The 72089-nt window shown below is 42.4% G+C and overlaps 1 protein-coding gene across 1 annotated transcript; it reads right to left on the reverse strand.

Moving 5' to 3' along the window:
• Positions 1–15481: 15481 nt before the first annotated feature.
• Positions 15482–42320, reverse strand: LOC134513753 (hormonally up-regulated neu tumor-associated kinase homolog A-like). The gene is made up of 12 exons (XM_063330916.1): positions 42069–42320; positions 40808–41100; positions 36233–36288; positions 34943–35081; positions 30408–30535; positions 26967–27102; positions 25204–25411; positions 20956–20990; positions 19981–20002; positions 18492–18711; positions 17077–17645; positions 15482–15586 (listed from the first exon to the last, which is right to left on the reverse strand). Exons 1-12 carry the CDS (start codon positions 42318–42320, stop codon positions 15482–15484), a joined length of 2163 nt encoding a protein of 720 aa, XP_063186986.1.
• Positions 42321–72089: the final 29769 nt, after the last annotated feature.

Genomic DNA, 72089 nt, shown 5'->3' on the forward strand with positions numbered 1-72089 from the left:
GATTTCCACCTGATCTGACTAATGATTCTGCTGGAGCTTTCGTAGATGGCCGTGAGAAGCTTCACCAGGGATGGGATATGTCCATTCATAGTAAACTGAAAGACCCGCACTGGATCCCAGTGAGAGCTCTCAGAATTTATTTGCTTTTTCTGAGATTTTAAAACATATTTTCAGTGAACAACTTTTTTTGTTTGTTTCTCGTGGATTTTTTTCTCTCTTAGATCTTCCTTCCTTCCTTCCTTCCTTCCTTCCTTCCTTCCTTCCTTCCTTCCTTCCTTCCTTCCTTCCTTCCTTCCTTCCTTCCTTCCTTCCTTCCTTCCTTCCTTCCTTCCTTCCTTCCTTCCTTTCCTTCCTTTCCTTTCTTTCGTTTCTCTCCTTCTCTCTCTCTTTCTCTCTCTCTTTCTCTCTCTCTTTCTCTCTCTCTTTCTCTCTCTCTTTCTCTCTTTCTTCTTTTCTTCCTTCCCATTTTTCCTTCTTTCATTTTTTAGATTCCTTCCTTCAAGGATGGCATGGAAAAGAAAGAAAACAGGCCAGTAATGAAAAAAAAGTTAAAAACCAGGAAAAATATAAAAAGATGAAATCTTTCAATTTGGAAAAAAGCAACCTCTACTTTTTAGAAATGCTTTGAATGGAGAATATTGGGAGCTGTAATCTTGATTACTGGATTGAGGCAATATGTTTAACTTGTGTTAAAACTTTTTTTTAGGAAAAAAAGGGTTTCCTTTTCTATGTTAGGTACTCTTATAAGCATTTTGCATTTTGTTGTCTGTACTCCTTAGATGAAGCTGTGAACATCTACTCTAGGCCATACTGGCGTGTCAGCAAAGTTCATTTGGCTTGTACCCTCTTTTGACTGTGGACCTTGGCTTCCAGCAGCAGAGGCACTGCTTTACTCCTGGGCTTTTGTCTCAATGAGCCAACTCTTGATATAAGCTCCTTTCCTACATTGTTGAGTAGCTAATTGAGTAGCATTAAAGTCAACATCCATATGTCCTTTATATGGCTCAGCTTGAGTCTAATTATTTCCAAAACAGATATATGCATGGAATATGTTTTTTGAGGGAAACTTTCCCTGGAGTCCACCTTGAGTCATTTTTATCTTTTGCACCTTCTAATCCATCTCTAAAACACAAAAGCAAGACTAAGAAGGAATTAGTAAATAACAATATGGCTTTGTGCAAGAGTAGTGGGAATATCAAGTTCCTCTTTTGCAAATAAATGGTAATTCCAGCTTTTTGACAAGGAACAAACTTTTCTTGTTATAACTTTGCTGCTGAGCAGCAAAGGAGAAGTGCAAAATAACATTTTCTGAAGCTGCAGAGGGAAATGGGAATCCCTGAATTCTGGATTACAACCACAGTGATTTATACTTTCATTAGGGAGAGACGTGAGAATGACACAGCAGAAGACGGTGATTTTCTGTTAGCAATTCCAACTTTGCTTATTGATTAGGAACATCTTTTTGTGGTTTTTTTTTTGTTTTTTTTTTTTTTTTTTTGTTCTTTAAATGTGCAGTGTTGTGGAGGTTTATTTATTTTAAAAAGTCTGTCAGAAAATACCTTCAGGAAGTGTTCATGAGGGTTGCATAAGGGTGGTATATTCTTTGTTGTAACATTTTAGACAAGTCAGGTTAAGTGATGTAAATGGCTAATTCAGTTGAATGAGTCATAACTTGTCTTTTGTGTTTTGATTTATAAATATCATAAAGGAAGGAATTATCAAAGAGTAATAGCTGGCAAGCTGTCTTGCCAGCCATCCCCAGACAAATACCTAATGGTTTTTTTCAATTATTTGTCCAGTTTGCTCTCTAAGTTACTAGGAACAATAAGACTCCTGCTGCTTTTCTTCAATTACTTATCTCTAGTTAACAAAGCTCATTGTTAAAAATTTCCCATAGAATATTCATTTTCTGTATTTTTAGTTACACCTTCTTGTTCCAGCCTGTTTATTCACTCCCTTCCTTGGTGTTTACACTCTTCGGGTACTTGAAGTGGTTCCCATATGGCTGTTGGACATTGTGCAGACAATCAAACATCATTCCTTTAATCTCTTCTCATAAATCAGCTCTTCCAGCTGTTCAGTCATTTTTATGGCTTTTTTTCACATACCCATCATTCTGTTGCTCTCTTTCTGGTATTGAAGTACCCAGAATTGTGCAGAGAGTCCTACATATAATCCCCCCAGAGGGAAGCTGAGTCATTCACTCTCTGGTACAGTATTTGTGACCACATATACAGCTAGCTATGAATTCCGATTTGGGTTGCTGTCTCGCATCTGATAATTTGGTGCTTTCTTTCTGGTTAAACCAGAACAACATTTTGGACTGTTTGAAAGCTTGAATTAATAAATTTATGGTACTTAGAAATTTTAGGAGAGATGCTGTAAATTAGTGATCACAGATTTGCTTAACAACCAGCGGCAAATAAGGACTAAATGTGATATTGCAATGTCAGAAGGAGGTGTAAAAGGAACAAATGTTTTGACATGGCAGGTAGGAAGGAGATGTAGTATTTGCATGCACTGAAGGATAATTGGTTGTATCAGTGAGTGAGAAAAATAATCCAGGAAGGATCTAAGACATCACCTAGTCCATTATCCTGCCCAGAGGTAGGATGCAGTACAGCTCTGTTGGTCCCGATGAGTTTATCGTTCCTGTTATTAAAGACATCCACCAAAGAAGCGGTAATTTCTAAAGGAAGTCTATTCCAGTATTTACAAAGCAAACTTGCTAGAAGGTTTTTCCTATTTTCCAACCTGCATAACAGGCTTCCCAGTTGCCTTTTTTGCTACTTTAAATGACAACATTGATGAAATACGGGACTGGGACCTGGGTGCACCTGTTCCTTGTGATGAAAAGAAGACGTAAATGATTAAAGAAATATGGTTATTGTGTGCCCTGTCATTATTAATCTAGTCCTCTAGTCACAAAATGTTTGAGCAGCCATAATCAGTGCTCTTGAGAACGACTGCCTGGGAGGGAGATGCTGACAAGAAGAAGTACTATTAATTCAACAAGAAAGGCTTTATCCATGCCAGAGTCCCAACTGCTGGTAAAGATGATTGCAGTAGTGCTGTGCTGATTTGCACCAGCTGAAGGTCTGTGACCTATATAGACTCAGTTTGTTTGACAGATATTGAACTGTGGTACAAATTTAGCCCCGGCTCCTTGCCTGTGTACCCAAAGTTTCCTCTGAGCTAACTACACTTCACTTGGAAAATACTATCAATTCAAAACTGTCCTAGCAGGTAAAAACAGCAGGTCAAGATGCAAAGCCCGCAAAACTGCCCTGGAAATACTGTAAGAAGTTATTACTTTTTAACTTGTGTTTAGAATCCTTATTTTTTGGGGTGTGTGTGTCTGTAAGTATGTTGCAAATGATTTGTGGTTTTATTGATACTTCAATCCCGTATTCTATCTAGTGTCAGGAAATACAGGGAGAGATCATGCAGAAAATGCTACCCAAGTCTAGAAAGTGTTTAGTGGTCTGGGAAATGGTCCAGGTTGGATTTTCAAAGCAAAATATAGCACATCTTTTGAAAGTTTCAGAAGTATTCCAGTTCCCATGTAAGTATTAGCATTTACTGAAAATGTAGTAGAGACATGCACATGGGTCATTCTTATCCCAAACCAGACTCATTTGATGAATAAGTAAACACACTTTTAAAAGTAAGTACTCAATTTCTCACTTTTGAGGTGTGGTTATTGTAGAAATCAGGTGTTCAGATAAGTACACGCCATACTTTCTGCCATTAGCTGCTCATAAATGAGCTAATTGCTATATCCTCTGTGTGGAAGAGCCTGGAAAATTTTCCCCCAGATTACATACCCAGAAAACATATAAGAAAGGCTTCATACCTCAGACAAGGGTGCCACGGGTAAGAGAAGTTCTTTGGAATATGCACCTATCAAGCAGGAATAAGGCCACCAAATGCCAAGAGTGTGTGCCAACATCCTCCCCGATGTCCCTTTAAAAAATAACGTCAAAGAAAATTCAATAAAACAGCACCCTGTCTCACAGATCCATGATTCACAAAATCATGATACACTGCCACATAAGTTTGCAGGGCTTGGTTTACCCTACATCACTTTAAGCACCTAGTTGGAAGGCCTAAATAATGAACAAGGTAATTTGAGAAATTCCCTACAGTCAATGGAAAGTGATGGACACCACTAGAAGGCAATAAAGATCTTAAAGTCTAAACCATAGAAAACAGTATTTCTTCCTTCCCCAAATCAAACCTCAATATATATTTTTAATTAGAAAAAAAAATGCAATTTTCCAACTAAACTGAAATACAAACCTTAATAGTCTACTCAAACCACACAGATTGAATCTCCCCCGCAACCCTCTCCCAGTCAGTCAGCCTCACCGCAGGATTCTTTGGGGAAACAGATACTGATGTACAATAGACCTCAAAATCAGTAAAATCAGACTCCGGGGAGCAAAGGGAGGAAAAAACCCTTCAGAATCAAGACTTTATCACATAAAATGTCCTGTAACTATTATGATCCTTTCTTATTTAACTTGGTGTCCAGTCACGTTAGTGCTGAAATTCCTGTTTTTTATAAATAACACTTAGAAGAGCTCTATAGAGGTTTCTTTTGTACTACTGAAATTGTTTTAGACCCACAAGTAAGGATGTATGTTTCTGTATATTGTGGATTGTATATGTACTTATAAGATATATAATTATCTATTATATTTTTCAAATATATTTCTGGTTTTGGTTCTGTTTCTCCTATCTTGAGTGAAATGTAGGAGACAGGAAAAAAACTAAGAGTTAAAGCATCTACTTCTAATAAACTAGGAACTTTTTTCAAGGATAACAGTATCTAGTAGTATGTATCTTTGCTAAACGCTGATGCTCTACTAGTCTTTAATGTACAATGCCGTGCTTACTCTGTCTCTATTTTACTGAGGTTTTCTGTTCTATTGGGTTGTCTAAACTAGCCAGCTTTGTCTCCATATGTATTCAATGGAAAGAAATGGGCACTGCCATGGGGCAAATGCATCTAGTGCTATCTTTTCGTAAAATGAATCACAGAATCACAGAATCGTGCATGTTAGAAGTGAACTCTGGAGCTCATCTAGTGCAGTTCCCAGCTCAAAGACAGGCCAGCTGCTCAGGGACCTGTCCAGCCTGGTTTTGGTAATCTTCTGGGAAATCTGTTCCAGTGCTTGATCACCCTCGACGTAAAAAGTTTTTTCCTTTCACTCTATCAGAATTTCTGATCCACCTGAATTCCAGCTTGCATCTCTTGCATCTTATTTTACGCCTGTGCACCTCTGAGAAGAGGCTCCCGCTGCCTTTCCTATTCCCTTTCATAAGGTAGTTACAGACAGCAATAAGGTCCCTCCTGAGCCTTCTCTTCTGAAGGCGGAACAAATCCAGTTCATGCAGCCTCTTGTCATGCATCCTGTGCATTGTCCTTCTGCCCATCTCGGTGGCCCTCCACTGGGCTCACTACAGCGTGTCTGTGTCTTTGTGGTACTGGCTGTAGTACTCCAAAAGCAGTCTTACAAGGGCCAAACAGAGGCAAAGAAACGCTTCCCTTGACCTGCAAGATATGCTCTTTCTAATACAGTTTAAGATGTGGCTGGCCCTCATTGCTGCAAGGGCACACTGCTGAATAATGTTCAGCATGTTGCCCATCAGGATGCGCTGGTCCTTTTCTGCCAAGCTGTTTTCCAGAGGGTTGAGCCCTGGCCTTTAATACGGCATGGAGATATTCCCTCTCAGATGCAGGACTTTGTATTTTCCTTAGCTGAATCTCATGAGGTTCCTGTCAGCCCATTTTCCAGCCTGTCCAGATCCCTCTGAACAGCAGCCTGTGCCCTGCATATTGACTGCTCCCCCCAGTTTGGTATCACCCGTGAAGAGGCTGAGTGTGTCCAGTCGCTAGTAAAGACTAAACAGTATCAGCCTTGCTGAGGTCAAGGTGTACAACGCTTTTTGCTCTTCTATTGTCCATGGAGCTGGTCATATCATCATAGAAACCTGTCAGGTTGGTCAGGCAGGATTTGCCCTTGCTAAATCCCAGTCACCTTCTTGCCTTTCATGTGATCAGAAATGACTTCCTGGAGGGGGCTGAGGTGAGGCTGACTGACCTGAGTCATCCTGCTTGCCCTTTCTGAAGATGGGTGTGATGTTTACCTTGTTTCAATCATCAGGAACCTCCCCTGACTCCAGTGACCTTTCAGGGATGATGGCTCTTTTGCAATGATGCCAGCCAGCTCCCTCAGCACCCTAAGATGTATCTGATCTGCTCCCGTGGGTTGCATGTACTTGGTTTGCTTAAGTGGGCCCTGACCCTGCCTTCCTCTCCTGGAGGTACAGTGTCATTTCCACAGACTCTGCCAGTAGCCTTCAGGGGCTGGAATGCTTGAGGACACACTTGCCCAGTGAAAACTGAGGGGAAAACAAAAGAAATGGAGTACCTCAGCCTTTTCCATGCTTTTTGTCACTCAGTCTCTTGCTCCATTGAGCAGAGAGACCACATTCACATTAATCTTCTCCCCATTGGACATGTTTGTCTTCAGTAAATATAAAGGCAGAGCAGGCTGATTAGCTTAGTCTCCACTAATTTTCAAAAGCCTAGAAAACAATGACTTGAATCATATTTTAGATTCAGATAAACCTTTATTTTGGGATTGACTGTTGCCATTACCAACCCGCACCGGGCTGGGTGCAGCCTGGGCTGGTGACATGTTAGCACTGGTTGGCAGCTGACTTCAGCAGCCCGGCAGGGTAGTGTCACTGCATTGCACAAGGAGCAAGGGCTTTGATCAAGCATCAGAACTGGGGGGTTTATTCTTTGTTGTGTTCTGACTTGTTTACTGGTTTTAACTACTTGAAGAGTGATTCGTGGCAGAGAAACACAGCTCCATGCTCAGTGCGCTCTCAAGCAGTTACTTTGCCTGTGATGCTGTGGATCTCCAGAAGTCTTCCAGCTCTTTGGAGGTTCCTACTGGTGTGCAGAGGGACATGCACTTGGCTTACATGCCACGTACAGCAGTTTTGTAGGATCTAACTTTTGACATGAAATGGTATTAAGTCAAATATTTAAAGCACTTAAGAGAAGAGTCGTCTACATGGAGAAGTCATTCTTCTGCTGTCGTTCTGCGACACTTTTCTTTAGGGGCAGTTTTACTCACAGCAGACACACCGTCAAGGCAGATGTTCCCTTTATAGGTTCTTCAAGTGCTTAGTGCCTCTTGAACGTTGGTCTGTGCTATGGGATGGCTGATTTCGCTCAGGTTTTATACATCAAGGTTACAGTAAAAATCAAAACAGGTGACTTAACCTGAACAGAGCAAAACAAGGCAGGAAAGAAGCATTTTCTATCCTAAAACTCCTAAAGAGAATGCTCTATATAGTATCTGGGGGGTGCAGTGGAGGGTGTCATGATAATAGTGAGTGGAATGAGAAGTGGTATTTATGAGAGTGTAAAAATGAATCAGTGAAAAAGAAGAAATAGTTTATCTCATTAACCTCTCTGCCAGTGTAGTCCTTCCTATAATATCCATTATAATAACCATTCCAGGAGATTTTTGTCTGCCAGGAGTTTCCATGGAGCATGCAGCACGCCAAGGGGCTGCATGGCTCCCAGCGAGGGTGAGGGACGCATTCCAGGTGACTTTAATGCCTTTTCAATCCAGGTCTAAAGCCTACAGTTAGCCTAAGACTACAGTTAAATAAGACCTTCCTGTGCTTAAAGGCCCAGATCCGCTATAGCAGGCAGTGCCAGATTAGCAAGGCAAAAATGACTTTATAGATCTTTAGGCTGCTGTAAAACTATTATAAAATAATCTTGGCTACCTGTGAGCTCAAAGAGTACATCTGGTAGCAAGGGAGAAACGTAGTATCGATACTACACCCTCTAGCTGGAGAAGGGAAGGTGGCACGCAGCCACTATTGCTGCTTTGAATTACCTGGTATTTCCCCTTTATGGAGAACCATCAGGAGAGCAAGACTGCTGCGTCTCTGGCTCTTTTGCACCACTGAAGTGGCAAAAAACAGCTGGAGAAGACCTGAGAATGATGCTGCACAGCTCATTTAATTTAGCGTTCTAATTTTTTTCCTGTTTCTGAGCTGTACAGCAAATGGCAAAACTTTCGATTGGCTTTAATTATGCAATATGTTAAAATATAACTAAGCACTCATCACACATTAATTGCCAACAGATTTCTGAAGACACTTATTGACATTGAATAATTACATAGGAGATGTGTGCCTCTTATAAAATGGATAATCCCCAATAAATCTATTTCTTGCAACCATTCTGTAATTATTTTACACTAACTATATTTAGATTTGGTAGCATAGATCATAAAATACCAAATTTTTATTTAAAACAATATTTTAAAAGTCTAAGATATGTAAGTTAATCCTACAGAAATATGTCTTCAATAATCAACTGGTATTTTTTTAAAAATGCAATTAGAATCTTATTAAATCTAAATTAAAAGCTTACATGAAAAACAATTTAAAAATAGATATTGAAACCTAAGAATTCACACTCTTCAGTGTTTGCTTCTATTACAATGCACACTTAAGAATTTGATAATTTTTTCCAGGTGGACAAAAACAAAAAGGGTTTAAATTTGTAGCTAGTTTCAGATTTTAAAGTAAACAGGCTATTTAAATGGAAGGACGTGGTTTGCCCTGACGTCCCCATATGGGAACATTTAATTTTAAACACATCATAAAAATAAGGCAGATTAACATTTTTAAGCAACTTTGTGCCATTTGAAGGGAGTTTTTATTTTCATTTCAGACACTGAACTTGGTTTTTCCAACATGCAAATTCTGGGTCAATGATAGGCCCAAGGAAGCAAAAGCAAGGATGCGGCGAGCAGGCATTCATTTTCACACGACGAATTAAAGCGAAAAAATCTGTAGAGACCGCAGCATACGAGGGCATAAAGTATAGTGAGTGCACCCAGTCACCGAAGTGATGCTGAGCTTGATGCAACTGCTTAAACCTAAAGCCATGGTTTGCTCTCCTTTGCTTTAATGGAAGGACAAAAATCCCAGCTCTTAGTTATTGCTAAGCCAATTTTTCAGTACTTCCAAATTGGGCTATTATGCGGTTCTCTTAGCATGCCACATCATGTTTGTACATTGAAATCTGTGCTTGGCATTTCTTCTATCCTATCCACAGGGCAAAAGCAGAGTTAGACATAGAAGCAGAGAGACTCCTGCAGAGAAAGCAGCAAGAAAGCGCAGCTTATAAATCATTTTTGAGATTGCATAGAGATATGTAATGTGTGATCTGTAGTCACAGGCTGTGCCTTTTGAACTCAGATGTTTATTAGTTCATACTGCCCCATACTGATATCTATCAGGATAACATAATAGTTATATGACAAGTTGTGATTTTACTGACTTTCAGTCACTGCCGAGTATTTTTCAGGCTTTCTGGGAAATTTTGCCATCTTTACTATATATTCCATGAGCACAGAAGTCTCTCAAATATCCATTGTTCTCGAAGGATTGCCTTTGGGAACTCAAGGGGTGCTTACTTGCTTTTTTGTGGAAGGGAGATAATGAGCTTAATGGAAGAGAATCAAACTCATTGGAGCAGGGTATCCTTAGAGCATTTCCGACAATTTGGGGCGGGTTTTCTGAAGCATAAATTTCCTTCTCATCTGCAGGATTGGGTCATTTTCCTACTTACTCCTGTTGAAAGCAGTGAAGTGGCTGGAACAGGGTTTTCTTTCTCTAGAAGGCTGTCATAACAAAACAGCTTGAGCTGGTACTGTATCATCGTCTCTATGACCCGTTTATCTCTGTTGGAGGAGTTGGGGGTGGTCCTGCAGCAATAAAAGGGGGGCATTATAGAAAAACACAGAATATGTCACTTAACCTTTCATATCCATTGTGTAACAGTGTATCGTCCACACCTCTCTGTGTTAGCCTACAGGTAAAAGCCTGTAAATATATGTGGCTTATAGGTCAGTTGTCTCGGGGAGTTGTTTTTTGGATTAGTTGCAGGAGAGGTGCTGAGCTATTAAAGCATATGGGAAGCAGCAAGTAGAAATGCCTAGAAAGAGCAGAGTCTCCGTAATGTGGGAATTCATGGGAATTCGTGGGAATTCGTGGGAATTCGTGGTCATGTTAGGAAAGGGTGTAGGCTGGCAAAGAGTGGCTGGCTGGCAGATGTGTAGGCTGTGTTCTGTGAAAGAGACCTCTTAGTAGTTTGAAATAGTGCCATACCCACAACGGCTTGTATGCAGAGCTTCACTGGAAAGACACCCTGAAGGCCTGAACCAAAGGGCTCCTCCTTTGCTGGGGAAACACTTGCTTTCCTTTCTGGTCCCATTGAAGTGTACTGTAGAAACTGCTGATGTGAGTTAAGTATCAATTAGCATAGAAAAGACTTGTGTAACATAGTCCCTACTGGTTTTCATTGCCTTCTTGAGCTACTGCAATGGATAGGCTTGATATTTAAATCCTTCTTTTGTCTAAATAGGGGAATACTCTCTTTCTGCTTAACAGACGACTTTCTTTCTAAGAAAGGATTTGTAAAAAGTGGCCTTCAGTCTTCTTGCTGGCCTCAAAAGGCTACAGTTACTAAATACAGATGTCCCAAGTAAAATATCTGCCTGCCTAGAAGCAGCCATTTAGGTTTAAGGACCCATTTGATCCTCCCTTCTACCTTTCTGAGCCTCTGGTATACGCTCCAGATATGGACTTAAAAATCTTACTGTCATGCTCCTGTGGTCAGGAAAGAGCCCTGCTGGCTATAACGTGGCTATAGCAGTCATGAGATGAGATGGATGCTCTCTTCCTATTTCCCAGTCTGTAGAAACTCAAAGCCCAAAATATTGGATCAAGTCGTCCTTATGGCAGTGCAGTTGGGTAGACTTTGAAGAGTCTGTTTAAGGGCTTCCAAAGCTAATTTACTCTCCCCCTTTTCCAGATGTCCATGGTCTTCATTGACTACAAAGGTGTCTAAACAACCAGCTTAGTCAGAGAAGCTTCTGCTGTTTAAGGTAGGGTAAGCAACATCCCACTGCAAGATCCTGTTGCTCCTCAAAATCTTGACCCAAGTATGCCTCATGGCGTTTGGCTCTATTTGTTCCCTTTGGCCCCCTGCCTGCTCTCCTGAGTGGTGCTAGAAGTCTTAACCTCTATGATAGCTTCTTCCTAGCTGGAAATAGGAAATAGGAAATAGGTCCAGAAAAGGACCTGGGTGTTCTAATTAACAAGCGGCTGAACATGAGCCAGCAGTGTGCCCAGGTGGCCAAGAAAGCCAGTGGCATCCTGGCTTGTATTAGAAATAGTGTGACCAGCAGAAGGAGGGAGGTGATTGTACCCCTGTACTCAGCACTGGTGAGGACACACCTTGAGGATTGTGTCCAGTTCTGGCACCTCAATATGAGAGAGATATCGAGGTGCTGGAGTGAGTGTAGAGGAGGGCAACGAAGCTGGTGAAGGGCCTGGAGAATAAATCTTATGAGGAGTGACTGAAGGAGCTGGGACTGTTTAGTTTGAGGAAGAGGAGGCTGAGGGGAGACCTCATCACTCTCTACAACTACTTGAAAGGACATTGTGGAGAGGTTGGTGCTGGTCTCTTCTCACAGGTAATTAGCGATAGAACAAGAGGGAATGGCTTCAAGCTGCAGCAGGGTAGGTTTAGGCTGGACATAAAGAAAAAATTCTTCACAGAAAGAGTGTTCAGACACTGGAATAGGCTGCCCAGGGACGTGGTGGAGTCACCATCCCTGAATGTGTTTAAGACTCGTTTAGATGTGGTGTTAGGGGATATGGTGTAGGGAAGAACTTTGTAGAGTGGACCTGGTGGTTGGACTCGATGATCCCAAGGGTCTTTTCCAACCTAAATGATTCTATGAATCTATGATTCTGTGAAATAGCTCTTTCCCGAAAGTCTCTTCTCACTTTCTCTCTAATAGACTAGCTGTAAAATATGTGTGTATAAGGGACTGGAGCCCAAACACTGCAGCCAGTAAAATGGTGGACTTGGTAGGAAGGTCCCTGCTGATTCGCATGCCAGAATGTTTTATACCAGGAATCGTAACAGAAATCTCAAATATTTTATTCTTAATAAGACTATGTTTCCTAAGTTCACTACCTTACATTTTTCTGTAGTATCTATCTATATAGTCTGTAACTCAAAACAATGACCAGAACTGAAAAGAGTGGTGAAAAAGAGGAAGGGAATAGTTCGTTATCGTTATGATACTGAAAAATTTTAATTTCAGATGTATGGGTGAGGCAAATATATGTTGCACATTAAGGAACATAAAAATTGTATGTGCTGCTTTATAAAGAAAAAGTGTGCTTATCTATTTCTCAGGCTCACTTTCAGTTTAACAAACACTGATTTCAAGATGGCTTTTGTATGATGAATATTTTCTGAATTTCTTAAACCTTTCGCGTACTTTATCATTAAAGCCTGGGGAAATCGAAGGAGTGGATTTCCTTGGACTGCAAATCAGGTGTTGCAGTTTTAACACCGTATTTATAAGGGATGAGCAAAATGGTCCTGTCTGCTCTTTCTTGTCATCTTGCTGGCACAGATAACAGGTGAACCTGAGCTGCTTTCTCCGTTTTTGTGAGCTTCTGATCTGCAGAGTTTTGTTGTTCATAAGCTGTAACATGAGAGGGCTGTGAGAGAATGTGTCAGTCACTTAGATCTCCATTCAGCATTTTACCCAGCGTGGATGGGTCAGCATCACAAAGGCTATCTAATGTCAGAACTTCTGAATTATTCAGGGGTTTTTCAGAGGCTAAAAAGAAATTCCTTTACTGGCTAAATTATTAATCTTGTTCATTTATGTGTTTAATAAATGATGAAATTAAAAGTGCGGTATGAAAGCAGTGACTTTTTGTTTCGTATTTTTCCAACTGTAGGTTTGATTGATTCTGCTTCCTGATAGGTCTTTCTAAGTGTATATTTGTATTTCATCCTCAGAATTTCCTGTGGTTTGAAATTCTTTTGCTGACATGAAAACAGTTGTGATTTGAAAAGCAGAACAGTGCTCAAACTGGTAATACATAAAGCAGTTGAACTTATTAATATGGCGCAGAAACAGGATAGTAGTAAAAGGTGCCATTTCCTCTGTGTAAATGGAAAACCTATGACATGGAGGGCTGAGAATCTCTTGTGATTGCATTGACAGACCATGGAAATAGCAGGATCCACTTATAGAGACTGACTTGAAGGACCTAAAGATCCAGTGCCAGTCCCAGCGGAGACTTTATGTGAAGTTTGTTTGTACAAGGGACTGCTGTAGATGTAAAGAAGTAGCTAAATGCTCCTTTGGAAGCTGTCTCTTTAGGAGCCTGTTGTTACGTTTCTGCTACCAGATGCGAGAGAGGAGGTGTGAAAGCCCTGCCGTCCCACTTCACCTTGCCTTGCATCTTATTAGCATTGGCTTTCTATCAGGGTTGTAATAAGACTCTACTTGGTGTTAGGTATTTTCAATAACTCTTCCTGAAAGAGGATGCTGTGGAACTCCCATGCAAGGCTCCAGCTCCCTCCTCTCCCCACACATGAATTACACTGGTCGAACACTACTCTGCATGACTCAGTGCATTTCTGGCCAAGTGTGTCTTAATGTACATTTTCTTGCCAAGCAGTGATGTCCCCTTCCTTAGTTAGAAGCATATTTTTTTCTTTACACTGTTAAATAAAAGGGCGGATTCCAGAGCCCCTCACTTCTTTCTGCAGACATCACATCCCTGAAGTGTAAATTTATCACCTGCTGAAGGGAAACGTTTTTGTGGGAGCCACTTGTTAAAATATTGGCACCATCTCCCTGCCTGGGCCACCCATGCAGTCTGGCTGCCTGGAGGTGTTTCCATCGTCATGGGCTGCGTTATCGGCTATACTGCACTGTGCTCCCTGCCCCTTCCCGCCTCTGCACGTGATCCGGGACCCGCGTTTATGGCATTGAACCATTAACTGCACTCCTCCCTTTTGCCCTTCAGGAACGAGATGGCTTTTATTTCAAAGTGTTAATATACACGGTAGATGAGAGGTCCTGCTCAGACACAGCCGCTCGGTGCTATGTTTCAGCGGTGTTGGAACAGCTCGGGAGAAGGCCAGGCTGAAGCTAACCCTTAAATGAGCATATGGAAAGCGTAGGTAGAAAATCTCTTTTCTCTCTACATGACGTCTATAAAGCAATACTCAGCTGTGGCATGTTGAAGAAACATTTATTTCAGCACTGTGACCTTTAAAGTGCCAGACAGGACAGAAGAAGGGATATTCCCTTGCTTTTTACTAAGCCACTCCTAGAAATAAGAAACCATATTACCTTGAAGACAGAAAGAACAGGCAGATGGCAGGGACACTGCAAAGACTTGATGTTTTCTCCAACCACTTGTAAGTGTCTCACCCCTTGGAAACCCCCGTTCTCTGCCGCAGCTGGAGCAGAGGCTGGGCTGAAGGCAGCTAAGGCCACGAGAGGATGAAGGCATCACAATTTGGAGCTCCTCCAGGAAGAGCTGCCTCTTATTGCACTTGGGTCATGGTGCAGTCACTTATCTTTCCAGACTTTGTTTTAGCGGGGAATGATTATTCTCCTCTGGCTGTTGTCTGCTTGGCACCTACACAGACACTCCTGCACTGAGTTGGTAAAGGAAAAGCATAAGCTCCTCTTGCTCTCCTCTCTCTGAGGGCTCATGGGGGAGCTGGAAGATGGTGGTAGAGCTGTTTGGAAAATGGATTTTCGACTTGGTGAAACAAGTGAGAGCATTTTGATGTTATTGTCATCTGGAATTGGAGTGTAAAGACAAAATATTAAAAAGTGTCAAGGAAAGACATTTTTCTCAGAAAAAAATGACGTGGAGGAAAAAGCTTTTAGACACTTACGGTCAGAAGGAAGCATTTCAGTATTGTGAAAGGAAACAGTAAATTGAAATGTCAACTTACAGCTGAAACCATTTGTTTCAAACCATATATTCAAACAAAAAGTGTTTTGTAAGGGCGATTCAAAGCTAAAAATGTTTTCAAGACATAAACATTTTCTAAATTCTAAGGAAATCAGATTTCCCGAGAAAAACATTATATGGAAATCACTCAGCCACCTCTAGGTTCTGAATTGCGTGGTGCTGGAGCTATAAGCACAGCAAATGGCCCCTGCCGTCCTCATTATCTTGGGTGCGCATAAGGGAAACTGCTGGGTTTGAGCTTCCTTGCCACTGCCCCTGCCCAGAGACCAGTGGTCCTTTCATCCCCTCTGAGCAGAAGGGAACAGATGCCACACGTGTATCTGCTTCCTGGCCACGTTCTGCCAAATCCTGCTGGGGTCACCAAGCATTTTTTAATAATAAGTTTCTTTCCAATCTGGATGGTTCTGACCAACTAGATTTTGGAGCGACTACCTGTGCTGTTATGCTCTGAGGAGACTTTAAGCTTTGGAGAAAAGCAAAGGGCAGGGGCACTAGCTTTTCCACCTAGCTCAGCTGCAAGCCCAGGTGGCACATCTGACTTGCAGCCACACGGTCACGGGACAAAGTCACACAGCATGATTTCTTCAGTGGTGATAAATTCCTGCCTTCGCGCCCCATCCTTCCTCTCCAGCTCTTCAGCTACAGCTGTGGACTTGCCCTGTAAGGCTGGTCAGCAAAGATGTCCTGAGTTAAAAATGGGTCTCTTATTCAGAGGATTTTTCAGGGCTGGCTGGGATCAGGGCTCCGCAATAGCTGTTCCAGCCCAGCCGAGGAAAAGGCAGAGTGGCCAGCACCCATGCGGTCTGCGTAAGCTTCCCTCAGTGAGGCAACGTGGCACGCTTGTCAGGAGCTGTGTGGACCATGAAGATCTCACCCCATGGACATGGTTCTGGTGAAGTGGGGGAAGGTGAGACAGACAAAAACGGGACCACAGGTTTGGGCCCCTTCAGTGTGACCAAATGCTTACCACAGTGCTTGTCAGATAAAAGCCTTGGTTTTAGCTCATAGGATTATACCTTCTTCTGCTGCTGCTTTTTCTTGCTGCTATTCTTTGTATATCCATCTAGTATTACTCAGAAACCCTTTGTGCATCTTTTACTTCTACATGTGAGCTTACCGAGCAGCAAATATGAAGACTCCCATTGTATTCTCACCTCTATCAACTTCAAATCTGTTGAAGTTAAGGGATTTAACTGAAATAAAAACTGATTTGAAGACAGAATCAGGCTCAAAGCTTAGTACTATGAAAATCTAGTGAAGCAGCATAAATCATTGAAACTGAAAGCAAATGCATGTTTTCAATAGTAAGAGACAAATGTGAAGGCGCACAGTTACAAATAAGCAGTCCTAATTAAGCTGTTAAATTTACAAGGAAAATGTGTTGATTTGCTCCTTTCAGGGGAGTTACGTTGCATGTTCTCCATTAATCAGAATACACACAGTTAAAACTAATAAATAAATAAAGATCAGTGCAATGACTTTTTTGTTTATTACAACAATCCCCCCAAAATCAATTATTCCACCGTTGTTACTGTTTGTTTACCTTCTGCCTTATGTTCACAGCTTAATGAAAATTGCCTGACTGGGTTTATTTTCCAAATGAAATACATAAGTACAAGTGACACAAGTTTGGGATAGTACGTGTATTGATAGGAAATATTTAAAATTGTATCTTCTGCCCGCAATGCCTGCTTTTTTGCCTAAATATGCTTGATGATGTTCTGTTACAGTGACATCTGTTTTTCTATGTCTTTGATGCACTCTGCAAAAATTTGTAGCCCAATGTTTGCTAGGTGTCGCAGGACACGCAGTTTAAATCATGTCATCCTTCTTTCAGTTTGTAAGTGTCTCATTTTAAGATTGGATTCATCTCTCCTGCCTTCCTTTTCTCGCTGTTTTTGTCTGTCTTTGTTTCTTTCCTGTCCCTTCATCCTATTTTCTTTTGATGCTTTGTGGGTGTTTTATTTATGCAAAATTTAACCTTTGAGTCTCTGTTTTTTGCCCCAGCCTGGTTTGGTGTGGTGGAGATAAAACTGGAAGATTTAGGTCTGTAGTTTTAGGTGCATGTCTGAGTTGGATAAAGTTTTTCTTAGTTTTCTTGTTGAAAAAATGAGTTGGGTTTTCTTTATACTGCCTCATACTTCTTACGGTAAATGTTTGCTGTTGGGACATGGGGAATGCCGGTGGTTTTGAACCATGGACTAAAAACACAGGGCAGATATTTGTATGTTGCTGTGATGCCCCCAGACAGGAAATCTTTCTAGCTAGGGTTTCTCTCAGGGCACCTTGTTGCAGCCTGGGGAAAGGTGACAGCTGGGGAAAGTCAGTCATGAGGAGATCAGTGTCCTCTTTATCAAGGTGCCACCGTGTTGGGATGCAAATATTGTCATCTCCTGCCTTCAGAAGGTCTTTAAACCTCATGTCCTGATGAGGCAAAGGACTCCTGGTAATAATTTTGTTTTCCATTAGGGACCGGGGAGGTGCTTTGCTTGTACACGTCATTGCTTCTACGTTTGAAGAAGGAAGTTGGTTATTTGCTGCTGTGGATGGCAATTTCTCATGAATACGTGGTTTTCTGGCTTCAGTCAAATCTTCAAAATCATTCTCGTTCTCCTGAAGGTCCAAAAGCAGCTGATACATGGTCTGACATGGCGTACTTTTGCTTGATGACTTAGGAGGTCCAAGGTGGACCAACTCTCTGCCTGCAAACTTGGAAACTAAAGAGAATATAGAATAAATCAGATCAGCTTCTGCTGGAATGTTGTTTTCAAGAAAAATAACATGTTAATATCAAAACAGCTTCATCTCATGAGAAAAAAAGTCAGTACTTGTAAAGGCATAAATAAAAGTAAATCTTGACCTAGAATGAAATTTTGCACCAAGGATTTAAAGCAAATGGTGATCTGCTGGTAGGCAATCAGCAAGTTTTTTGGTTGGGTGAATAGTCTTAAATGACCATCTCAGCATAAAGTTGCCTGGCTTAATTTTAGTGACTATTATTCATTTATGCTTCTGGGGCTACTTATGGCATTAATTTAACCATGTCACATATGTGAATAGCTTTGGGCGTGCAGTAACTGGAGCAGAAGTAAGCTTAAATTCAGATGTGGAATTTGATTGTCCAGTACTGTGCATCTTCTATATTTTTGAGACTATGGAAATAATGCCATGGATATGAGTGCAGCCCCTTCTTATAGAATCATAGAATGGTTCGGGTTGGAAGGGATCTTAAAGATCATGTAGTTCCAACCCCCCTGCCATGGGCAGGGACACCTCCCACTAGACCAGGCTGCTCAAAGCCCCATCCAGCCTGGCCTTGAACACTTCCAGGGATGGGGCATCCACAGCTTCTCTGGGCAACCTGTGCCAGTGTCTTACCACCGATGAAGTTGTGACACTTGTAACCAGGCTGGGAAACAATTGCTCAAATACTTGTTATTTCAAAACAAAGTGGAAGGATATTTCTATAGAATTTTCATGAATCGTGTTCCCTTTTTTTCCCAGACAGATACCTTAGTACCCTTTTCAGACTAAGATGCCAAGACTATATTTTGGAACAGTACCTTCTGTCAAGTTTTCTTGGTTTTCTAATGTAATTGCGATCTCATCTTCCTTAATAGCATCTGGCACTGCCAGGGTTAGTACAGAAGGAAATGCCCTGTTGCCATAATTTCTGAAGTTTTCTGGAGTGTCCATTTCAGCCTTCTGGGAAATCTGAATTTCCGACTGCTTATTCAAATATTCATCAGGATTAATATTGTGTTTTTCTACTTCATTTTCCCTCTGCAAAATGATCAGACACCATTCTATTAGTATGGGACAAAAAAAGCACCTTGAACCTTAAAGGAAATCACAGTAGAACACGAGCAATGGGAAATCTTGTTTTCACACAAGCCTTGGTTACACACATCAACTTTTCATCTGAGCAGACCCCATACCAGAGGTTCTTCCTGAAACCCAGCTGCACGTGGGCTGGCAGACCTTGCCTTTTACCCCACAGGACATAGGGAGCAAGTTTTCATGAAAATCCACTGGAGACTAGAATGCCATCTTTGGAGAGCCTGTAGCACTTCCTTCCAGGCTTACAGCTCACGGAGTCTGCTAACCAGGGTACCACAGACCTCATGCTGCAAAGCAAAAACATTATAGGATGCTGCGAGCCACCCCCCCGATCCAGGAGGAAGATTGTCGTGGGCCTGTTGCTGTCTGCTGTGAGGGCAGGAAGGCAGCACAGGGCTAAAGCAGTCCTGGGAAGGTTTTGCAGTGGGGTTGCAGAAGGAAAGACCTCCATGGAGCTGTCGTAACAGGACTGAGCATCCTAACAAAAAGCATGGCCTCCAGGACTCGCTCCTGCTGCACCGCTGTCACCCTTACTCCTACATGCATCCTACATACACGTGGGGGTGTGCTTTCTTATGTAGGACACTTGTCTATCCCATGATCCAAATTTTCAGAGTCCTCACTGCGGTAGCCTCATGCACACTGAGTTTCAGGTATCAAAACGTTGTGAAGATGCAAGGGCTGCCCCGTGAAATAAATCCCCTCCTACACTACAAAGTCCTAAGATGAGCTATCTGCGCCATGTGCTGCTTCTGCCAAAGACCACCTTCTCTCAGGTCTGGCACTCCTGAAAATGAAATTTCTGGAACGTATTGACTATCCACATGGATCTTCCAGTTCAATACCAAGCTTTTTTGCATGTTCTCCATGTCATCTTAGGCAGACCCACTTTGTCATTATGCAGACACCACTTCGGGGATTATCTGTAGTGAGTTTTGGTCTTTTCACTGCCATCCCCACATAATACAAACTTCTTGCTTCCAGAATCAGAGAAGTCATTTGTTTTACTGTGTGGAATATTTATCTTTCATGGTTTTCTTCTATTCTTTGCATTGCAAAGTACTCCGCTTGTGAAAAATATGTTTTTAATCTAACATGCCATTATAAAAAGTGGGTGTAATTTGTGGAGAAAAGGGGCTTTTGAAAGCTTGCATGTATTTTGTGAGTTAGCAAAAATGTTTGGAAAAATTTGAAGGGCCTCAAACCTCAAACTTGTGGGGTTACTCCATCCTTCCTACATATTTGCAGAACCCAATCACAATTAAGAAAATTATTTTCAAAGTATTTATAAAAAGAAACGCAGTATGTTTAAGTTGACAACATATTGCTAAAACCACGCTAGATCAATTGGGAATTTGAGATGTCATAAGCATTTTAGGCTACGCAATCAAATAGTCTCCCAGGATTTTACACACTGCTAGTTAAGAAAACAAATTTTCATCTTACATTTTGCAAGCTGTCACCTTATATACAGTATATCAGAAAACTTGCCATGACTGGTTTTACTGCCAGACCTCTTAAGAGCTAATTGGTTAAGCACCTGGGCAGGAAGCTTTTTGGCAGAAATGCTATTTTCTGCAAGGGCTAGCTATAAAGTTCTGGATGGCAAATTGTAATCATTAAGGCTCCCTCTTCTACAACAGAACACATAAAATGTAAATACATTGCTTGGAGAAATTACGATGCATAAAAGGACAGGCTGTGTTTTAAGTTTGTCCAATGACTTATGGCTCAAATTTGAACATGGAAAGGATCTTATGCTTTTTTCAGGGTCAGGCTTTCAGCAGACTTCTCTAATTGCACCCAGAAAAATGAGAATCACATCTGTTTGCATCCACCAAAACTATTATTTGCATGTACAAATGTTAGCTTGTGTATACAAGGAGGAGTTGCAAATACAATGACTCGCGCTGGTTTTTCAAACAGAGAGGTTTTGTACATGAAAAATAATTTCCACAGACTTTTTTGCAGTTGTAGATTAGAAGTTCAGCTGAAAATTTGTCCCCAGGAAATTGCATGTTTCTTCAGTATTGTGTGAAAAATCATAGCGTAGTCTGCTGCCTGGAATGAGTTGAATGCAGTGGTTTGTGAATATGTGTTTGAATTCCAAACAGTGTTTTGGGCTGATTGTGTTGGTGGAATTTTTTATTGCATGTTATTCATGAGCATTGTCATGAATGCAAATACTTTTTCGTTTGTGTTGATATTTGATACATTTGGTTCTTTTTGGACAGAACTTTCAGAAGAGCCAGATGCCAACTTTCTCTATAATTCACTGAGGGGAGGGGAGGTTTTTAATTTGTTCAAAAATACTGGGGTATTTTTTTTACCATTAATTTACTCCCTTATAAATATTTTCTGTCTGTGCGTATCTCTTTTCATAGGCAGACAAGAATACACAATAGCCTTTACGGTCCTTTATAGACAGAAATAGTGTAAATGAATGGCAATTTGTTTTCAGGGTTCTTCATTTTACCTGTGACTGTTAGTTGCTACTTATTTGTTTCGGTCATTTAGATTTAAATTTGCACTCATTTAGATGCAAATGCTTATTTTTGTGCTTTAATTTTATGCACACAAGTGGTCTTGTTGAGCTCAGTGAAACTATTCACATACTTAAAGTTAAAGCAGATGCATACATTTGCAAGATCTGGAGAGCTGAAAGGAAATTATGTGATTTAATGACGGATCACACGCTGCTAGTAATAAATAGCAAATAGTTGGCATTGTACAGAATAGAAAGAACATCCATCTATGCATTTTGAAATATCCTTGGCATAATTTGTAATACAACTATCAAATACCCATGCAGTTGTAATTAAGATCCAGTAACATTATCAGGATCCCAACAAGAAGATGAAGAAAAAGTGGGAAATTTCCCCCTCACACTCAGTTAACAATTTTTACGCGTCTTCCTCGGTTTCAACTCTCTGTGGCCGGGTGGTCAGAGGAGTGCATTGCAGCCTGCCAAAGAGGTGGTTGAATTTGGCCTCTTTTAGACCAAAGCAGAGATTCCTCCCCCCGCGATAATGCCCTGCCAGCTGCCTCCTCCGAGTGCCGTGCTAGCGCAGTGTGGGCTGGGCTCCAGGGGAGCTGGGGGCTGCTCTTGGCTCTGCCTTTGCCCAAAAACGTCATGCCACCCGTGTGGGGCTCTGCCTCGGGATCCGAGAGCTGCATTCTTTTCTTTTCCCTATATACTTTGCATACGCTTAGGGCTAAGTTTTGCCATTGTGTAAGCATGTGCATAAAGTAGCTTTTGCTGAAGAACAGGCCAGAGGATACTGGAAAAATGAGCGCATTGAGTAAGAATGCCCAACTTGATTTCTTAGCCAGCCTTTCCCTCTCCCATCTTTTTGCCCAAACCCCGGCCTTTCTGGGCAATATGAGTGTTATTGAACGTTGGAGAAACTCGCATAAGGTGGCAGCACTACTAGTCATGATTTAAAAGAGCTCCTGGGGAGGAGTGATTGCACAAGTTAATTGTGTATAAAGCTTGAATAAGAAGCAATAGAGAGGTGATCAATATTAGCTGCAAATAATTGCAGAGCCTGGCTACTAGCAAGGGAGAAATACTAATTTTCATAATACAGAAGAATGTAAGAGGAAGTAGAGGAATAAAGCTAAGAAATGAATGATTTAGAGTGACTATCTGGGAAAAAGCCTATGAGTTTTACAAACACTCTGATAACAGAAAAATCTCTAAATGGTACTAGTAGCAGGCTTTGTGTTTGTGAATTTAAAGGTAGCATTTACAAACCTTGTGTTAACAAACGAGGAAACAACCTTTTAACGACTTAGATGCCAAATTTAGGCATCTAGCTTGTGCATATATTTCAGGTTCTTATCAAAGATGTCCTAAAAGCGAGTCAGTTCCCTCCAAAGCTGTTAAAGGGACGTTCTGTCTGTCTAAATGCAAATTTAAGATGTCCCCACATTGAACACGCGAAGATTTGCAGTTCAGCATCATTTTTGTGCTGTGGAAGAAAGAACTGCACACCTGGGAGCTACATAGAAAGGGACATAGGGAAGGTGTAGAAATGGGGAGTTGTGATATGTACAACCGAGCAGACCCCAGAGTGCGTACCCAGTTCACGTGCTAGACATGTCCCCACTAGGTTTAGTTCAGAAAGGGGAAGTGCAAAGTTCTTCCCCTGAGGAGGAACAACCCCAGGCACCAGCATATGCTGGGGCCACCCATCTGGAAAACAGCTTGTCAGGAAAGGAGCTGGGGGTCCTGGTGGACACCAAGTTGAACATGAGCTATCAGTGTACCTTGCTGCAAAGAAGGCGAATGGTATCCTGGGCTGCACTAGGAGGAGTGTTGCCAGCAGGTCAAGGGAGGTGATGCTGCCCCTCTACTCAGTAAGGCCACGCCCAGAGTACTGTGTCCAGGTCTTGGCTCTTCAGTACAAGAAAGACATGGACATACTGGTGACAGTCCAGTGAAAGGCCACAAAGATGATTAAAGGACTGGAGTATCTCTCCTGTGAGGAAAGGCTGAGAGGGTCGGGACTCTTCCACCTGGAGAAGAGAAGGCTCAGGAGGATTCTCATCGGTATATACAAATATCTGAAGAGGGTGCAAAGAGCCAGGCTCTTTTCAGTGGCGCCCAGTGATAGGACTAGATGCAATGGGCACAAACTGAAACACAGGAGGTTCCCTCTGAACATCAGGAACCACTTTTTCCCTGTGAAGATGACCCAGCATTGTCACAGGTTGCCCAGGGAGGCTGTGGAGTCTCCAACCTTGGAGATATTTAAAAACCATCTGGACGCGGTCCTGGGCAAGAAGCTCTAGGTGGCTCTGCTTGAGCAAGGGGGTTGGACCAGATGACCTCCAGAGGTCCCTCACCCAGTCTGAGATTCTGTGAAAGTCACCACTGTTTTGAGCTGGTAGCTAGCTAGGTTATTTTGGGTCAGTACCAATTTGGGTTTAAACCCTTGACTGGAAAAATGTCAACACAGAGAAAGAAAATGTCAGTCATTCCTTTGTTAAACTTCCCATCTTTTCTTCCTTGGTCTACCAAAATGTCCAGCCTGCCTGCGAAATAAATAAATAAATACTAGGATTTCAAAGCAATAATTTTTAGTGTTACTGCCTTACAATCAGAGCCATTTTTTGGGTCTGTGCTTGAATTCATCTTGACTCTCTGCCTTAAGAGGGCATTTTGCATGCCAGGAGTGGCGGGAAGCAATGCAGCCCCTTAATCAGCTTGTAACTTACTTTGCACACACGATTGCTTCCCTCTTCCACCCGGGTAGGAAGCTGAAAGAGGTCATAGAGGACTTGAAATGCTACCACTTGCCTGGAAGGCTAGATCTCTAGGGGCTGTAAATCAGCTTGATACCCAGAGATTCAAGAAAGCTGGTCAATAGCCTTCACAATACAGCTCTTTCCGAGTGACTTATGATTTAGCAGATCCAATTCAAAATTTTAATATGAAAAAAATCACATATGTGAAGGAAAGCCTCCTCCCCCTAAGCGCGCACGCGCACACACACACACACTCCCCAACTCATATTTTTGAGTTATGGCTCTGCCTGCAAACACTGCACAGGCTGTTGCAACCTTGGGGCTGTGTGCTGGGATGGAGATCTGGATCTGCTCAAGCTCGTCTGAATAATTTCTAGAGGAGTCAACTGGACCTTCTCAAAATACAGCTTCTCCGGGGCAAAGGCTTTGAATGGGAGGCTAATCGCTGATGTGTGTTGTTTTGTAGCTGAAACTTTTCCCATTGCACTTGTGTGTTAGAAGCTGGAATTTGGCTTCCTGTCTGCCTAGTTTCTGCCTGAAGCAAAATTTTTATGACTGAGCTGTGAACCCCTTAGTGGAGACGGTTGTAAAAGAAAAGCTAACAGCCTTTTTAACTAATTGTGGCCTTACCAGCAATTACCATAATTTTCTGAATTTAATTTTTAATTTTTTCTCCCCTCTGATCTCACTCCATGTCCTTGAGTGAGTCGGAGCTGGAGTGTGAGCATAAGATACAGTGTTAAAAATAAAAAAAAAAAGATGCTGGGAAAACATTTTACAACTTTCACAGCTTCCCACTCACCTCCCCAGACTTTGGATCAGGCCCTCACGGGCCAGTGAGAAAGGGAAGGGATAGCAGAGTCACTGCAATGCTAATGCTCCTTTACCCAATGGAAAAGTAATATTTTATGTAAAGCAAAAAAATTCTCAATCCCATTACAACCAGCAGCCCATTTTAAAAATTCATTAGTCATAAAAAAGGGTATATTTATCTCTGGGAAAAAAAAGATCTTAAAATAATCACCTCTGAGAATGCCAGAACATAGGTTTCCTGAGACTGCACCCAGATCTGCAATTTCATTACTATTTTCAGTGAGTTTTGTCTCCATTCCATGGACAAGCACCCTTTTCACATGTGCTGTGTGGCTGTCGCGATATTCCTCATAAGAATCCAGGGAGCACTTTATGCCTGTCATGATCATGATATCTTACCTGGGCTCTTTTGCGGTCTTTCTGGTACCTGAGCAGTTTCTTCAGCAATAAGCAATAAGAAGCCATGGCAGGAGAGGGTCTGTTACTTATTAAAATGTTGATAACTTCTGAAAGACTGAACTCCATCATTTCTGTCATGTAGTTTAAAACAACAGGATTCAATTCACTGGGGCAAAGTCTGAAATATTAGGAAAAAGTACTTAAATACAAATGATGTGTCCAGGTACAATGTCAGTATTTACGGGAAGTGGACAACACACTTCTTGTGATGTAGCTGCAGTAGGCTAAGTCAATTGTACAGTCAAGTTATGATACGCAGTTGTGCAAAAATTCTCTGTCTGGTTACGCTAACTTCACAGAGCTGGGCTGAGGCTCTGTTACTGCATTATTAAATATCCTATTGTTGATATAATTGATTACTCCGAAAGGACACCCACCAGGATTAAGCTTGAAAAATTAAAAGATAGAAACCAGCATTTTCTCATTTTAATCGAGTGTGTATATTTTGGTTCTCAGCACAGTAGTCTCAAATGGATTAACAGAGAGATAGTGTGTGTGTGTGTGCGCACGCGTAAGAGGACAGGAAGAGCCCTGTAGGCAGGAAAATCTCAAAGGAAAAAAAAGAACCAAGGAAAGTACAAGAGGATTTGTATTTTTATATAAATCAGATTGTAAAATAAAACTGCTGATGTTATAATGATAATTATTTTACTCACAGGCTTCTGTGAGTAGTAAAGTGTAGTAAAGGCATTTTAGAATATGACAGCCCCGGTTTCTGAGACTTCTAAGACATTTTTTCAAAATTCAGTGTGGATGGGCACAGATACATCTGAGGGGAGGGAAGGAAGGCAAGGTAGGAACAGTGGACAATTCTCAGAGAAATGAACAAATTGTGCATAGGTTTCTAATAGCCCTACTTGTGACTGACAGTGGAACACCTGGATTGTGGCAGGAAAGCCTGCCACATGTCCTGTAGACACCATTGCAGATGGTGCAGATTACATAGGCCAAATTACACTCTTTTTTGATTAGTGTAAACTATTGACTTTTACAGAATGATCTGGTCGTGAAATATTTGACCCATGGCTAGCTACTTTCATCTGTGAGGACGATGTAGAATGTCCATCACTGAAATTAGGTATTTAAAGACATGCAAAGTATACTTTGCAGCCTCCCAATATGACAGATGAATAACATCTCAAAAGTTGGCAATGTTTATGTGAAATGTCATATTGCACATATCTATTTCAAACTTTTATAATAATCCTAAGCTGTAAAGCGGCTTGTGAAGATAAAAGGGAGACTACTTAAGGCCAGTTATAAAGATGCATGAGAATAGAAATTATTAGACTAACAAGAAATACAGTGTAATATAAAAACGTCATTCCCTCAGGGCATGCAAGACCTACGTTTGCAGTAAGGGATTAGAAGCACAGCATCTAGAAATTAATGGCACCACTGAGGCACGTTGAGAACAAAATTATTGATACAATGGATATAGGCAGTTCTATAAAGATCTGTAAGTTTCCTCTTATATAAAATTTATCCATGGTCAGAAAAGTAGATGTGCTGTTTTCTGAAATAAAATGTTGTCATTTCGGAACAGCCCTGAGCAGATAATAAAAAGCTTCCAAAACTGACAAAACAAAAAAAATCCTAAAACCCCCAACACTTCCCCCCCAAATCTCGAATCCTGAAATCGCAAGCTGAGAGAGAGAAGTGAAATTTGTTACCTGTTCTTATAGGTAGCAGCATTCAGTATTTTTCTGGTGAAGCCTTCATTCAACCATTTGTCTTTTATTGCTTCTTTGACTCCAGGCCTCTTAGCAGGGTCAGGCTCAAGTAAGGACTGCATGAAGTGTACAGCTCCTGTGCAGTATTCAGACGAAATGGCTTGTTTACTAGTGATATCTGATTATTTGGGCAGTGCAAAATTTTCCTTTTTCAGAAAGCTGGCACTTGCCCTGCTCTGCGCGTTGTAAGAACCTCAGATAAAATCCAGTCTCTAGGGCTACCTCTGGACTGCTGAATAAATGGCTCCAGCTTTCCTCTGAGACTGCTGTGGTCTCATGTGGTTCCCCCAGGGATGCCTGAGCAGGGTGGGCAGCCGTGGCCACACCATGCCGGAATGCATGCTATGGACCTATGGATGCTGCTATAGATAGAGCACTGGATCTTGCTTCCTAATTTGCCCCAGTGAATGCAGCCGATGGCATCAATAGCAATCTCAGCATTGTGCTTACTCAGCATTTGATCACGGCTCTGAGAAGGGGGGCTTCTGTGCCAGGTGACTACCCAGGATTTACCTTCCTCCCACAAAGAAGCTAACCCCATTGATAAAACTTTCTGTATGACCCATGTGCTCAGATGATGTATTGTGCTTTGGCTTCCTGGAATTGGGACAGAGAAAGCTCAAACATAATGGTATGAGGTTCAACAAGGCCAAGTGCCGGGTCCTGTACTTGGGTCATGTCCTGGTTCCGGTGGGGATAGGGTTAACTTTTCCTGGTATTCCATGCCATGTGAGCCACGCCCACCCTGAGCTGCCGGGGGAGGGGGCAGGAAGTTGCTGCTTAAAAGCGGGCTGGGGCGTCCCGGGTCGGCCGGTCTGCGAGCGGTGGGGAGCGGCGGTTCCGTAATCGCGTTTGTATATTCCCCTATCCGTGTTGTTGTTGTTGTTGTTTGCCTGTTCCCTTTGCTGTTCTGTTAAACTGCCTTTGTCCCAACCCAAGAGTCTTGCCTTTTCTTACTATCCTTCCTGTATTAGGAAGGCACGTGCGAGCGGCACGTGGTTCTTTGTTGCCATCTGAGGCTAAACCACGACAGGTCACAACAACCCCATGCAGCGCTACAGGATTGGGGCAGAATGGCTTGAAAGCAGCTCGACAGAAAAGGACTTGGGAGTGTTGGTTGACAGCCGGCTGAATATGAGCCAGCAGTGTGCCCAGGTGGCCAAGAAGGCCAACAGCATCCTAGCCTGTATCAGGAATAGTGTGGTGAGCGGACTAGGGAAGTGATCATCCCCCTGTACTCGGCACTGGTGAGGCCCCACCTCGAGTACTGCGTTCAGTTTTGGGCCCCTCGCTACAAGAGGGACATTGAGGTGTTGGAGCGTGTCCAGAGAAGGGCTACAAAGCTGGTGAGGGGCCTGGAGGACAAACCTTATGAAGAATGACTGAGGGAGCTGGGGTTGTTTAGCCTGGAAAAGAGGAGGCTGAGGGGAGACCTTATCACCCTCTACAACTACCTGAAAGGAGGTTGTGGAGAGGTGGGGGCTGACCTCTTCTCCCTGGTGACAAGTGATAGGACGAGGGGAAACGGGTTCAAGTTACGTCAGGGGAGGTTTAGATTAGATATTAGGAGACATTTTTTCACTGAAAGGGTTATTAAACATTGGAATAGGCTGCCCAGGGAGGTGGTGGATTCACCATCTCTGGAGGTGTTTAAAAAAAGGGTAGATGGGGCACTGAGGGACATGGTTTAGAAGTGGCTCTTGTCAGGGTAGGCTAAAGGTTGGACTCGATGATCTTAAAGGTCCCTTCCAACCTCAACAATTCTATGATTCTATGATTCTATGATTCTATTCCCATATGTCTATCACTCAGCTCCAAAACTGCATAAAGTCCCTCTCTTTTTTTTTTTTCTTCTTGGGAAAACTCTACTGAATTCTTCCGTATTCCTTGGGGAAGTTTTGAAATGAGCAAAATGGCAAGTGAGCATTAAACTGGGAACATACTGCTCCTTTCACTTGTAATCTCCTTCAGAGGAACTTAGATCTAAAGTATGCAAAGCTTGTTTACTATTGCTCTCTCACTAAATTCCCAATGGGCAAGGGAACAATAGAGTTATCCGCAATCTTCCAGTCACTGTGTGGGCTTTGTAGAAAAGCAGAGATAATGCATTTATTAGTAGAAGCTATAACAATAGCATAAATAAGAAAAATTACTAATATAATAATTGCAACTATGGAGGGCTTGTAGAAAAATGGAGCTGCTATCTGGAAACAAATCTCCAAAGAAAGATAAATGAGAGACTAATGTACAAACATTCTGGACAGCTACGGTACCTCATACCATTTACTCGGGGAGAAAAAGAAATTGAATCATCACATTATCTTAATACTCTAACTAAGGACTAGCTCCAGCTAGCTTATTCTGGAACTGTCTGCTGCTTCCCAGTGCTTGGCTGCAAGGCAGCCGCTGAAGCTAATCTTGGTTCCTGGGCTCATTCTTGCCTAACCTCAGAGCAATGCTGCTCAAAACGATGGGGAGATCTGGACTCATGCTTGTAGGTAGCTGGGCAAAACATGTCTCGTTCTGCTCTGCTTTCTCACTTGGTCAGTGAAGCTGCACGATAATGGCTGTGAGAAGATGCCCAAGCCTGTGATGGTCAACAAAGGAGATGCTAGTCCAGGTGGAGAGAAAATAGGGACTAAAGCCAGAGGTGTATAGGAATCATTGTAAAGCAGCAGAATTTTGAGCTTTGAGGAAGTAAATTTTGGACTGCTAACCCAGAGCATATATACACCAACATGACTTCTGGGTTTTAGAGCCATGGGCTGTAATTCAGGCTAGAGATTTTGAGAACTTTCTTTCCCAGTTGTCCTAAAAGACTCCACAGACCGGACCTCATTAAAGAATGTCAGTAAAATTCATTGGAAAATGTCGTTTTTCAGTTCTTTCTCATGAAAAGTATGAACAGGCTCTTCACAAAAATAGCCATCCGATTTCTTTAATTATCTCAATGTTGTGGGTTCTGTCTGTAGCCAAAAGATAAGCTCTTCAGGAAAAATTATCTAAGGTTTTGATAACTGATTTTTGGGAAAAACAGGAAAGAATGTCTGGCTATGACACACAACATGGGACATAGAAAACATGACTGTGTCCTAATTTCTGCACAACTGCTCCACTTATGTAAAAGCAATGTACATTTTATTTCCCCTGTAAGAACCAAGAAGAGTGGTCTTTTGAAGAGGCAACAATGTTATTTCCCTACTACCCTGAAATAAAGAGATCTTGCCTAAGGCAAACAAAAGTTATTTCTAAATGCAAACAAAGGAACTGGTAAAGGTACCTCTTGTTTTCCAGAAGGTTGCGTTATTGCTAAGTTTGCTTTATTACATGGGTTAGACCTTTTATAGATCATTATTCTTTATAAAAATTGGAGTGCTTTACCAGGGGAGATATCTGACGGAATAGGGCTGATTTCTCCAATTAACATCTTTTGATGTAGTTGCTTGATATTGAAAGGTTCCACGGTGAAGGGTAATGTGCCGGTTAGCATAGCAAACGTGCTTACACCTCTGTCAGAGAAAAAGACAAACATCAGAGCTCCATATAATGCAAATAAATATTTGTTAAAAAATCCCACAGAGCTATGAGTCAGGTTTCAGAGGTTTGCCTTCAGTATCAAGAATGGGGTTACAAATTACCTCTAAGCAGCAATTTGTACTGAATACACATCTTACGCCTTTTTTCTTTGTGTAAATGCCATTTTATCTAGAAAAGAATGTTGTGGGAAGTGTATATAAAATAGACTGTACAGTGAGTGACTGGAAAGCCTGCAGTGTTGAAAGTGGAAACCTGCTGTTTATTTTAAAATAAGCTCATTGGAGTGTCAGCGTAGTGTTCCCAGCCCATCAGAATAAAGCATTTCAGTTTGGAGGCTGAGTGACAACACAGAGCTGGGACTGATGCGATAGATCCTGTTCCAAATAGTAATTCAGTTCTTCTTGCTTTGCTCAGATTGCTAAATTAGGTGCGACTTATGCCTAGAAGGCATTCATTTGGTAACAGCTTGCTCTTGGCTAAAAACTTAAAACTTTAGCTCTTGCGAAAGACTAACAACCTGCTAGCAGCGATCAGCAAACTTTGTGAAGGTTTGCCATTCTGTTTGGAGAAGTACCAACGTTTGGAAAACTTGCTTAGCTGTCCCGAGTTTGGGAACGGGGAGGTTTCCTTGAACACTCTCCATGGTACTTTCTTGCTCCAGCTGAGCGGGGCCACCACAGCAGCGCTTCTCTTCGCCACCCTTTGCCGTGTCTCCATTGAACTCAGTCAAGACGGTCATTTTAGGAATTCAGGCAATTCTGATTTAATCGATCTGGCTCGTACAGTAGTGCAGATGATGACAATGTTATCTCTTCGTGGCGTGCGCAGCTACAATCTTTTTTTAATGTTTTCAAACCGTTGAAAAACCATGAGAAAACAATAGCATCACTGAAAAGCCGTGAGAAGATGGTGGCACCTTTTTCTAAATGTTGCATTGGATTGCATTTGAACCAGTAACCGATGGATAAATGCTTTTTATTACTTTTGACTAGGACTTATCTTGTCTCACTTTAACCATCTAAAACCTAGATATCAGTAGTTATCAATGGAAAGAGACAGGCCTCTCCAAGAGAGATTCATCACAGCTATGTTATACAGCTATTTTAGGCTGCAGTTAAGTATCTCAGGAGATGAACTATCTCCCTGCACTGACACTAACTGCCTGGTATAACCCAGATGCCTGGTTGTTAAATGGCTAAATTTAGGTGAGACCAAGTCTCTTCTCACTTTACCAAACCTTCTGACGAATCTCGTCCTTGAATGTAATGCTTTCCAAAATGTTCCTGATTAATCCTTTGAGTAAAAAAAAAACCACCCAGAGATACAAAGGAAAATGAAATGACATTGCGTTGACTGAAGTAGCAAGGATTGTCATTCTATAATACATAATAACATGTGGAGTAAAAGTAACTGGAGTTGAAGTGTGAGAAGGGTCCCTGGATATTCCCTGATGAGTGGAAGTAACATGCAGTGCAAATGGACCTCTAATGTCATTACAACATTGAATACATTTTTCTTTTCAACACTGCAAACACTACCATGCACTTCAAATTGCTGGTGATGATATACATGATTGGTGCTTTAAACTGGCAATAGTTCTTTTCATCAGCCTACTGGATGGGGAAATCCCCAAGGTACAGGAATTTGGGGAGTGGATGTACCTGCCATCCTAAAAATCTCTTTCAAAATCTTATGCACCAAATGTACCTAGTTAACAGTAATGCACTTAGCAGTTAATTGTAGCTGGGATCTGACGGCATGTTAAACTTTCGTTTATTAACTACAACAGACTGCTTCTTCTCTATCCCACTGAACTATCTGGATTTGTTTGAATACAACAGCTGTTTCCTCAATTCAGCTGATGCACAAAAGCGAATAACTTTGCAGTCCTCCCTCCGAAGAATCTTTAAAATCTTATGCACAAAAGTCATGATTAGGCAAAACAGTGATTGCTGTTCGCTGTTGCCTCATAGGAGCCTTAGCTGTAGTGTCCTTGGTCTGGTTGGTTTTCTGAATGTGCTTCTGACTGAATATGGCTTTCTGGTTCCCGTTGTAAAGATTCCTTGTCAGTCCTGCTGCACAGAGTCAGAATTTCTCCACCACATTAGAGTTTTTTGCCAGAGTCCAGTCCATCTGTAATCCTTTACTTATTTTGTGACAATAGAAGTAACTTATCTTTCTAATTAATATTTTAGTTCATCAGAATTCCCTTTTCCATGATGATAATATAAATAATTCAGGTTAAATTGTAAATATGTTTTCTGCCTAAAATGTAGAATATGTCTATGTTAAATACCAAGGGCCTTATATAATTTTTATGTAGCCCTTGACCTGTTATGTGCTGTTTATTAACAGAGTGAGCTCAGTAAATGGTTCTTAGGTTACTGCTTTGCCTTCATTCAGACATCTAAAATGTGAAATAAGTATAATCCTATTTAAGTGGTGACAGCATCCTCTAGACCTGATTTTTCTGTGTTATGTCTACATAAATCCAGAGTAGTACTCTTGAAATCCAGACTTATACTGAAGTAATTTGGTAGAACTTCTCCCTCCATCCTTAATTTTCTGTACTGTTCATATCCTGTAAATTTAGAGGAAGCTGAGGTATAAGAATCATAGTTAAGTCAAAACCCGAATTAATAGTGTGTCTGCCAGAAGCAGGTCTTGAGAGGAATAATGTGCATTATGTATTTATGTGTATATAAATCCTCTTTCTCTTTCGACCATATAGGAGTGCTTAGCTTCTACTTTAGACATCTAAATCAGATCCTATATGTAGGTACCAGCAACCTTGCAGATCGAACTAAACCCCATTATCCTCTGTAGATACATGGTTTAGTAAAGACTGCTGAGAACTCCTCAAGGAGACTCCATATTCTTGCAGCTGGATGAGCAGGTGGAACATCCCAGTTCCGAGCAGTTCTGTACATCCAGACCTCCATTCCCTTCTGGCAGGTGAGCAGGGTGAGGTGGTTTGGATTTGGATCAAATGCAGCGTTGTGTGTTGAACAGAAGCAGAACATTAAGATCCGTTAGACCGACACGGTGGTGGGGTGGGGTGGGGTGGGGTGGGAGGCGGCACTTCTAAGCCAAAAAGCCCAAATACGCTGACAAGCCTTCTGAGCTGTTTGAAATCCACAGGCTTTTTTCATTGTCTTCAACAGCACCCTGACTTTTACCCTACCGCTTGTTAGTTGAGATACTGCAGGGAAATATGGTTGCGGTTGTAAATAGGTGGGAGGAGTCAGGACAAAGGTGCATTTGACCAGCTGCTGCGTTTTTGAATCTTACTGCTCTAGATGAAGGTTTGGCTTAGTCTATGTTACTCATACTCATCTTCTCTGCCCTGAATCATACCTGCTAGAAATGGGCTTAAAAATGTGTTCTGGGTGGAACACAGCTGAGGAGAAGCTGATATGTGGGCGCATATACTTACAGATAAACATGAACTGCCTTTGTACAAATGATGGACATGGAGAACAGTTCTCCTATCCTGATCCATGAAGATCAAAGGATACAAAATTGGACTTAATATACTATCATTTTCTCAGATCCATCCAGAAAAACTGAAAAAAAAATAAAAAAAAACCCAAACTTGACTGCTAAAATTGCAAACTGCAAACACAGTTGAAAACTCTGAGATGATTTATATGAAAAATTACTCTTCTGATGGCACCTTCTGCATTATTCTTTGTTGTAAGGGACATACCCTATAGATGTAATGAACAAATAAAATGGAGTCCGCTCAGGTTTGTGCCACCTATGAAGTAAATAACTCCATTTTTTAATCATAATCTGATATAAGGGCCTAGCCAAGGTACAGATGAAGGTCTTCTGGCTCTGCTGTAGCCACATCTTTGTTTTGTGTGTCTCTGAGACTCAATTTTTCTGTTTGTATTTCTTCTTTAGTCAAAGTAGACAGAAATGCCCATTTGTCAGCCCAGGGTTTCCAGGGCTTCTGATTTTAACCGAAGTGACTCAGATATCAGCTGTACCTGTGTGCCATAATGCCAAGAGGGTGGGGTGGGTTCGTCTGGGGGGGCTGATACATACAAGCCTTTTCTCTGTGTGGTCAGAGCAGGCTCTTAAAGCTGGATACCCTACCTTCTGCTGACTTCCCTTGCTGCAGGCTTACTCCAGAATAACATGTGCATTGCTCATTCATTTTTCTCTCCAGTGTTCCGCAATGAATACACACTTCAAGATATATTTTTCACACCCGTAAATATTTTTTTTTCCGGCAACCCTTCTCCAATATATCTCTGCTTTCCACACTGATGCCCCAAAGCAGAGTGCCACTAACCTATTTATAGCAGAGTCTTGTCTAAACCATTCAGTGCTGAGAGTGGTTCAATAAGCATCTTTTTAGATCTACTTACATGGACCAGATGTCCACCTTTGGACCATATTTCCTTTGAGCAAGGAGTTCTGGGGCAGCATAAGCTGGGCTTCCACACTGGGTATGTAACAGCTCCTGAGAGAGACCCTCAAACTTTGCAGCATTGCTCAGTCCGAAATCTGATGGTCACAAAAACAAGGAAGAAGTTTTAGTCTCTTCTCAAAATTGTTTAACTTTACGAATTGGTTGAAGATAGGAGAAAGATGAAAACATCAGCTGTCTGTAGCATCTGGTGACATCTCAGCTGTGGATACCAATTTGGGTTCGAATAAATGTGCCGAGAATTAGCAGGTGTAACAGTGAAGTTACCCAGCCACGGGGCCATCGGCCTGGTTTGGTTGATTTTGGTTTAGCTATTTTAGTTTGCCTCGGTTGACTGTATGCTGGTACAAGAGCTTAGCTGTGCAGCTGCACTAGCACGGCTTAATGAGCTACGGCATTCAGCTCAGCTGGGTCTGCTTTAGCCCGTTGAAAACGTGGGGTAAAATGTGCTAACTTAAGCCTTTTTCTCTGTGTATGTGCATGTGTGCAAGGGGGGGAGGAAGAGAAAGGTGTGATTGTAAAGGACTGGCTGGCTATAAAACAGGGGTGAAGAGTTGGTGCCTTTTTTCTCAGAGGTGTTAAGCTTTTAAAAGTTTGGGAAACACTGGGTTAAACATGTGGCGTCTCTAAGAGTGAGCTTCCCTTGTGGGGATTTTTCTGTGTGGTTTCCATAGAATAAAATTAATGTTTCTCTGAGCTGTGTTAACTGCTTGGTGCAAATTCCCTCATTTTTATAAATGTTTGCTTCACAACCCTAGCAAGGTTTCTGTCAGTGACCAAAAAAAGTCTTTTTTTTTTTTTTTTTTTTTTTTAACACATACCAAATGATGAGGTTTCTAGTTGGGAGTAATGACTCGACAGAAGCTAATGTGTCCATACCTGCATTTCACCCCAGAAGATTTATTTCTTTGTCTACAAATCACTCGTGCTAGGAACAGCTTTCTACACATAAAAGCTGTAATTGTTTCTTGCTTCTCCAGCAATACACAAGGGAAAACAATAGGCAAAATTGTTTTCCTTGTTCTCTTAAAAATATGTTTTAGTTAAAGCTCAAATAAACAAGCTGTTAAGTTATACTTCATAACTTTTATTTATTCTAAAAGCTCGAATATGTTTGTTGAATAATCACAAGCTCACTAATAAAATGTGCTATTTCAATAGTAGCTGAACTGCCACTGAAAACCACACAAAAAGCTGAAAACAAGCTTCAAAGATAACGTGCACCTACCGACAATTTTGATGTTGTTGTTCTCATCAAGAAGAAAATTTTCGATTTTTAGGTCCCTGAAACGAAGCCAGAAAGCAAACTTTTAAGATGCCTGATGTCCCAGCCAATCATTTGCAGATAGTTTTTAGCAAAGTTTAATTGAAATAATAACAATAGTTCTGCACAGCTCTGCCTACAATTGTAACAAGATCCTTATTCCTTCCTGAAGTTTTCAGTCGGGAAAATGGAAACTTTCTATATTTCAGGCAGTATTTTACAAATATATATTTTAAATAGACAATTAATTTTAGGAATCATCCATTCTACTGATGTATTTTTTTAAAAAAATGAAGAGTATTTATCTCTACATTTGAGTAAAAAACGAAAGTTGCACATAGTTGGACCTGGAGTTTTTTTGTCTTTGAACTACTGAGCTGTGTTGAGTATTTCTGCTTTTTTTGTGTGCGTGTGAGTAAATCGTGCCTGAGAGGTATGAAGGATAAGAAGGGAACTGGAAAGTAAGACCCTGTGGAGGAGAGGATGTGTACCAAAGCTGGGTCGGGGACAGATACCCTGAACGTGGAGACATCTCCGCAGTGATGTTTATGTAAACAGGGTCAACCAGTATCAGCCGCCCCTGCAGGAGGACGTAATTCAGAGCTGCAGGAAAAAATGCTGTTAGCTGACTCAGGCGTGTACTTGCTTATTGTGGGAACATTTATATCCTTACAAATTAAAACCAAAAGCCGGAATATTGCTGCACTGTGGGGAGTGCCTGAAGTGGCAGCTGAAATCTTTCGCAGCACGGGGGAATCCTCAGCCAGTGTAATTTGGGTGTTGGGAAGCGGTCCAGGAGCCTGCGATGCTTTGCTGACTCCCATCCCGGCCTCCCGCGTGCCACTGGGGGCTTCCCTCGGCTCTGCGGGGGACGCGGGGGGACAGAGCAAATTTGAGAAGCGGCTCTGGGTACGTGGATATCCCTCCCACCCTCTCTGAAGTCGTGAAGCGCTTTTGTCAGCCCAAAGACCTTGGAGAGTACAGGAGGAGAAACCAGAAGGAGGGATGGAAACAAGGGCAGGAGCGAGGAGCGAGGAGCAAGGTCTGTGAGAACCTTGAACATGACTGCATGAACAGCACTGCACTGCTGCAGGGGATTTAAATCTGGAGGTGTACCCGGTGGTCCCCATGGGTGGTTTTATCGGAGTTTCCTTTTATCTGCGTGGTTCTGGAAAGAACAGCATTGCAGTCAATACCCTCTGCTGCCCCAGGCTGAGAATGGGATGGAGAGGGTTTTAATGATAATTTTTAAATCAGTTTTAATTTGAATAGCATGTTTTCTAGAGTGGCAAATAAGCCAGTGCCCAAAAGCTGGGAGGTACATTTAAAATAACTTTGTTCATAGCCTATCCCTGTGACATATCCCCATGCACTAAAACTGTGTGGTTTAAAACTAGTTGTTTCTCAGGCCACTGCAAATCTGACATTTCTGTTGGATTTAGCACCCCACGGTGCACTCTGATGACTTTTACTACACTACAATTAAATAATGTTACATTGGATTGCCGCAACTGCTGTTCTATAGGCTGAGCTGAGTGCTCACACAGTTAATAAAAATGTACGCTTTCTTGCCTGAAAAACCTGATAATGGTCACTATTAAAGTTTACATAGTGTCAGAAGTTAAGATGCATCAAAGATACATCTTGTTCTTTTTTTTCCAAAGGAAACCTTACCAGAAATGCTGTAAGTTTAAGCCACATCACGAATTTTTTCTCATTCCCATGGGGACTTCGGAGAGAGTGCCTAGGAGGCAGCTTGTGATGCTTCTCCAGGTCTTTGGTCCAGTAGTGATTCAAAAGGATATATGACATTTTTATATGGGAGAAGGGAAAATATCCAGGAAAAATTAGGAACTGTACATACAAGCAAGTTACCGTCACTTAGCGAGTGCCAGCTGTAGGAGTTGGTAGCTGACTGTGTGCATGCGCTAGCCCAATCCAATTGCGAGGTAATGCGATTTAGCTTGTATGTCTTTATTGGAGGTTTTTAAGCTCAGATGCATTACCTCACCACTTGGCCATGTCTAGAGCAGGCATAGGGATAGTTAGCAGAGCTCAGTCGATGAGTGTTAGCTTGTGAAGCTGTTGAACCTGATCTTGTGCCTGAGCCCTCTTATATCTGGCACAGTAAAACGCTGTGTGCTGGATGAATAGGCAAGCGAGTCAATCCTCCATTTTCTTGATCATTTTGGCAACTGTGGCATCAAAATCAACTGTGGTCTTGCGTGGGCAAGAAAGGCACTACCTTTACTGTGAAAAGTAGACTCAACCTTAATTTAAGCCGTAAGGATTTGTTGGATCAGTGCTGATTTTAGTGCTGAATAGGAAAAGAAAAGCTCAGGAAACAAAATAGCTGTCAAAACATAGCACAGGATTTCTGATGAGCAACATTAACTCAGACTAAAAATAGTTATAAAACCGGCCAGTTTTTCATCAAGTATATATTATTAAGACAATAGAAAATACTGTTTTTCCGAGGTATATCCCAGAGTTAAAAATCAGGAATGTCCATAAGACGCTTCTGAGCAAAAGTAAATTAGATTAGCAAATTCTGAAGCTCATCACTTAGGAATGAGATCTTGCAATCACCAGGCTCCTCCATTCTAGTAAAATAAAGAGGCCCCAGGCATAGACCCAATGACTGGCACACAATTGTCCATCTCATGAAATTATGACTATGATACCTGGTGTGATTTTACCAGCACCCTCCCCAGCAGTGCCCTGACACGTGTGGGGTTCCAGGGTAAGCGTGGAGCAGCAGTCATTCCCACCAGGCAGTTTGGGAACCCTCCTTTCCTTGTGTTGAAGCAACACAAAGAGTTGAGCTTTGCTCAGTGCTTAGATGAGAAAGTCAGATTGACTTTGTGAGGTAACTTTCCTATTTCTCTGCTCATCTTTCTGGAAGCGTTGTTGCCGCCTTTTCAGAAGAGGATACGCCCACAATTATCCTCATGGGTTTAACCTCCGCAGTGAGTTGCTATAAATCACTGCAGCTGGAGCTGAGCGGGGAAGCCCTTCCACATCCTTCCCAGTCTGCTTCTGGTATGAAGTCAAGGCCGCAGCTCTGAAACTCAAAGCTAGCAGCAGATCATGAGTTGAGGTACCGAAGACCGAACCTGTGCCCGCGACCTAGCGAGACGGCTGGGCTCCTGCCGGACCATGCAATTTCATAAACCCTATGACAAGGCGCTTGAGAGCCAGGGATGAATTTTCCTTTGGTCAGGGGGGTTTGATAGTAAAGCAAGTCTCTGGAGGAGCTCACACCACTTCATACCTGGCTGCTCTCAGGTTGTGCAGCAAAAATCTTCTCTCTCACAAAGCTTTCCCAGCAAAATGATACCAACAGAAGAAAAGCGGGAGAAGAAAGGCTACTCCCCTGCTCAGTGGGAAGGGTTGTTTCCAAACAAAAAGAAGGGAAGAGGGCTTGAGAAATTCATGAGGCATGTTGTCATGGGAAGAATGTAAATGTTATGATCATGGGCACTGAAGAAATGCTGCAAAATAGATTAGTTAGGGAACCAGCAAGGCAGGGATGTCAGCCTGGACTAAATGGGTGAAGCACCTTTGGTTTGTTTTCTGGCATGGGTTTTTTTGTTTGTTTGTTTGTTTAAATTCTCTAGGTCAGATACTGACTATTTCTTTCTTGACCATTCCTTATTAATTAACAAATCCAATATAATTAAGTGCTGTACTGTAAGCATTTCAAGTCACAAAGTACTTGTAAATTCTTAGCCATCATAGTCAGAGCTTATTTGTTACTGTAACAATACAGTCAACTGGATTACTTGCTAGGTCCTGGAGGCTTGCTTGATGAGTGCATTTACCATTTAAAATTAAGGATCTGATTGACCGTGAAGTATTAAGTAAAACAGAAAACTGGTGGGAAAAACTCCTTCTTGCCTATTCTCCCACCTAAAATGGCAGTCCTTATTCTGCTGCTCTTGGCATATGTGCATCTTGGCATCCCTGGTGAGGGGAAGAAGATCAGCTCTCCTTGCATGGGCTGCTCAGGTCCCTCTAGCAGTGGCTGAAGTCTTGTTCTGTCCCTGTAATGCAAAAGCCAGCGGGGAAGGTCAGCGACCTGCCACAGACCTGGACCCGCAGGACCATGTCCTCTGCGCAGCCACTGAGCTGTGATTCCTCGTTCTTCTCTTCTGAGTGATGTGTGTTTATTTCAATATGTTGTGGCTAAGCAAATGAAATCAATATTTATATGCACAGCCACACTGAAATATTTGAATTAGATACAGTCTTGTCACCAGCTAATTCTGAGATAATCGTGGCAAAGTACTAATTTGTTGCGCTCATCAGCTCTTATCCCTGGATTTTGTTACTTTACTCCCCAAGGAGCGTGTGACAGCTTATCTTCTACCACCACTGAGAATAAAATGCTTTATTTAGATGGGCTGAGGGAACATAGTCTTCTTGGCAATCCCTTTTTTTACAAGGGAAAGTGAAAGAAATGCTCTCAGAGAAGAGTACTCTGTGTTTTTGCACTTTCTTTTCCTACTGTTCTTTGGAGGGAGGAAAACATCTTACCTGTGAACAATCCCCTGGCAATGCAGGTGCTCCACTGCAGACAGAATTTGCCTGGTGTATCTCCTTACTTCCCTTTCCGCGAGTCTCTTTTTGTCACAAATTCTGTCCAGGAGGTCCCCGCCGAGGCACAGCTCCATCACCATGTAATAGGAGTTGTCAGTCTCCAAGGTCTCATATAGCCGAACAACGTTGGGGTGCTTAATCATCTGGTGTATCCGTGTCTCACGCTTCATATTTTTCAAAACATAGGAATCCTGCTTGGCTTTTCTCTTGTCAATGACCTTTATGGCTACCTAAATTGTAGGACATATTCAAATTGTCAACAAGCTTTGCAACCTGCATTAATTTTCAAAAAGGATGGTGAGTAAGCTGACATGTGGGAGAAGCTGGTTTTGACGTGACGTTGATAATCTGTTATCACAGGAGGAAACATTCTTGATGGAAGAATACGCTTTTTATTTCTCTTGAAGCCAAAACAAGAAGGCTGAACTGTTGTATCTGCCTATCTGATTGCATTAATAAATACACATATATGAAATGTTCTCAAATGCAAAAAGTCCCTACGTGCTTGACTGTTAACTGCATCTGTACTCTACCACATTTTTTTTTCTAACATGCTTCCTTCTGACTTGGTCTAAAAGCCATTCAAGATACTGGCTATAATGGGCTGGGATTAGACCCTTTGCAATTTGGGCAGCTAGTCAGCCAGTGAAGCTGCTAAAGCCATAAGAAAAGTAAAAATCAAAAAGCCACTCGATAGTAATCCACCTTTCCACAGTTACATCAAGTGGTTTGTTATTTTAGCCCGACTGAGCTAGAGATAACAGATGTTATCTGTATCCTACCATATAAATGATTGCTGTTGGAGTGGCTGGCTTTTCCATAAGTGTTGTCCATAACTTTATAGGTCAAATACATGTCACTAATTACTCAATGAGGATTATCAGGGAAAACAGATATGAAATTGTCCTCATGCCATTATCCTATTCTCTTTTAGCAGGAGGGCATCTTTATTCTCTATATTGTTTTATAATTGTGAAAACAGTTGCACTCAGTACATATTCACACATGTGACTGATTATACATGAGCAATAAACTCAATTTATGAGGTTAATTTATGAGGATAAGGTTCAGAGGATAATTCACTGAGTAGATTGTGGTTTGCGGATTAAATGGTCTGAAATTCTCTGACATAAGTTAGTGTGAAGTTACTTGCGATTCCTAGTGCGTGGTACCCTCTTAGGGTTAATTAGGAGCTTACCTTCTCCCCCGTGGGGATGTGCAGCCCCTCCATCACCTTGGCAAAGGAGCCCTTGTTGATCATTTTGCCTACTAGGTAGTTCCCAACTTGTTTGGAGTGAGGGAAGGTCTTCCCAGTCTCTTGGGGCATCTTGTTAAAACAGGCAGGTATTTTCATATCCTTTAAGTTTTTCTCCCATTCTGGTAATATCCCATCCGAGTTGCCAGTATCTGTCATTTTGTCATCCAAGCCTGCTTTCACTGCTGTGGGCATCCCTGGAGAGCCAGATTTGTATTGCTACTTTCCAGATGTAGCTTCTGATTCACAGCAGATCCAGGCACTAAGTCTGTATGTCTTGTGGTGCAAGTGCCATCCCGCTGATCACACAGCAACTAATCTGTTCCCTCCGAGACTCCCTGTTTGTCACTGATCTCTACCCTGGGCATGCAGATCTGCTCAAGCAGAACCAAGTGGTAGATTATTAACCTAACCTGATACGCGATGTCAGTTAATGCCCCAGAGCTGCCGAGACAGATGACACATAACCCCAGCATTAGCCTGGAATATACAGCTCTCTTCCTGCTACAATAGTTCCCTGACCAAGTTGCACCAAACTAAAGTGAAATCCAGTTTTCCTCACATGAATATTGCTGGTGTGCAAGGGCACAATTTAGTCTAAAGCCAGCATGGTACCTTGCATGAATGCAAAGCTGAGTTATGTACCTGATGCTGTGCAAGCATTTATGCATTTGCTGTGTAAAGCATATAAATATATATGCACTTGTAACACATTTAAGTCCCAGGGTCCTGGCCTGATTCCGGGTCAGGTATCTTACATTTCCTGGGGCTGTAAAATGTAGCAGTGGGGACAGAGAGAGAAAGAGGGTGTGTGTGAACATTTTCCTCCTTACAGCAATGACTGATAAAAAGAAGAAAAGAGGGTTTTTCTCTACAGCTGTTGTCTATCTGTATCTGTCTTCATTACCTGGGTTCTTTCCAAAGTCACGGAGGGAGAAAAGAGCCTTTCCAGAGAGTGCTTTCACATACCTGCAATTTGAGCCGGGAGTTGCCATCTCTCTCCACTGACTACAGTGGAATCTTAGGGAAGCGAAACCCTTCCCATAACTTAGTGCGATGACGAATCCTTTCTCCACCCTTTGTCACTTGGAGTTGAACAATAAGTGGCGTCCTCCTTGCCTGATTTGACTTGTGAAGCTCATGAAGGGCAAAAATTTGCCAGGATGAGTGAAAATGAGAAGGAATTTGAAAAAAAAAACCCCACGTGTTTACAATCCAAAATGGATTTACTGTATGCTTTGCCGTTCAAAATCTTGTGGGCGAGTTCAATGCATCACCATCTGCATGCAGCTGCTTGCAGGCACAGGGCAACCCCTCGCGTTTCGGTGGCTAAGTAAAAGATGTCCAAGTAAAGTGTCTAAGCTGGTCAGGTTTCATCTTCATAACATACTCACTTATCACTATAACTTTCAGCTATATCAGTTGTTCATCTGGAATGGGACTTTTTTTGCTAACTTGAGTGACTTTTTTCTGTTCCTTAAAAAAAGCCAGAGACAAAGGAGACATGGTTTTCTGAGGGAAGAACAAGGAAATTCTCCTTGATTTGTGCTTACTATTTGCTCTGCCTCCTTCCCGTCTTCCTAAACCACTGTTCATTGACTTTCCCACTAAAAACAAGAAAATAAAAGTGAGGGGAACCACTGCATGGAACAGAAACCCCATATTTCTGGCACATTTCAGAAGAAAGGAAAAAACCTCTTTAAAAATATAACAAACATTTAAAACATGATAGCTAGCTAAGTTAACTATTGCTATTTTTGGGGAAAGTCCCAGCCTGACACCTTGAAAAATGTTCAAGTCGAAAAGCTTCCAAATACCTTTCAAAGTAATTTTTTTGGCACGGTGGAGGATTAAAAAAAGGAGGCAGAGCAAAGGAGCAAAAGAGAGTCCACCTCTGTGTTAGGGAGTCCAGGACTACTAATCACAAGCCAAATGAAGCTGAAATCCTGGATGAGAAGGGAGCCATTTGCCAGCTGTAGTAGCGTCTCTGCTCTGTGATATGGCTGCTGTGTGACGTGCTGCATTGCAATGTGGAAAAAAGGGTGAGAAGAGACCAAATAAAGCAGATCTCAGATAGAAGAGAGAAGTCAATAAGGAACAATATCCGGGAAGGAGAAAGGGTTAGCACCACAGAAGGAACCACCTTAATGATTTAAAAAATCTGACAGGCCTCCTCCCCAAACAAGCCCCGGGCTAAACCAGCATATATTTTTACTACCTTGCACTCATCTGGGGGTGTGGGAGGGGAGACAGTTCTACTGCCTTGAGAAATAAAAATAATCAAGCCAACAAAACCCCAGAACTGAAGAAGGTATATAGTTTTCCTGTCAGCAAGTGAAAAAAAATTTTTTATATAAATTGGAGACTAAATCCAGGTTTGAGAAGACAAGTTTTGCTTTATTGCTCCATATTCTTAGTACCCTTCTAGGGAAACTGAAATGAAAAGTGTTTCTCACGATATCTGCGCTACTGATCCAGAAAATATGAAGCCGTGTGTGTGCGGGAATTAACTTCATGTGAAGGCCAGGCTAGTTAAACAACCTCATTACGTCCAGCTGAAATAAAACAGCACGAGCAGGAATTTGTCACTTCGCAGTCACCATCTTGGATTTCCTCCTGTGAAGCAAAATCCTGACTGTAGCTGTATCCAAAGCTTTTCTTGTCTCACATTAGAGATGGGGCAATGTGGTCCTGGTTTCTGGTTTTTGCCATTGCAGGATGAAACCTTGGCTTAATGAAAGGCTGGGTTTTACTTCTCAGAGTAATTCTTTTTGAAGTCCTAATTTATACTCTTGTGGATACTGCCAGTTTTGTAAGATCTGGTGTGAGATTTTTCAAAAGGGCCAAAAAGTCGGATTCTTAGAGCTGTGAAATCCCACGGGTTTGACTCAAGAGTTCCCCTGAAGCCTGTCTCTTTGTGGTCGTAGAGCACATACCCTACCTAAAGATGTCTTTCTCACAGGCACCAAGGTCATGCCGACCTGGTGGGGGGCTGCGCTGCTGTGCAGGAGCAACGCTGCGGTGGGCTGGAGACAAGGACTGTTAGTCAGGAGGCAGCATCCCACCGGAGACAGGTCTTGTTAGTTGGGAGGCAGCATCCTACTTTCGGGACAAAAGTCAGCTACTTCTTCTATATCAACATTGTCATAGGGATGTACCGGCACGCGCAGAACTAGTGCAAACATCTCTTTTCCAAGAGTGGTGTTTAATGCATACATATTCTTAGGTGCTTTGGCAACTCTCCCCACTCCCTTGACTTTTGACTTTCCCACTAACCGCTGCCGCCTGCTGCTTGAGGTACTAAAGGTCCTGGCTTAGGTCCTGAGCTTGGCCAGCTTTGGAGGACTTGAAGGTTGTGAACAGTTCCTATTTCCACATGGCTTAGGTTACCTGGGTGTAGGACGTAGGCTCAGCAGCTCCTTTTACGACTGAAAGCTTTTCAAGTTTCATGCTGAGAAGTGGGGATTTCCTTTGCAGAGAAGGAAATCCAAGATGGTGGCATCTAAATGTGGTGAATGGAGCAAATAAGGGGGAAAAAAATGGTTTGAAGACGTGGTAGGAGAAATTTCATCTAAATAGCAACCTCACAGGCTGTATTGTAATAACTCTCAGATCCTGGAACCACTTCAGTCTGTGTTTTATAACGTACCTGAGACATGCCCTTATTGCACTGTAACACCTGCCATATTGTAAGTTATTTCTGCTTCCTCATACGCTTTTTGGCAGCCATGGAGTTTACTTTAGAAGTTACTGCGTGTGCAATTCAGCAGCTTTTCTGCAGGATTTACTTACTGCCACGTGTTAAGGGGTTAAGAAGGCATGCACTCAAGGGCAGGCCAGACTCTCCTCCCAAAATGGTGTAAATCAGGGTTTACTCTCTTTTGAGAGTAATAGTACTTCCTTAGTCAAAGAAAGAGGTGACTATTCTTCACAACCAAGACACCAGTGGAATAAGAAGCATCTGTGTTGTTATTTTCTTGGTATTGATCTAGTCCAGCACTCACACAAACGAATGGGAATATTTCTTTTGTCTTCATAAGGAGTTGGATCAGGCTGTAAAAGTGCAAAAGACTTTGTTCTTCATAAGATATTAAATTTTAATTCATGTAAGTTTATTTCCAAGATGTTGCTCGTCAACATGTTTTACTCTCACAGCCTGCACAATCCACCACTAAATTTGTAGCTGATTGTGCAGTGATTCCCTAGCTGTTAAATTAAAAGAAAGATGGAGAGGTTTACTTTGCAGATAGTCTTTGTCTTTCTGCCGTGCAATATATGCTTACCAGATCTGCAAAAAGTTTCTCATGTGTGTGGATATTTATTTTCAGATTATTTTCCATTTCTAGGAGAGAAATCTCCCACCTTTTATTCATTGTCCAATTGTTCATGGTATATTTTTGACAGAGTATTTATGTCAGATCTGTATTTCCTCCAAATGAGGGTCTTTGTTTCTCAGGCATATTGGCAACTTTGATCTAGTAACCCTTGACTGCTTGAGGTAACCTTTATAGTTTCTTTCACGTTTCAGTGTTGTGTCTGCTTCTTGAATGTATATAAGAATATAAAAACCAAAAATCATACATATTAGGTTAGACTGAAAGTTTAGTGTCCAGTCTTTAAGTGTGGCCAAAATGAGATACCTGGAGTCAAGCATGTCAGGTGAAGCCTATATGATACCTCCCAGTAATAATTCCCAGCTCCAACCACTTCCTACTCAAGGGTTTCATAAGCTTCATAAGATGGCTTCTGTGGATTCCATAAATTTCCAACCATATCTTTCAAACCATATGGATACTCATAGCTTTTATCTTTAAACCTAACATATTCTTAACTGTTATGCTATGATGAGATGTAATAGTCCTTCATGTATGTGTGGACCAGACACAGGAATGGCAGAAATATCTCAGTAACCTACTTCTGATTTGCCTTGAAGAAAACAGTGATGGGAGAAGAAACAGTAATTTCTGAAACACGAATCCTATTTGGCATCTACCACCAAAAATGCCCACAGATTATGTTTATACCCATCTTTTGTAAACTGAGCTCATGTGTTCAGCTCATTACATAAAGACAGTAAGGATTTATGGTCAGAAGTGTGAGGTGGATTCAGATTGCTGATAAAAGTGCAGAGTTTCAAAGCTTTATGCTGAAACTGGACTTCTTTTTCTCTTATATTGCTTTACTTTTTTTTCTGTTTCGAAATTGCTCTAAATATTTTGCATTTAAAAACCATACATGCTGGGCAGAAAATCTGTAAATATCTGAACTTGCGTTGTCACAAGACTGATCTGTGACCAGATTGTTAAAGGAAAACAATTACAAGCAGAAAAAAAATTACAAATCTGCAGGGGATAGAAAAAAGTTATTTCAGAAAAGTAAAAAAAATGGAGTAGCTGCACGTACCATTGCAGTTCAAGAGAGCATGGAAATTATTGAGCTGGTTAGTATCATATAGAGAGCAGTAAGGAAAAGATAGCTGTAAATAAACAATGCAGTAAACCAAAACATTTCGCATTGCCACATATGGAAAAATGTGGACAGACAAAAGATATTGTGCTGCATCACCCCCAGGGTGGATGAGGATGCAGGTGGAGAGAAAGAAGGGAAGTAGACCTCTAAGGATGCATCATTAGACAATGCCATGCTAATTTCCAACATTACTTAACTTTGCACAGCTTAACTTTCAAGGCCAAAAATAACACTTTGAGCTTTATTCCCCAAACCATAAGCATTCAGTGCAGACTGTGAAGAGCCGGGTGGGTTTTATTTTTTTGTGTTTGATGCAAGATACTCATCAAGGTGACTGCAAATACCATAGTGGCTGGATTGTTTTATTTGTTTACCTACAGGCTGATGAAGGACCAAACTATTATGCATTCGTGAAAAGGGGCATTACTATGGATTTGGGTTTTTTTAACTTTTTGACCTCTTTGGCATCTTCATCTGTCTTTGATGGGGTTAAGTTCAAGAATAAGACACCTTAACTTAGTAATTTACAATTAGATGTCCTCATGGGGGGCAGTAAAGGGGCTCAGTTGCCTAAACTTAAGCACATAGTGGTATTTGAATTGCTCACAGGCATCCCGTCAGCTTTCAGCTTTTGCTTAAGACAGTCACAGGTGTCCCCAGGGTCCCATGTCAGATCTGCCAGCCCCATGAGGGTGTCTTGGATACCATGGAGCATCTCAAATGACACTGGACATCTATATTAGTCAATTGGACTGAGCTCTCAGTGACAAGCTAAGGATGAGATGAATCACTGCCAAGGCTTCTCCAACTGCACTAGGAGCTCCACCAAGTACGGTGGGAGCTTTGATCCTCCTCTTGCCCACAGACACTCTCATGTAGATCCTTCCATGTCGGAGCTTTGATCTCAGAGAGAAACCACTCCTCAGTGTGCTGACTGCGTGTGTGAAGATAATTCTGTGCCCTTAACAACCTGTTAATTTAAAAACAGCTTTTATCACTGCATCGTCATAGTTTTACATGTAACACTATGATTGTCAGCAGCTCGGTGACTTCAGGAGACAAAATTGTATTGCTGGAGTTATTCATTGATTAGATAAAGTCAGATCTCATTACTACCTTCCTTCATTAATGCCTTTTGGAAAAGGAGAGATATGCTTATTTTTTTGTGAGTTTATCTTTATTGAACTCAGGGGAAATCAACAGCATCAAACTGAAATTCTTAATGGACTGAACTTAGAATGAACTCCCTTTTTTGACAATTTTTTTGTTGTTTGTTTTATATTTGCTTTACTGCTCTGAATATAAGCAAGCGATACTGTTATTGTCTGGAGCCAGTTGTAATGGGTAATTTTTTTTCTCCTCTAAAACTCTCAATATAGGCCTAACACTGTCTTTGCTCAAGTCAATGAAAAACTACCTCTCACTGAAATGGGAGCAGAGTCATGCCGATAAATAGTCCTGAAATCCCACTGAAGATGGGTGGAGACCATACCATTTCCTAATACACTTTAATGCAAACATATGTTGGACATTCAATTAATAATAATCACTGGAGACCAAGAGAAGGGTGGACAATTACAAAAGAAATACTTTCTTAGGCATTGTGCTTGTGTTCACAGGTTTAATGTACTGCTGGCGGCAAAGAGGCAAATGGGAGCCATTAGTTTGTATGATTGTGAGATTTCTCCTTATTTTTCTTCTCTCTTTCAGCCCTCACCATCCAGAGTTTCCAAACAAGCAGTACCACACTGGAGTGGTACCCTCTGTCCTGCGCCCAAGATCACTGACATACTGAACATGTAAAGATCACAAGTTGTACAAGATCAATACTTGTTTTTGTTATGTCAAGAATCCGAATGATACAGTATCCATATTCTTGCTTGTCCATCTACCAGCTAAGGGAGTTCCGTTTTGAATTGCATCTTTTGTTTGCTGAATTATCTTTTGCAAGCAATGTAATATAGTCTTTACAGGTTGCTTTTTTTTTACTGTGGCATTGTTTTGAGGCCAGATGGCCACCATGTGCATGGTCATTGACCACAGGGAAAAATGAAAGCTGACGAGACCTTTATTTTTGCAAGCCCCACAATTTCTGAGTGTGTGAATTCCCTACTGCAGTCTTGCAAAGTTATAGCCAGTGCTTTGGTGAAAGCCAAACTTTCGGTACGATTTTTCAGGTAAGCTGAAGTCTAGTCACTTGTACCTGGCTGAAGTGTAAGAAGCTAGGAGAAACCATGAATCCTTGGTCTTACTGACACGTGGTTCCTGCAGTGGGAAAAGAGTGTGCATCTTTTGGATTTCCTTCTTACTGAAGGGTTAATCAGCCTTGAGGGAGACAGCTCTTCTTGTCCTTCCTCCCAGATGAGAAAAGGAGAGACATCAATACTGTCTGGGTGATCTAGTGAAAACATAATACCTCAAATAAGCAACATGCCACTTTCATAGCATAAACTAAGTTCTCTATAAAAGTTGTGGAGGCATTTATATAATATTTTTTTTCCACACCCAAAAGCTAGAGTTTAATAACCTGTTCTTGGCTATCCCCATTGATATCCCTTTCTCAATGGCAAGTTTACAGATGCGAGACAATCTTTTGCACTGCCGTGCTTTCCTTCTCTTGGGGTGCTCAGCGTGGTTTGCCCAAAGCCGCGGTGTCAGCTGAGAATCCAGTGTCATATAACACAGAATCATGAAATAGATGAGTTTGGAAGGGACCTCTGGAGGTCATCTGGTCCAATCTCCCTGGTCAAGCAGGGTCAGCCAGAGCAGTTTTGAATATCTCCAAGGATGGAAACTCCACAGGCTCTCTGGGGCAACTCTCTGGGCAACTTTCTCCAGTGCTCAGTCACCCTCACAGTAACAGAGTGTTTTCTGATGCTCAGAGGGAACCTCCCATGTTTCAGTTTGTGCCCATTTGCTTTGTCACTGGATACCACTGGGAAGAATCTGGGGACCCCAGAACTGGAGCCGGCACTCCAGATGTGTCTCACCAGACCTGAGCAGAGAGGAAGGATCACCTCTCTTGACCTCCTGGTAATGCTCCCACTCATGCAGCCCGGAAGGCTGTTGGCAGTCTTGGCTGCAAGGGTACATTGCTGGCTCATGGTCAAATCTACATCATGGGTGCCTCGAGGGTAGGATCAAGAGGCACCATTCTGGCTTTGTTTTCATTGCTTTTGTAAATATTTTTTCAGTGTCATAAAAAGGGATGAGGTAGGCAAAGAGGATAAAAACAGCATCAGAGGAGTAAGTGTGTAACCCCAGTTTACTCTGGGCTGCAGATGCACAAAGAAAACTCTGAAGTTACTGATTCTGAGTCCTGATAAAGGAAGGCACCCATTGCCAACTCTTCTCACAATTGCCACTTGAGAAAAAACTCCATTAAGGGACTAAACCAGAACCAAAATTGTGCTTGACCATTTAAAAAGGAAATGAAAGGCATTAAAAAACGTAAACTCTCACAGCAGACGTGTGAAGACCAGTAAATAGATCAGGAAACACTGTAGGATGCATGGTCATGACTTTAATAATAATGAGCTCAAGAGCCTAGACAAAAATCTAGACAGGATATATTCAACAAACGTACCCTTCTACTTGCATATTTGGGGGATTTTATATTTTTGCTTGTATAGTTTCTTGGGACAATCGCAAAATTTGATGTGATAAATCTGAGAGAAAAATTCCTTTGGTAGGAAATAAGTTTAAAAAAATGGGACTCTTTCATTGGGTAAAAACTTTTAAGAAGTATTTCTGCTTTTTAATTAGTTACCCAGTATTTTTATTACTAAAGAGTTCAAGTGTTTGAGCAGTACTGTGGAAAGAAGTTCTAGACCTGTCAGAACTGCAAATGTTTGGCATAATTTCTTCAGCCTTCTTATTAATTTCTCAGCAGCTGCTAAGTCAAGGATATCCACAGGATATCTAGACAATGTGAAGGCAGTAAATCTCTGATCAAATGGAGCCCCAATTGGAAGACTTTGAACTGCGGAAAGAAGCATCTTGCAGGGTAGTGCTGATGACATCCCACTGTTTGATAGCACATATTCCTACAGGGGCAGTTGCTGAAATTAAGGAGGGTGAAATAGGAGTCACAAGCTTCAGTTATGGTGGAACCTGGAACCCTGTACAACACATCAAGAGCTGGGAGCACCATGTGCCCCCCAGATAAAACCTGAAATCCTGGTCCTACTCTGCTGACAACTGAAATGGGCACTAAGAAGAATGTAAATAGCAGCAGACTTGGTGCAAAGAGTAATCAGGTGCAACGTGTCCCAGACTGTGCAATTCTTCTTTCAGAGGTTTTGGTTATTATGTGAGATTTCACCAACCCAACTGCAGTTAGCAATACAGATCTCAACCTGAGTTGAAAGGAAGAATAAGGATGAAAGAGCGTGTTTCCATGCAAGTTATGTATTTAAATTGATAGCTGCAGAGTTTGTACTGACAAAGTGAGCAACAGGAATGAACTGGAGAGTAAGGCCTGTTGTACAGCCGTATTGACAAGCCGTCAGGTTTAACTAACCTGAATTTTTTTTGTACCATGACAATATACTGAGACCATGACAGGGGTGTCCACTTTCAGAAACTGTTATAAGAAGGAAGAGGAGAAAACCTTTTTCTCCCTAAGAACCTATGCAGAATGCAGTTTGTACTGCCTTTGGATTCCCGTTCCTCTCTGGATCAATAAATTAAGTAACACATCAATACTAGGTAGCAAATGAATCTCTGCAAAGGAGAGCTCCCCCCTGTGGGTTTGTCTCTTGGCATGAGAAGTGTTTGATCTGGTTGTGCTGTCATAAAAGATAAGAGCTACTTCATCATCTGCGGATTTTGATTTACTAATGAAAACTGATGGGGTACCTGTTTCTCAGCCTTAATCTGAGATGGAATGTTTTTATTCGTTTGTTCCTTCCTTAAAGGGTTTTCTTCTTGGTGAGGAATAACAAACTGAGAAGTAAATAGTTGGAGCATTTGTAGCTGGCAGGGGAAAGGCAAAGGAGGGCAGAACAATCCCTCCTGCAAGCCTTTCTTGTGCTAAGAGTGTTTGCCAGGGCCAGACTTTGTTAAATCAATACCGGATGCAGGATTTTGGAAACGGTTAATACTCCATGAGGAGTATATGCCTCATCAAACGGAGCCCTGTGCATGGCCTCCCGAAAGAGCCGGGGAGCTCTGCGTGCGGAGCGATGGGCAGCAGTGTCTCCTCCGTTGAACTACAGCGCGGGATTTCTTACACTCAGCAAGGTAATTCCCCGCTGATTTATATTAGGAATATACAGTCTGGGAAATATCTGGTGCGGGTTGGGGGTGCCTGGGCTTTTGTGCATATGCCTGTGGTTTTGCCTCCTAAAACACCTTCCCCCAGGATATCTGGAGCTGCGTTTTCTTCCCGGCCCTTCGCTGGGAATAAATCCCCTGCGCTCTGGGGTTTCCTCGGGGCCGGCGCTGCCACAAGAGGGAGCGCAGCTGCCGGGGAGGGCCAGGAGGCATCCTTTAAGAAACACCCAGCAGCAAAGGCAAATCATTTGGCAGGTTTGTTAAAAAGCGAAGGCCTACTTGAGAAGAGGATGAGGCAGGAATATGTTTTGTTTTTACGGTGGGAAAAGGGCTTTTTTCCCCTATTTGCCGAGTCAAGGGTGAGGCAGGGGTAGGTTAAGCCCACAACCCTTTCTAGAAGGATAATTTTGCATGCTGCATCTGCCAGGTAAACAGCATGTGTGTGTAACGTGCAGCAGTGCTGGCGAGTTGCTTATAAATCAGATAATTAAAGATGGAGCTGACTATAATGCCTTGAAGGAGGCTCAGCATCGGGCAGTGACTTTTATTTACAATTTAACAGTTAAACATATTATACTGCATAAACCTTGAAATGGCTTGATTATAAAATGTGTTTTGGAAAGTCCGTGTGCCTTCCCCACAGAGTGCTAAACCTGGTGAAAAATGGGTAGCATCAATAAACACCAAACCTTGTACCAATAAATGCGTTCCCTTCATTACTCAAAGAGCCCAGAGCTATAGAGGTATAAAAGGCCCCATTCTCCCCTACAGGGGAGTAACACATGTAGGGTAGAGGAAACTCAATGAATTTCAGCATGCAGTTTCCTGCTCATTTCTCCATGGGAGGGGGATGGTAAGGACTTAGGGCTTGCTTTCTCCACAGGACAAAAAAAAAATAAAATAGCTGCCTCCCTAATTTACAGATGCTGGGAAACCCAAAGAGTCAGGAACATCTTTTCTAGTTAACTGTCCTACAGACTCTGCTTTTGCAGTTATCATTAGGTGCCACTCACAGGTGCATTTTTAAAAAGCAGGCAAATAAGTTTTGTGTTGCACGAGATGGGTGGGAGCTGTGTGGCCGTGCAGCGTTGCAGGCACCCTGTCAGACCTTCACACCGGCACAGTGTTTGGCTGTAAATTGCAGCCTTTGAGTTCCTGCAGAACTAACGGGCAGTGGGAGATCTGCTGTGGTTTTAGAATAAATTAAAATCGCATTGTTGCCATGAAATTATGCACGATGGTTATAATGCTCCCTGGATTATGTGTGCTTTGTGTGTATGTATATATGTATGTAAATATACAATATGTGTAATTTCTCTCAAGTTTCTAAACAAACCTATTTGTCTGATGCAGATGAGGTATAGTAGCACTTGTTGATTCATATCACTACAGCAGCAGCTACCTTCATGAGCCCAGGAACTGAACTTGGGGACTGCCCCAGACCCAGCTCTGTGCACGTGAAGGTGTCTGATGGGAGGCAGATGCTGGCCCTGTGGAGGACGTGGAGAAGACTTTGGCAATCTGGTCCACGGTTTTATCTCCTGCGGGGGGGGCGTGCTGAGTCTTTTCCACCTTCTCCTCCTTTCTTTTGCACTCTGCAAAGCTGCATTCCAGTCGGACCAGGGTAAAATTGGGGTACACTGCAGTGGCTGAGTTCACAAATTGTCATTTTTTTTCAGCAAGATTTCTTCCCTTGGTTTGCCCAGATCTCAGTTTGAGCCTGAAGGACATCTTTTCCCAGGCTTTGAATCAGATCCAGAGGTGGCTCTGTACATTGTCTGTGTATGTGTGTTTTATGCTTTTAAGTATCTGCAAAGTTATGACAGCCTTAGTCTTTTTAGAATATTATTCACTTTGTCTTAAGTGACTTTTTTTACCCGAGCTGTAACTTGAATAAGGATTCTCCCATGCAGCTTTATCCGTGGAAAAACTGGCTGAATTTGCTTAGTTTAGTTTTGAAGAGGCTTTCCCTTTTTCACCTGACTTTCTCAAACATCAATCCCAAGCAACGTGTGTTGGCAGCAGTGCCCCCCCTCCGCCGTCTCTGTGCAATCTCTCTGAAAAAGCGAAGCAGGAGCCTCCCCACACATGACAGTTGTTGCAGACGCATTGCCCCTGTGTGGCAGATGAGAGAATAAACAACACATGGGAGATGCTAAGCGCTGCTCCAATGCTACAGCAGTGAGCACAGGGTAAGAGCCCCTGTAAAACAAAATAGAATTTTTGCCCTAATCTGTTTTAAAGTGCCGTAAAATTGCATTTATTTCAGGCACGTTTCCTTAGCCCTTGTTTTCATTATGTTGTTCTTGAAGATTTAAGTCAGTGTATCTGAGCACAGACCCCATGCAGTTCCTCGGATAATCAGAAAGACACTTATCCTGAAAATTCACTTGAGCTGCTGAATTTCACGAATCGGCTTTTCCTTTTGCATACCAGGGCTTGCTTTGCCTATACCATGGTGGCAGCCTGCAGCTCCTAGCCATAGCTCGTGTTTCGTCCCAAAATACGCTGGGGGCGGCTCTGCAGACCGCTGTGCTGCCTGTGCCCAGAGCCCCCTGCCCAGGCCAGGAGGCGGCTTGGTCCACGACATGCTGTGGTGGCTGTTTTATCCAGGCAGGATAAAACACTCCCCTCCTGTAAATACTTCAGCATGAGCGTGTTACCTTCAGGAAAAGTGCTTTTGTTGCTAAATATCTGACAAAGTTTTAAGAACTTATTATTTTGGGCTCTTAACCCACTCTAGTAGTGACAGTTGGCTAGCAGGGATATTTATTTGTTATTTGCCCATTGCTGTAGACAGCTGTAACAGTTACAATAACTTTGATCTTTTGTTTTCCCCACTTGGAGAAGTCCTCATTACCAAAACATCACCTCTGACCTTCTTTTATATTTTCAGTGTGCGTTTTATTAACTCCTTTTTCATATGGGACATGTGGTGTCTGCCACTTGGTACAAAGGAGACAAAGTTTGCAAAGTTTCTGATGCAAAGAGCAGCAGTGAGGAGGCTGGCTCCTTGCCAACAGTCCATGAAAAAAAAATAACAAAAAAAATGATGGGGAGGCATGAATTAAATCTGTGCGTGTAGAGTCACACTTTCTTTGGGCTCACTGCTGGGACAAGCCTATTGCACTTAATGGTATTCAGCTAGAGAGTGGAGCGCGTCCCTACCCCACCCTGTGCATGCACTTTATGCAGAAATGATAAATTTCAATCGATTGCCTGAGGAATTTCATTTCACAGCCCCTCTTTACTTCCCAGGCTAAGAAACAAGGCATGCGGCCCTTCCCTGCCAGTAACACTGGAGGTTTTGCACTTATTAGACATTTGGTGAAACAGTATGCGACGGTGAAAATTTACTAGATGTTGCAGAAAGAAACAAGGTAAAGTTAAAGCACAGCCTAGAAAAATAAAATGAGTACTGTTTGCATGTACTTTTATTGATTTCTGACAGCCATGTTATTTTCAGGGACAACAGAAGGGAAAAGAATTTCAGTCTTTGAATGGATGAGTGATATACTACCCCCCCCTTTTTAACTACTCTTATATATTTTATTTTTTTTTGTCCTGGTGTGTGCATGTGCAGAAGGGTGTCTACCTAATTGGCCTCGAGAGGGGATTAAACTAAATAAAATCATGGTCCACAGGGGGCCTCTAAATATGGCTTTTTAATTTGAAAATTTTTGTGGGTTCCAGTGTAATTCAAGCTTTTCAAGCTTTATTAGTGCACGGTCGTTTGTGCAGCTTGCAAAGCTCCCATCTCGGCGAGTTTGATACGCCTGCCCCTGCTCGAGCAGAAGACAGAGTGCTCTCTTCAGCTGTGAAACACACTCTGTGACATAACAAAAGCCCTACTGTAAATAAAACACATGTTAATAACAGTGACGGGAGGCGGCAGAAACCGGCAACGCGCATCCAGGCAGCAACGCTGCTTGAAAGTGGTACTAAACAGAGGTAATGACAGTCAGCAAGCATCTCTCGGCTCTGCCTGCGACAGAGGCGCTGGGAGCAGATAGGAGTAAATACCAGCAATTTTTACATGTTCGCTTGTAATAAAAGTCAAAATATGCAGCTTGGTGTAACTAATTGCTGTGGAAGGAGAACGAACCAATAGTGCTCGTTGCTGTGAAACTGTTAATGGAGAACTTATGGAGAGAAAGTCCAAGTTCTCTCGTCCAAATTGGAATGTGAAAGAAATCTGTTGGAAGGTGATGACAGAAATGAAGTAAAACAGTTGTTTCCTGATCCATGTGCCAGATGTGTCACATACTGTGATAAATAAGATCTGCATCTTACACTCCAGAAATTGGGGAATATTACAAGCGTTTATTATAGTGAGGTACAAAAAAATGTACTTGAAATGCTTTGTTTCTCCTGGCACCAAGCAGTGAGAAGTTATTGCACAATGCCTGGAGCTGCTAATTCTTTTGTTTAGGTTCAATCCAACACAGCCTATTAAAAGCTTAAATTCAATTTTATTGTTAAGGTATTTATTAACTGATTATGAAAAGACATTAAAGGGCCCATAATTAAACTACTAAATTGTTCCTTACCTTGACGAAGCCCCCCATTTTCCAAGTCTGACTTCCATAGTATAAAATATCAGGGTTTTAATTTAGAGAAGAATGCTGCTCCCAGGCAAACCCCAGCTTTTGCTGCAGCTCTTGAGTGGATCCCAGGCTGCCTTGCTGCCGCTCGTAAGCCCAGAATATCATGGCAGGAAGCCTAATGCATTGGTGGCATTTCTTGGGAAGACTGCTCTGCAGGTTTGTGGCATGGTGTCACACATTTGCAGAAATAGCTGCGTGTTGATGTTGGATAACCCAGCCTCATTGCTCAGGAAAAAAGTCTCATTGACTTTTGGCCCATACGCTTTGAAAATGTGTGTTGTGAACAGCCTGCTAGCCCTGCCAGACTGAAGGCGCATGCTCCCAGGCAAAGCGGATTCCCAGAGTAAGATGCAGTTCCCAGAGATTTGCTATTGAAATACTCCCCCAAATCCAAAGCCTGGGAAGACAGTGGGAGCTGAGTGACAGGATCTCCCACACCAGGTCAGCATAGGACCTCAAAGAGACTGCTGACCCTCCAAACCAGTGATTTTATACAGGCAATGGCATTGGGGGAGGCATTGTGCCTTCCCCCAGATGACTGATGTTTGGGTGGGGTGGGATGGGAGCATGAGATAACCAGGGGGGATTGAGCCTTTTTGTGTCTTCCCTTTAGAAATTGCTCTGTTCATCAGAAGGGTCACGTGTCCAACCCCTGCACCAAGGTTAATGGGGAGACTGAGTTGCCTACCCAGAGATTTTATGGCTTTCAGCTGGCTCTGGCTGTCTGCATCCTCACAGAGCTCACATGCAGGGCTGTAATACTCGGTGGCCTTTCCCACCAACTTCATCAGGAAGGTTTTACTGTCAGAACAGACAAAAAGTACACATCTGATTACCACAGGTAGAGATGAAAGCTTGACACCCCTGATAAGCAGGATTTGGGTGAACCTCTGCAGTCCCAGGAACCTGATGGTAAACCATCAATTCCCTGAATATGTAAAAAAGAAAACCAATCTCATGGTTGCTATGCCCATGATAACCCAAGGTAGGGTCCCTTTACTGTGGTGCAGTGCCCAGCAGTTCAAGAAGCCTTTCCATAGATATTAGCCTGGCTGGGACATTAGGCCACTGTGGTGTTTGCTCTGCATGCTAGTTCAGAGCTGGGGTGGGTGTCCTGGTTGGCACTGCACCATGCCATGGGGACATTCTGGTCAGGATTCATCTCAGGCCAGAGCCCTAAGCGCCTAAGGTAGGCTGAGGTGAACTGCACCCTCCAAGTGCCTCTGTCTCTGATGATGAAAGGAGCCTAATGCCTCCCGGCATGTAGATGAAGCCCACCCTGGTTACGACTCATATTTTCCAGGATTACTTCAGAGACATTGGCTTGAGACACATTTCAAAAACTGAGATTTACAAAAATGTTGCCTTGGGGAGGTGCCAGTATCCTGTCTTGGAATGTAGAACCTCTAGGTGAGTCCTAGTCAGGAACATTTCCTAAATCACGTTCTCTCCTGCTGCCCAGTTTCCCCACACAGGTGCCCTCAGGGTAGTTTTTAACTTTTGCTGTGTAAGACATCTGTCCAACCCTGAAGATGTAGTATCATCTGCGGTCTTCATCAGTATCCCACCAGCATTTACTCAGCTTTCAGAGGAAAAGACATCTATATCAGTTTTAAAATTCTTGGAAACAACTTTGTTCTTAGGCTACATCTTCACTGCTGGAAGAGTGTTTGCTTACCCTGTGGTAGATATCTTGCTCTAAATCCCCAATTCAGAGCAGCACAGGTGGCTTTTACTTGGAGATAGGTCTTTCGCTCCTCCTGGGATTTACCTTCATTAGTCATATGGAAGTTAAAAACTCTCTTGCCCTCCCCTGCATTGATATTTCCCAGTGAGAGACTGAATTTAGCAATCCCACTGGAAAAACCACCCTTTTTTTTTTTTGGCAGAGAAGCTGCAGCTGTAAGTGTTTATGGGAAATAAAGATATCTGATTAGGGTTTTTTTTTTACACACTAGGCTGCATACCCTCTGGTAACCTTATTATTTGTTATACTGTTGGAGGCTGTGGAAGAATGGAAAGACTGCAGTTCCTCAGCAGCACAGCTAGAGCTGGCCCACCTTCCAAAATACAGAGGTGCTGTTGCTGTTCAAAGATATTTTATTGAAGAAAGTGATACTGCTTTCGACAAAGCCAGACACAGCCTTACAGTACGGGCTAGTTAGGAGCCTCCGCAAAATGTTATTGTCATCCGGAGCCATGTTTACCCTTAAGGGACACATTAGAAAAAACAATGGACAATGGGCCATACTGACAGCTTATGGGAAGAAATAAATGAAGGAAATACAGCTTACTATGCTTTTGTGAAGCTGACATGAAAACAGCAGGCAAAGATCAGTGCATTATGGCTTTGAAAATGGCAAAAATATCGATTGTCCTGGCTTGTCACAGAAAGTGAAAACACCTATCATGCACACTGAGTATATGAAAAAAAAAGGTGACACTTACTGCAGTGACTAGCCAGTGATGGATGTGGAGAATAACGCGTGATGCACGTCGCCTAAGCCAGTGAGTGGATCCCCCTGAGGCAGGGAATATTTTTATGATGCCTCTTTATACAGTGTGGGATTAATTTCTCCTAAATGGAGAGTCCAGAACCTAAGACCTAAAGAAGAGTCCGGTCTAGCCACTTTCCTAAGCTCACAGGCAGCTAAATTCATTATATGCTTCTCTCCTTAGGTTGAAGGATCCTGGAACAATGAATGTTAGTGGCCAGAAGTACCTGTTCTGGGAAGGGGATGTCCATCTGCCCACACACACTCTCCCAGAAGTCTTCTGTGACCCAGAGTTGGTTGGAGAGGAGCCTCAGCTCCACCTGGGGTTGTGGCAAAGCCCAAGCATGGAGATGCGGTGGGGATGAAGGGAGCTGAGGACTCCATCTGCTTCCTGGGATAGGGACCAAAACCTGAAACTAGAATTCACTCATGTCAGGCATCCAAAGGACTGAGTGGACCGGATCCCTCCCAGTGTTACCAGTGACACTGGGATTACGGTCAGCTTCACCGAGAGTATGTGCAAGAGGGGTCATGGGCAACAATTTGGGATTATTTACACCAGTGTAGTTCTCAAAGTTTACGCTGTGGATTTCTTGGTCTAGCACAGATAAGCATTGCCAAAAAAAGTACATTCCTAACTCTGGTTAGATAATCCAAGTGTTGTATTTCATTCTGAATTCACTGTGAAAACAAGATGACTTGGGTTTTAGGCAGTGCCTGTATCTCAACTCCAGGTTTATACAGGAGCCTGGAGCAGCTCGCTCAAGTTGCTGTGTCTTTTTGGTTGTTTTCACTGAAGTCAGATAAATTGGAGCAGCAAACTTCAGAGTCCGGAAAGCTCTTAAGATCTCCCCAGAGACCTGTCCTTCACACGGAGCTGCACATGGCTCAGTAGCCCTACAGCTGGGGCAGTGCCCAGTGTGGCATGGGGGTGGACGTGGGACCCCTGCCAGCCTGAGGAGGACCCGGGGCAGCTTTCCCTTGTAACCCCTGCTGTGCTGAGGAGTGTCAATTCGTATTTCACAGTTTGTACTGCTCTCTGCTCTTTGCATTTAGAAAATAAAAGCTTGTCCTGTCATCGCAAATCCAGCACGGAATATGGTTCGGGTGACCCCCTTGGTGAGAAGAGGGCAGCGCGTGGTGCATGAAAAGCACAGGGTCTCCAGTGCAAACCTGGCCCTGCCATCAGCCCGACTGAAGAAACGTGCGCTCGCAGTTCCCGTCCGTAGGTGTTACTGACTGACAGATAGCGATGGAGGCAGAAAAATGTCGAAGTGTTAGAAAAGTCAATATTATTAAGACCTTGCTCCCCTCGCTTCCCTGTTCCGAGTAGTTCCTTGAGTATGACCAATTACATTCTTTTTTTATGACCAGTCACAAATGCAGTTTTTATTAGCTGGTTTGCTCAGTGATTCAAATGTATAGACTTTATTTCAGTCTCATTTGAGTTGGAGGAAAGCATACAAGGATTTTTGCTGGCTTAAATTAGTGGAACTGCCCCTTTGGCTGAATGACAGGGCCCTCGCCTTGCAGAGCAGAGCTCCAGCCCCGTCTCTGACTTTTGCCTGTAAATTAGTTTGTGAAGTGGTGTTTATTGCTACATTGGGAGGTTAAGACAGCCTAATTGTATGTTTGTACAGGAGAAAACATCACGCCAGAGCCTTAAGCAATTATTCTTTCCATGTCCTTTCACTGTTTAATCTTGACAGTGTTCAGAGGGGAAAGGAGACAATTTGTCTTCACCCTACAGCCAATTAGCAGTAAAAGTGCAGAATGGCTAATGCAATATCCACTGAAGTGCCATCGTCCATTCATCAAGATAAGATCCTGAAATAGCAAGCATCTAGAACCCCTCGTTGGGAATTGTTCTGAGCCCATGCCTTATCGCAGCCAAGGATATCTCCATGATTTATAGCCCAGCACGTGGTTCCAACATGTGACAATGCTCAGCACCTCTTCTCCCACTTTTCCTCTCCAGTGGCCATCTTCTCTTTAAGGAAGAGTTATTCTCTAGAGGATCAGTCTTTTCAACAGGCCATTACTCACTGAAATGTTTTGTCTTTTCTAAACAACTAAGGTGAATCACAGGGAATTGCCTTTCTTTCCCCAGGAGGACATGCCAAATATAAGCCAGACGTGTCCTCTCTGAGTTGGCTAAAAGGTATGGCACAGCAAAGGTAGTCCTTTGGTATGACAGCCACTGTATTAGAAAGAAGAAATCTCTCTTTTGGACCATCTCTCATCTATGGAAGTGGCAAATCTCTTAAAACCATCCAGGTCTTGTGCCCCGCATTTACAGGCAATAAGCCTATAGAGCCACAGTCAGATGCAGGGTAAATGACTGACAACAGTGGAGCTCTGGTCATGCACACATGATCTGTATTTGGTTCTGGATGTCCAGGATTCAGTTTCCTTGAAAGCGCCTGCAGACAGGTTCTCTCAATGTTTTTCTTGTCCACAAAATACTTCTCTTAAAAGCGCTATATGTAAAACCCAGCGGGATCTATCTTCCTTGGGGCCAGCACAATGGGGCCCAAACTATTTTTTACTGAATTCTTCATATATGCAGTAAGAACCCGCTCATGCTCAAATTTTGCTTTTAACTGGCAAGGCAGAAGTTTTCTGGGCTCCTCCCCAAGAGTGATCTAGTCCTGTATGCATTAAGAGGTTAAATTCAGCCCTTGTCTGTTGGTACAGGCAATTGCATTGCACCAGGAATGGGCATGAACCCTAATTTTTATAATAAATGAAGCAAGAGGAGACCTACCCAGAAATGATCGTTAAATCTTTAGTGTGCTGCTTCGTCATCCTGACCCATCTTGGTGGAGTAAATGAAGCGTTCCCTCAAAGATGCTGAGTTTTGATACAGGAAAACTAGGCATTTTCAAAGAGGCTCTATTTGCTGGACGGAATAAAAGGGAGGTGCCAAGAACATTTTAATCAAATGCTCATTATTGAGAGGATCCAAGAAAAAAAGCACTGGCTGCTCTGTTCCCTTCCAAGCCAACAGACCATTTTGAAGGCTTCAGCATCTATCCAGCTATATACACATGCACAAGATGTTCTTACACTTCCAACAAAGGATAAGGTGGAGGAGGACTAGTGGTTAGCAAGACGGGAACAGGACTACATGTGGGACTGGTCTGGGAAACGTGTTAGACTATTCCAAAGCTTCAATTTTGACCTTTCTTCGGGGGGGGGGGGGAAAAAAGAAAGTGCTTTATGTAAAAACCCTCAGATCTTTAGCTTCTCAGAGAAATTGTCTTTTGCCAAATAACACAGTCACTTACTTACATTCCATACGTCTCTGCCAGAGGGTATGTCCCAGGCCTGATGTGCTAGTAAAACGGGGAGTGTAAATCTAGACAGGGTGCTCATGCCAAGCTTAGGGATGTGAGAGGACGGGAGACAGGCTTTAAAAGCTTCGCTGCCTTAAAACACACCTAGGAAGGCGGTTGCGGGTGCTGCATTGTATCTGGAAGCTCTGCTTCCCAGGTACCCCAGGGACAGGGGGGAATGATGTCACAATGACGTCATGCCCTTCCTCAGCTTCCCTAATGTTAATCACAGCAGCATCTGCCACAGGGAAGCATTTCTGCGGGAAAGGTGTCAAAAACATGACACTTTCCAAGCGTAGCCGGCGTGGGGAGTTTCAGGCGGTGGAGCGCTGACGCCGTGTCCCCTGGGGCCTGAACCACTTCTCTTCTAGGTGTCTGACTGTCAAATGTGCTGCAGCGCGTGTTTTTCCTCTCTTTCGTTTACTTTATTGAGGACGGCATCGGTTACAGCTGTTTAAAAAATATCTAAGCAGGTTGTTATGGGAAAGGACAGAAGAAGTTCTTGCTGCACAAACGCAAAACTCAGATGGTTTTCTTTGCAAGGGTGAAGATCATTAGTGGTTTTTTCTTCCTGGGCTGTTTTTGAGGAGGGGAGGCAGCTTTGGTGTGAGAGAACTAGGAGATTGGACAGTTGGGGATTTTGGAGCGCTGACTGCAGCTCTGGCACTGATTCCCGCTGAAACTTAGCTAAAAATTTCAAATTGGAGTCTCTGAAAGGTCGATAATAATAAGTAATAGGGCTGGCCGGAAAACAAGAATTCTGTTTTGTGAAAAATGTTGCGGTTTCAAAATTTGTTTTCATTCCAGCGCAGAAAGAATATGAGATCTTTCTTCCTTTTTTTTTTTTTATTTTTCAAGGGAGAGGGGAGAAAATAAAAAATAGGCAGGTTAAAAAAGAGCCTTAATAGTCTAGTAGGTTAGGGCAATGGTTCAGATGAGGAACTTGACCTGACATCTCCCCCTCCAAGGTGAGATGGGGTATCTTGGCTATCCAAAGTTGGTTTTCCCACAGAGTAATTCTATCCCAGAGATTAAAAATTTTCTTGACAACTTTTTCATTGAAACATTTGTGTTTCTTTAAAATGTTTTAATACTATGACTTTATTTTTTTATTTAGAAAGCGAGTTGGGACATTTCTTGGTCATTTCTAATAACCGCCGATATATATATTTTTATTACTTATAGTAAATGCCAGGTGCAGAGACAGTCCTTCATCTCATAGACTCTACCCAGCTGCTTGCTGAAATTGGGGGAGATACAGAACAGCCACACAGCTGAACATTTGGCCGCTTCCATAGAAGGTTGTTGAAAATTCTGATTGTGTGTTTTGTTCTGCAACTTCAGGCAAACATGTTAGAAATAGAGGTCTCAGCATCTCTGACTTCACCTCTGACACCTCTGAAATGTTGATGATAATACTAAGATCTTTTTCCAGCTGGCAGGGATGTTGAAAAGTTTAATTAATATCAGTACAGCTCTTTGAATATGACAGTCTTAAGTGCGGTTTTGAATACCTCGCCTCGAATACCTTGTATGGCCAAGACACTCGGAGGTGTAATCAAAGATACAGACGTGGTGCAACATATCAGCGTGAGCACTCCAGACAGGCTGTCTAAACTGAACCAGCCCACCGAAGGTCTGCTCAACAGGCTGGCTAATGGCTGTTCTCAGCTTTGGCCATGGCACAGCAACATGAGATCACTTATAAATAATCAGTTTTTGTTTACCCAAATGTTTTATGTGAAAGCTTTGGAGGGTTCTCCTAGGTAAAGTGAGCCAATATGGAGTGCAATGGGGATGAGGTACAGCTGTAGCTACTACTTTGCTTGTTATAGCTAACATCCAGTGCTGAAGTGGTGCTACAGGAGGTGACATTGCAATTGCAGGGAATTCACAGAAGAAACAGACTTCTCTGCAGAGTACTGCAGACATTAGACCTACAGGTGCAGCCTGTGAACTTGTAAAGTCTTTTCAAAATTCAACTGGGGCTTTTCCAAAGCAAAATACAATTTCTGTAGGCAAAATAGATTTAGCATTTATTTTTGCATAGCTGCAAGTCTCCTTAGCTACCACTGAAACCAATTAAATTTAAAAATACAATATTGGACTCTTGGTATATAATAGTTCTGTGCTCACTAGTTCTCAGATTGCCATCTTTTAGCCAAGCAGAAAAAAATTACTCAAGCAAGCCTTTTAATTCCCTTTGCAGCCTTTCCTCATCTGCTTGCATCAAGCCATGGCGACTCTTTTTCAGCTGAGCTGGCTGGAGTGTGATCTTAGGGGCTTTGTGGAGGAATACAGAGAGGAACTGGGGAGTGACTGTTTTCCCCTCTGTGTTGGTGACGTCTCTGGCAAGTCCGATAACATCCAGCAGCAGCAGCAGCAACAGTAAGAACAAACTGTGAGATGCCACCTTGTGTTTTCACAATATAGCAGAGACTCTAGTGAGTTAATCCTTGTAAAACAGCCTCCGAAGAGGCTGAAATGGGTTGAAGTGGGAAGCTGGTGTTAAAACACTCAAATTTGGTTGTCTATAGTAAGGCAGGTAAATATGAGCATCTTCCTTTTTTTTTTTTTCCCATTGAAAAGCAGAGTGTTTTGGCTGAACTGCTTTACTTGTTGATTTCCAGGTTCAGAACGGGTTTGCAGGACACAGGATTTACCTTTTGATCTTTCTCAAGGAGGCTCAACATCTGCTTCCCCTAATGTGAACGTTTCCCCAGATGCTTGGGGACAGGGATTATTTCAGCCCTTTGTTTAGACCTGAGCTCAGAAACACGCGTCTCTCCTTTCCCTGGCTAAGGAAGCAACCATGGGTGAAATTCAGTGAAAAGCCGTCAGTTTAATAACATTTTTTAGACTGTAAATGGGATTATTTTATAATCTAAATGATGCTGGGGAAAAAGTCCATGTCTATCTTCTTCATTGGGAAAGCCCTTGACATTTGATGGGTATTACAGGAAATAAAGACAGGAACAGGAGTAGCTGGACCATGATGCAGGACACACGATCATGCTGTTGAATAAGGGCATTACACAGAATAATACCTTGGCCACAAGCAATAGTTTTTATACTAATACTGTGCTGTACTGGATTCATCCTACTTAGCAGCTGAAGCATTTAGCCTGGGCTGCTGGGTTAGGTTTGAGTGCACATCATAACCGCAAATCTCATACCATCGTCAGCCCAGAAATCTAACAAGGAGATGATTAGAATTTTTTGTCCTGCAAGAAATAAGCCGATGAGCTATGAAAACTCACTACATTTAAGGCAACAAACCCCCAAATAGCTGTGTTAAGGCCTGGAAATACATACTCTTGGTTTCGATGGGTCTGTGTTGCCATATGGAAGCTGAGCGTAAGCAGGAGAATGGGAGGGGGCTACAGGGGATGGGTGGCCTCAGGCAAAGAGCTCTCCCAAAGTTCTTGTGACATTCTTTCTGTCGCTTTCAAAAATATGTTCAGCAATGTCAGACAAATAAATAAATGTATTCATGTGATAATAGAGCTATGCCTTGGGCTGTATCTGAAAGGTATGACGAAGAGTTCAGAGATAAGCAACAAAATTGGTGGCCATCCTTTTCACAAACACAGGGAAGTAACTGAAAGTTCCCTGAAGGGGTTGGGATCTACTGGGGAAGGACACTTGCCTCAGGAAACAAAAGATTTGGCTGCTGCCACAGATCCATTTTCCCAAGATTAAAAATAACACAAGGGAAGGGACCAGTTCTGAAACATCAGGTTTTTTGAATTTGGAGTCAAAAATTGATTCTTTTGGCCCATGTTGGTGAAAACAGTGGAAAGACTAGATTTATTTGAAAGAGAAATTAAAAAAACATGAGCAGTAATAAAAAATAGTACTGACTATGACAGTAGGACAATTTATAATTGGGGGTCAAGTATCCTATTAGTTTGGGGCTATTTCTCTTTAAATAGAAGACCAGTCACAAAGGATTCCTGAGAGATGATATAATCTGAAACTATATTGGAAAAAAGTTTGCTTCTCTCTTAAATTACCAGGGCCTTTTGTATCCTAGTAAAATACTTTATTACTTGATCTGGCTCTAGAGAAACAGTGATTCCATAACAAACCTTTCCCAGGACTTTAATTATTTCCTTTATTATATCCTGAAAAAGGACGAGGTCACTTCTGAAGGCCACAGAAAGGGTATAATATTTTTTTTCCTGGGCAAACAAACAAAAACCAAAGGAATGTTTCTTTATATCGCAATCCTAAATTGAAGTTACGTTGCTAAGTGCTGGGAGTGCAATAGTTCTGTTCCCAGAAACATGTCTCAGAATATATTTGAAAGAATTATCTGATGATCTTCCAGTGAATCCCTTAAAAACCAGCCCTGCCCCAACACAACTGTGAATATTTGTTGCTGCAAATATAAGGAGGGGTTTCAAATGAAAGCCCATGTGGCTTGTGAATCATTTAGGTGCTTCTATAAAGGCCCTGACGTTTGATGTTTCAGTGACGGCCCCAGCTGTGCATCACAGGGCATGTTCATGCTTTCAACGGCCATAAATTTCTGACAGTGCTGGACCAGTTCCCCATATGATGGCCCATTACAGACATTTTTCCTCTGAAATTTGCCTGCTGAGGTGGGAACTCAACACAGAGTAGCCACTGAAAACTAGAAAGATGTGCAAAAGTGTTTGTCACCTTACAGGACAAACAGGCAACACAGGGCCCTCCTGTGTGCAATTCTACTGACAGTTTTTTGTAACAGAAAACTATAGCTTAATTCATGGTTAAATTGCTCATTCTTCCCCCTTCCCTTCCCTTCCCTTCCCTTCCCTTCCCTTCCCTTCCCTTCCCTTCCCTTCCCTTCCCTTCCCTTCCCTTCCCTTCCCTTCCCTTCCTCCCTCCCTTTCTTCCTTCCCTTCCTCCTACCATCCTTTCTTCCTTCCTTCCTTCCCCCCCTATTGTCTTGATAGTGAGCTGAAAAGCACTAGCTTATCTGCAATATATGATTTCCTATATGTGCAGATCATGATTTACCTCTCCAAGAAGAAAAGGAAAAAAGAAAAACCACAAGCCATGCCACAGTCTCATTAAATATATAAAAAATTAACTGTCCTCGTTATGACTAACATCCTACTTCCTCTAGCATTGCCTTATATTTCAGGGCATTCAGAACCTGTCATTTATGGAAATACCCCGAGTGAGTAATATGTGGTCCCTGATTGACTACATGGGAAGAATTCAATCACGGGCTTCTACTGACACAAGGAACCACCAGGGTACAACTTTAGTGTTTATGGACGGCAGGAAAGCTCCCAGATTGAATTATAACTTTGTTATTCAATCTGAGAACATATTCTGTTATTTATAGCGCATAGAAAACTCATATGGACTTTTTTTCAGGTGGAAAATGACAAATCAGAGTAACAAAATAATCACTTCTAATTTCAAATGTAAAATCTGTGAAGTGGATAGGGAGTGGCGGATTAATGTGCACATGACGCAAGGTTATTGGGCTGTGATGGGGAGGCCTGAGGATGGTTGACAGGGAAATCAAAGGGAGAATTTCACTGGAAAGTAAGCACTTTCTGTGGAAGTTATTAGATGCCCAACTATTATAACTAGTCCTAAAACCATAGTAACAAAACTCAAACAGAAAGACAGACTTCACCAACAGCTTCTTCCTCCCAAAACACCTCAGGTGTATCTTTCCTTGCAAGTGTGTTCATGTAACTGTCAGTGGTGGTACTTTTCAGTATCTCCGGTACTTGTTGCTCTGGGAGCATCTGCAAATCTGTTTATGCCAATGGCTCCAGCATTTCAAAGGAAATCCAGCAAAGCGCTGGTCTGGCATGCAGAAGCTCTTACAGACTTCTGACAATATGAACTCAAAGGTATTTTTTTTTCTTTGTTTCTTTCTGGGTGTTTTATGGTGGAAAAAAAAAAGAAGAGGCAAATGGTCATTGTTGGTTATTACTGGTTAGTTGCAAGTACTTCTATAGCCAGCGGTGATTCTTGGTTATTGATTCTCAGGCATGTGAAGCCTCGTTCTTCAGTGGACCAATTTAAACTTGTCTGTGGTGGTTTTGCAATCCCTTTAGCTGATCCTTCTCCCCCACCGTCTTTTCAAGACTTTGAGCCTCATTTCCTATATAGCAGTTAATAAAAACAAACTGGCAAGAAACCCTCTTTCCAAATTTATGAAACTGTTGTCTTGCTGTTATTTCACTTTTTTTCTTTTTTTTCTTTTTTCTTTTTTTTTTTTTTTATTTTTGCCCTAGGTTTAGCTTGCCTGTCAAACTCATTGAGTTCAAACTTTTTTGAATTTTAGAAACCTAAGTTCACACAGTAATTGGAAGAACAGCCCCATAATTTCCAGCTCCAGGGGGAAGCTATCTTGGAACACAACAGCAAAAAGAAACCCTCGGGTGAAAGAAGAAACCTGGTCAAAATAAAATCACAGATCATTGATTGAAAATGTAGATGTGATTATTTCTAATAAGCAATGAAGGAAGACAATTAGAAGAAACTGTGTGCGTTTCTGGAGCCTAGCTGAATAGCCATTTTTAGAGCGATGAAGATTTATAAAAAATCTGGTTTAAAGAAATAAGTGCAAATATTATGGGGCCTTATTCTGGAAGTTATCCTTTAGGCATGTGCTTAATGTTGCATCAGTGGAGTTTAACTAGTGAGTAGAGTGGAAGGGCACCCTGGTGCCTCTGCTTTTATTCCTTCCATGCCACCCTGATGAACTGCATCTTTCTGAACCCCACCAACCTTATCAGTAGGTGGCTTTATTGCTCTGACCAGAGAAGCTGAAAAAAACAAGTGTGGTCCAGTGTTTCCCTTAGCAGAGCCTTGCTGTGAATACTGACGTTATTAACCTGTCAGGCTAACATCAGCGCTCTTCTCTGCGTTTGAAGTGGCTTCTCAGTCATTTCTGCTGCAGGTTACTGGTCTCTTAGGAATAAAATGGGCATAACTGGTTGAACAGAAACTCAGCCGTTCGCAGTAAAAAGCTCTCTCACCCTCCACTGAATTCTCTGCTAGTGCTGTAATCACTGTGAAAAACCCTGAGAACTCACACCTGGCTGGGAGAGGTAGCCAGCACTAAAAACATTCAGGATTTATTTATCACATCTAGCACTTTGGATTCTGCCTAATAGCACCAGCAAGCCGGCGCGGACTTCAGGGAAGTGGTAGAGTTGTCCCACGCTGCTCCTTCTGTGCCAGGAGCAGCCCTGACTCCCCTCCGCCCCGTCCAGCTGTGGGTGTGCAGTGCACACAGCACTGCTCCATCGCTGCCGAGCATCTCCGCTGAGCATCACCACTGAGCACTGACAGCGGCACCCCTGCCTGCGGCAAGAGCCACCTGAAAGGCAAAAAGCTGCAAACACTTTTCCAGGTGTTGCCAAGATAAAGGACTCCCTGCCGCTGGTGCCAGCATAGGAGATGTAGGAATATAAAATGCCCCTTATGTTTGGTGGTTTTGGAGCAGGTGACTTTCGGCATTGCTGACAGTCAGTATTGCCATCACGTCTCATAAGGCAGGAAAGGCAACTTGTCACTGAAGCACTGGCTGGTGCCGCAGGGCCTTTCTGCACTGCCCAGGCTGCTCCAGTGAGACCCCAGGGACCACCTTGCTGCCCCTCTCCTTCACAGCCTCCTGTGTCACCTGCTGCCTGAGGACGTGGTACGGTGAGGGGAAGGGCCGTGTCCCTCCTCGCATCCCATGGGCAAGATGGCCAGGTTCTGAGTCTGGACAGGGTGCCAGCGGGTCGGCGTCTCTGCTCCCGAGCGTGATGTGTGGGCTTGTGCCCATGATGTCTTTAATTTTTTCCCAAGCCAGGCTGTCATTTTTGGGGATACCTTGAGGGAGGTGTTAAGTGTTAAGGCTCACCCCGTATTATCTGTGCTCAGAAAGGCTGGGGATGTTTTATCCCCTGTCATCTCTGCCTTTGCCATAGGCAGCTTCTCGCACCCGGTCCCTGCTCTGCAGCAGGCAGTGACGAGGTGCTTCCCTGCCTGCAGGAAGTTCAGGATATATTTTTGTCTGGCAGAAAGCGGAAACGAAGGCAGTTCTCTTCATCTGCTCTCTTCTGCTCCCTGTTTGCGACTTGCTCCCTGTTTGCGACTTGCTCCCCTGGCAATGGGGCTAGCCATGCTATAACCAAAGTAGCAATAACAATCCAGGTTAAAAAAGCCCAAAACATCTTTTCCAGGAGAAGGTCATTTTTGTTTTCAACCTGGAACGTGCGTGGCCCCTACATGCATACATGCTTCTTCAGGTAAGGGCTGATAAACAGGGCGTAGAAATGAACAGTCACACGTAGACTGGACCAGGAAAAATGTGACTTCACTGCCAAAGGAAGCATATCGTGCATCAGCTTGGCTACCAAAATTAGTCAGTGCAAGTCCTAGCCAGTGTCGTCTCCAGGTCTGACTCAAGCCCAAACAAAGGCAGCAGCCCTGGCTGTCCCTGGTCTGGGCTCTGTTTTCATACCCCTGAAAAATAAATAACATAACACATACTTCCTACGGAAGGTAGCCAAGGACTTGTCCTCACTGCATTGCACAATGTCATATAATCTTCATGTCCAAGGGATGTTATTCCTCTTTTTTTCAATATGTGAAATATATCTAGTATATTCATAGATGGGGGCAACAGTTAGGAAGTGTATTCCTCTTCGTGAACTACCCTGAGATCCAGTCACACCGGCTGTCATATAGAAAGTAAAAGTATGGAAATTCAATCATAAACTCTGAGTTTAATCATTGGCATAATTCCCCTCCTGCTTGGCGGGACCA

Source organism: Chroicocephalus ridibundus, chromosome 3, assembly GCF_963924245.1.
Source record: "Chroicocephalus ridibundus chromosome 3, bChrRid1.1, whole genome shotgun sequence".
Taxonomy (NCBI): Eukaryota; Metazoa; Chordata; class Aves; order Charadriiformes; family Laridae; genus Chroicocephalus; species Chroicocephalus ridibundus.

What these genes read in the sequence shown, in the direction of transcription:
- LOC134513753 (XM_063330916.1), bottom strand. Translation starts at nt 42,320, where the DNA reads ATGCCCACAGCAGTGAAAGCAGGCTTGGATGACAAAATGACAGATACT. An exon ending in TGCCAGGGGATTGTTCACAG is followed by an intron (nt 36,289 to 40,807) that starts GTAAGATGTTTT and finishes GCTTCGTTTCAG; the next exon opens with GGACCTAAAAATCGAAAATT. An exon ending in CCCAACAGCAAACATTTACC is followed by an intron (nt 15,587 to 17,076) that starts GTAAGAAGTATG and finishes CCAGCCTTACAG; the next exon opens with GGCAAGTCCACAGCTGTAGC.